This window comes from Crassostrea angulata, chromosome 4 (genome assembly GCF_025612915.1).
Source record: "Crassostrea angulata isolate pt1a10 chromosome 4, ASM2561291v2, whole genome shotgun sequence".
NCBI classification, from domain to species: domain Eukaryota; kingdom Metazoa; phylum Mollusca; class Bivalvia; order Ostreida; family Ostreidae; genus Magallana; species Magallana angulata.
This window is the reverse complement of record NC_069114.1, coordinates 30199782-30260729: the sequence shown is the minus strand read 5'-3', so window position 1 is coordinate 30260729 and position 60948 is coordinate 30199782. Positions and strand designations below refer to the sequence as shown.

Genomic DNA, 60948 nt, shown 5'->3' with positions numbered 1-60948 from the left:
ATTGTAAAATCCAAAAAATCTAGGTGATTTCCGGGATTTTTAGAGGAATTATAGTTGATTATTAATTAGCGAAGCTTAACTGAGGAAAAATAAAAACAAATTGGTAATCTTCAAGTACCAATGATGTTTAATATATATAAAACAAAAGACAATATTCTTCCGATTTCTCGGTAGTAAAGACCAAAAATTCGAGTCTATTATTTTAATATAGTAGTATAGATATTAGTATCTTTCTACAAATGAATATTTAAAAATAAAATTTGGTGTTATGACATCAAATTTTATTTTTAAATACACAGTTATGGAAAAACATTAAGTATGATCGACGTATATATTCTGCTTGAGAATTCGGATAATTTATTTAGAGTTAATTAAAAGCTTGTTTATGTTAAAAAAAGATAACACTTAAATTAATCATAACCCGCATGATAGAAGCTAGAATTTATGAGAGAGAGAGAGAGAGAGAGAGAGAGAGAGAGAGATTTGAAGGGGGTTATATTGTTATTCTATGCAATCGATTGAAAATACATGCACTACTTGTGATAAAATAGCTTCATTGCATTTTCATGTGAGAGATTTTTCTTTATATAGCTAAGCTGTGTGAATATTCATCTCTTAAATTATTTTATTTTATTAGCAAGTAACTTTTTAGATAATTCATATAGTTATTCCTTTTTTATCTAAAGTAACCAAATATTTATGTCAAATGCATCAAAATTAACACATGTATTTCGAATTTTAAAGATGAATAGGAAAAGGCTTGCTCAAAAATATCAATGAACGTTACATAAGATTAAAAATGACACAGTACGTGTATGTATAAATTCTAAACACACATTTTCAAGCCTTGACTAAGTGAGAAAAACTTGAACCATCGATAAAACCCCACAAAAAGGGTTACAGCAACTTTAGTACACACTTTCCTTGAACATGTTGTTTCGGTTTAACGTGGTCCTCATATTGGAAATTTCAAAAATATTTCAGTTAGTAAATTTTCTCACACTCTCGTGTACATTCCCAAAAGAATTGAAATGAGAAACTTTACATGTGTCCTTGGCTTTTGGCATATGTTCATTCATGCAATTCCAACCCCCACCCCCACCCCACCCCTTCAAGATATTAGATGTTTTTTTTTTCTCACCAGAATTTTAAAAGGCAAATATAGTATGTTGCAATAAAATTGGAATACCCATATAATTTCCTTAGTGCATACTATATGAGTGAGAAAATAAACGGATCTTCTCAGTATTTTTGTGATTTTCCCAAGTATATGTTTCTATTTTTGAATTAAACTCTTTCCTGTTTTTCCAAATACAGGTACTGCTCACTAAATATCTTAAGAGATACATGTATCAACTTGGGGGCAGTGACTTTCCAGTTTTGTATTGGCGTCGTTTCTGACCTTATCCTGACATGTAAAATATCAAAATCGTTAAAAAGCCAGGAAAAGTTCAGATATCTATACTACTATATTAAAATAATAGACTCACATTTTTGGTCTTTAATACCGATAAATCGGAAGAATACTGTCTTTTGTTTTATATATTCGTAACGTCATTGGTACTTGTAGATTACCAATTTGTTTTTATTTTTTCTCAGTAAAGCTTCGCTAATTAATAATTAACGAAAATTCCTAAAAAAAATAACGGAAATCATCTTGATTTTTTGGATTTTACAATCTTGCGCTTGCGCAATACATTCACGCTAATGGGATCGTTAGTGTATGTTTCCACAATATCATATTTGCATTAACAAACTCAGAAAAGATAATACAAATACGGGTAAATTTTCATTGGAATTTTGCTTTATATTCTGTTCATGCATTAATGATTTCTTATGAGAGAAAGTATAAAATAACAAATATACATTTCAACTAAGTACATGTACATACCTTTGTCTTCGTGATGACAAAAAATATTTGATTACATGCAAAAAAAAATTCACATTATATTTCTCAGGAGAGTGAAGATAGAATATGTTTTATCGTTAAAATGAATTAAACCGCGGAACATTAACTGGCAAGATTGAAAATATACAGCTACCGTCAATTTCACCTGTTACAGTCAAAACATTTGAAATGGGCGGGAACAAATTAGTGCGGACGTCTGAAAAAACATTGGATTGAAACTGTATATAGGATGTGTATTTTCAATCCACCTCAGCATTTCTAAAACAATTTAAAAAATAATATTTGGTATCAACAAAGCGATTGATAAACATTTCATTTAATCAATTAATATTTAATTAATAGCAAATATGGAAAGATCCCAATTTAAGAGCGATTATATTTAATAAAGGAAAGCATTGTCCGATGACTTCAGAGAATCAGTCGTACATGTACATTGTAACAAGTCTGAAATCAAGTGGGACCATTGTTGAATCGGGTTTAATCCCCCAGGAGAATTATTCAAATTCGGGTGAATAATTTCAAATTTTATCCAGATAAAAACTATTTTTTGCTAAGTTAATGTATTCGAATTGATATGATATGCGCGTTCATTGTTTAACTAGCTAAACACTAACTTGTGACGACTGATTTTCTAAAGTCACCGGGCAAAGCTTTGCCTTGCGTATGATATCTCCCAAGTTAAGATCTTCTCATATTTCCTTATTATTTACTTACATGTATTGAAGACATAGAATCTTTATCAATCACCTTGCTGAAACTATTTTTTTTTTATCGCTTTAAGTCGTATACTTTAACAAGATAGAAACGCTGAGGTGGATTGAAAAACACATTCTATCACTACAGTTTCAATCCAATGTTTTCTCAGACGTCCGCTTCAATTTGTCCCCGCCAATTTCAAATGTAACGGGTGAAATTGACATTAGCTGTATATTTCCAATCTTGTCAGTTAATGTTCCGCGGTCTTAATGTTTTACGATAGAAAAAATGTTTTGAATTATTCCATTATATTGATTAAATTTTTAAATAAAAGATATTTACAGTCTCAAAAAGGTTTCTTATGATGAATTTGACTGTTATTTCAAGGCAACTTCATTAATTTTCTCCAAAATCGTTCCGGGGCGATTCTGCAATTTTCTGCTACATTACGGGTATATGGAGGCATTCTAACTGTGTTGAGGGCCTTTCCCGAGACACGGTTAGATTATTCAAACTAAGAAAAGTGTAATGAAATTAATAGCATTATTGTAGGCTTATAGCTTTGTTATGTTCATGTAAATGTCAATAATACGGTGTGTCGATGTATCTATTTCGTTAATTATGTCCGATAGGAATGTCAACCCGGGTCAAAGTCTAGTATCGAACTAAATTCTATGTTGAAATACTCTTTTCATATCCGTGTAAATTCTTACTTCATTCTATTACATTCATATTGTTCCTTACAATATAATTATACTTAATCATCACATGCATGAATCACTATCTGAGTCCCATGAGAGAGAGAGAGAGAGAGAGAGAGAGAGAGAGAGAGAGAGATTTGACATAAACACAATTTGTTGATAATTTTACCAATTACACTGGATTTATCGTCTTTGTTGCTCAAAAATTCATAAGTTATAGATACAGACACATCTCCATGCTTGCAGATGAAGAAGGTAATATGTACATGTAAAGAAAGTGTTACATTTTGTTGATAAATAATTAATCTGAATACATGTACAGTTTGCCTACATGCCAGGACTATTTACATGTACATGAATTACCGTTCTCTGTCTTTCTCCAGAGACGTAAAATACATCGATCGGCTTTTGGAGCTTACTCCAAATAGTACTCAACGGAGAACGTACTCCAAAACTTTTATAACCTCGGTTTTTAGAGTCGTACTCAGTGGAGCACATACTCGGAGTACGAAGTACGAGATGGAGTACGAGTATGGAAAAAGTTTTATAACCTCGAGGCCTGGTGTCTCATGTGTTGATTATCTAGCCATCTAGATTTTAACAAACTCATGCCATATATAGATTCATATTTTTTTTCAAACATTATAGAAAAGTAGACATGATGTAAATATTAGGTCGATAATACTCGACTGAAATGAAAGACCGGACAATACTTGGACAGCACACACTTGATGAATTGAATTATAGTTATCACTATATATATTTTAACGTTAATCGTTCTGCTTCACTATCATAAAACATTGATTCAATGTTATTACGATTTTCTAAAAGAAATCTACTTTTTTAAAAGATTCAAATGCAGACAAATCTAATTTACTGTTTACATGTACCTAGCATGTTAAATTTGACGAGCTTTGTCATTAGCTTGACAATTTCATGAATTAAATATTAACAGTTGTCTGTCCTCCAGGGAATAATCTTTAGTCATAGAATCGTTTAACTGAAGGTTGGAGGCCGATAAACCCCTCACGTTTAAGCGAGTTAATGACATGAAAAATTTACTTTAATTGTCGTTGTATGCTTCGACTTAATCAATAATCATTATTAATTAATACTAGTGTGATTGTTATGTCTAGTACATTGTCTTTACATGATTTTACTTTCTGATTTCATGATGATACTTTCACAAACTTATTTTAATTTATAACATGATCATAATCAACCTTTATATGCTGTAACTTGATAATTTGATGATACTCCGAACATTTCACGATGACATTTTGTTTTTGAATGATTATCATTCATTAAATTAGGATATTGATACTTTGTTAAATCATACTTTGTCATACCTAGAAAAAATGAAGCCTTAAGCTTTCTTGTTGTTACATCTACTAAAGCCCGGGCCCCCTTTCACAATTGGCGCACGAGCAGTAGCGACTGAATATTCGTGCGACCGATAAAATTTCGGCCGAAATAATCGCATTTGAAAAAAAGTATTCGTACGAAATTTGCACGATCTAAGCGAGCGTTGTGCGATGTTAACGCATTAAATCTTGCGATATATCTTGCGTCTTTATGCGACTGTTGTACAATGAAAGCGACTGTTGAATGATAATGCGATAGGATCGCACGAGAGACCAGGTGATCGGACGATTGAACGTGCGCCAATGCGATTGGGCGTGCAATCAAGCGTTCCATGATACGAATGCTCGTGCGAGTCAGAGGGGGTATATATACCGCCCATTTCCGACGCTCTTAAGTAGACATAGTTGAAAGCGAAAGAACATGCCGGCCAGTAAGAAACAGAGATGCAGCAGCATTTATTATTATACCTCAATATGATTGTTCTATTATATTTGATTGGTCTAGAAAGTCACATGACAGGGCGATTTCATAGGAATGAAAAAGCTGATATGAGCATATGATTAAATCAAAAATATTTGATCATTATGATTCTCTATATATCACAAAACCAACTAAACTATCTATGATTCAAAATTATGAAAGAAAAACGAGAGTAACAGAGAACATCAAACAATCAAACAATTTTTTAAAAATCAACTTATTTTGTATAATCATATGTTGTTCGTTTATTGTATAAATGTTCAGGGAATATGAAGATTTATTCCCCCAGAAAAACAAATTTTCCGCGGGCGATGCCCTGGGGAAACATGATTTTTCTTGGAGAAATAAATTTTATATTTCCCTCACCATCATGCAATAAATGTATTTTGTTGAATTGTGGTCTCAAACAGAGATGATTATACAGGGTATATATACTAGTGGCAAATAAAGCATGGCATATTACTGATAAGTCGTGCAATGATAGTAAAACGTTGCAAGATAACATGAGACATGTTGAGCAACAGACTCATGGTCGCACAATACGCGCATTAACAACTGCGATTCATCTTACGACCTTTAATCAAAGTACTGAAGTACTGAAAGCCGGGCTCTTTTGGTGTGTCTTTATGCATATTGTGTAGTAAAGACTGAAAATCTCTCTCTCTCTCTCTCTCTCTCTCTCTCTCTCTCTCTCTCTCTCTCTCTCTCTCTCTCTCTCTCTCTCTCTCTCTCTCTCTCTCTAATGCTTTTAATGTCGGCAAAGCATCAGAGAGCGACCAAATTTTGTAAGCGGCTATAAACAAAAAGTATGCCTGTCTAGTAGAAGTTAAAAAGTTCAAGAGTTGCTGCCTTGAATTTTGCAACAAGCATTATATATTTAATCCCCGTTTCTTTATCGCGCAGCAAAGTAGTTCATGGAAATTCATGCGCATTGTATGTGTCCAAAATGCATAGTAATGTTTTAAAAACACGTTATTAATAAGAAAACTAAAAAAGATAGACAATTTATTCGAAATTAAAAAAAAAAGAAACAAAATGCCAACACTTTTGACAAAACGTGGCTCTTCGTGTAACTATTTGGTATAGCGGAAGCTTTACCTTGACGCTGTTTGGTTTTTTGTTTATTTGTGCTATTTATAGTAACATTGCTGATTTGCCTGCCTATAGCCAGGACTCTGCTTTCAGCAGATCCCGGCTAAAAATAATGCATCACTCTTGTGAGTACACAAAACGTTATAAAACGTTCGTAGTAATGTTCGTACGTTGTACTGCGATGTTTTGGATCGCATTCGGTCGCGTCTGAATTGTGTGCATGTCTACTATTTTGAGAAGACTTGATGCGACCAGTAAAACGTATGCAACGAATGCGAGAGCTCGTGCAACGTATGCGAGAGCTCGTGCAATTTATGAGAGAGCTCGTGCGAATCTAAAAAATTCTGGTCGCAGTGTTGTAAAGTGCTCGTGCGCCAATTGTGAAAAGGGCTTAAGACGTCACAGAAAATACATCTCAGTACTCAACAGTCACAGTGCTTTGAACATATTTCGTTGTATAAACATATACAAATGGTTCAAACACACAAGTTCTTACAACTTACTAGTACCAGGTTCTTACCGTATGCATGTATACTGATAATTTACAACCGCCTTCGTAATTATTATAACTTGGAGTTGAAAGTACATAAGAATGTATATTATTGAAATAGTCAAATTATTGAGCGAGCGTAAATGTAAAAGTTCTATTTGAATTTAGTTCTAGGTAGCAACAGATTGTAATAAAGAAAATCTATCACAGACTCTGATAAACTGATGTACAGCTAAAGAAAATACGTTAGTTTAATTTTTAACTGTGAACATTTTCTCCTTCTAACTTAACTTTTTATTGTCCGCCTGCTAATTAGAAATGTCGAAGTAATCAAAATAGTGGGGTAGACATTTAAAAAAATAGTAAATAAAAGAAAATTAAATTTTAATTTTTATGCAACATAAATATGAGCATCTAAACTTATTAGACGGAATTAGGTGACTCGTCTTTAAAACAATTCGCCCCAACTACAACCGAAGACAACTCGCACCCAATTCTAAAATACCCTACAGTTATCATGTCAAAGGTAATTATGGAATCAACGATCAAATGATTACGTTTTGATATTCATGAGATATATAATGATAATTACTGATTGATGATGTTATGATTAAAGTGATATGTTCAACGATAATTTTGGGTTTTTTTTAAATGAATGTTAAACTTATCCACCATTGCACGCACACAAACACGTCATGGAACAATTTCAATGCTTGAAAGATACGTAGAAAAATTGATCACTAATTTGTATTGACAAAAAAGTATTTCCATTTGTGTTTGAGGCATAAATTGTTCCATTTGAGATGAAGTTCTTAACAACAATTTCTCCGATCAGTTCTCCTTATTATCAATAATAGCGATGAAAAGATATAAAGTTATAGAAATATTGATGACGAATATCGTACAAAAGCTTAGGAAGTCAATAGCGGATGTGACGTCACTCCACTCGATTCTCGTCTCAGTATCATGATCAGCGTCTGGTACTTCTGACACTTCGATCTTTTTTATTTCATTATTTGCTGATACCCGTACTTTTTTCGAGCAACTCCCCCATGATTTGCAACGCAGGCCTTTTTCCAACTTTACAATCTTTATGTAGATTTGTGACATATCTGCGGTCTTTTTTCTATGATGCAGACGTAGTTGTATGGCTGAGATGACCAGTTCTAAGGTGCCAATAACCATTTGGAGAACAAGATAGAAGCTTAATATAGAGGTACTTTCGGAGTTTACCGGTAATTCTGAGCTAATAATTGACAGGAATACCGCAAACGATAGAAATACGGTAATGGAGTATCCCATCTTCTCCCCACCATCAACGGGAATCAGGAAAACCAACAAGCTGAGCAGGCCAAGGCAAAGGACAGGAAGAATTATATTCATAAGGTAATACTTTGGCTTCCGTTGTAGGTAAATGGTAAAGATAATTTCTGATTCATATTTATCTTTGTTGATAGTTGATTCGGTGTACAAAACTGTCCAAACACTGTTCTCTTCATATTCGTAAAAGTCTATCCCATTGGATGACTTATGAATCGCAACCTCATCTACTGAGTAGCTCCACACAATGAAAATGATTTCGCATGTTTGTTTATCATATGGAAAGTAAGTGATGTCTATTGCACATCTTGTTTCAAACACCTCGTAGGGCTTCCACGTCACATCACCGGAGTTATAAACGTAAACGTAATAGAAGCTTCCACCCATCTCTTTAAACTTCGTGAAACCATTAATATGTTTTACGGTGCGACCGTTGGGGCGAGCACAGCATGTGATCAAACAATGAATTATGATAAATCAATAAAAATAAAATTAACAACGTAAATGAATTTGATTGCAAAATAAAAAAAAAACAAAACATACCTATTTTTCAGTAAATTTTCATTATTCATTGTTTATAAGATTTGTTATAATTTTATTTAATTATAAGTAGTACAATAGTTTAATCTCAGACACTATGTTGTTGAATAATAAAGATTTTAATATAAATGTTATATATATAAATGTTCATTGCACTGTATCTCCTCTTTTAAAGTGATTGTAACGTCAGTTCATCCCTTTTTTTGCAGTAGACATTTTTTCTTAAACTTACTTATAAAAATGCCTCATCATAGAGCCCCCCCCCCCCCCCATGTTAAAAAAAATAAATTTAATTTTTTTTTTCAATTTACACATAGAAAATCGACTTATCATGGATTTGCCCCCTTCACTTTTTTAGTAAAATTAATTTTAACTTTTTTTAAATTTACGCTTAAATTTATAATTTATTATATATATATATATATATATATATATATATATATATATATATATATATATATATATATATTTATATATTATATATTATATATATATTATATATATTATTTATCTATATAAATTATTTAAATATTTACTTATCATATTAAAAGAACATGGACACCCCCCCCCCCCCCCCCCCCCCGCATGTAATAAATGGAAGTGAAAATAACAAACCATTGAACTGTAAAAAGAGCTGAAGAATTATAATTTCATGATTTTTTTCTTTTGGTTTGTAAAGATGTTTTTGATGAGGCTGCCATCCACCCATCCCTTTAAAAAAAGGGCGATGCTCCGTGTACGTTCCAGGAAATTACCGTAATTATAGTGAATAAAATAAATGTGAGCATTCATCCAAATGAGTGCAAATTACAACTATTTCCTGCATCTATAGAAATGACCTCATTCTTTAGCCTTGCAAGATTTTGAGTTGATTTTGGTAATTTCAGGAGATTTACAATATCTTCAGTTAGAGTAATTTCCCCTTATTGTGACGTCAACGTTCACGTTGGTTAAGTGTCGTCTGACTCTTTAAAACTCTCCTGAGAAATAAAAGTACGCGAAGTTTATTGTGTTATTTACTTAAAAAGCATGATCGATGTTCTTAAAATTACACATCTTATATGCTTCTCAAAAGTTTCACTTTGATTCTCGCGAGAACGTGAGGTTGGAAACCATTGGTACTATGAATTGTGGGTCAAAATTTACTGACGTCGAAAAAATCTATCGGATCAATGTGTAAACCTTTGTAACATCACTCGATTATTTTTGATTGAGAGTGTACTGAGGTGAACTTAAGAGATAACATTGACTGTATGTCGTATACATCGTTATTGTTTTTATATTGTCTTGCTGATTCTCGTGAGAGTGTAAAGTGATAAAAATTGCCATAATTACAGGGAACTACTGGGACGATTAAAACAATGCATAACTGGTCCGATTTACTGACGCCAAACTATTCCGTTGAATGAATGTGCAACTATTCCGAATTTTCTATTCACACACGCCTTGCCGGTAGAGCTCACTTCGCACCGGCGCTGCGCGCCGGCGAGCTGCGCTTGCTATAAAACAAGTTAAGTCATTTCAGCGATCTTTACAAATATTGATTATGAGTGAATGTTTATTTTAAAACACATCACACATCATGATGTCTCCTCGCAGATTTTGAATTATATCTGGATTGTTATAGATACCAAATTCAATATAGATACATCGATCACCCCAATGGCGTAATTTAACTTGTTTTATATATACAAGGGTGTTGATTATTTGATATGTTTATTAGAAAACATTTCATATGTCAAAATATGTATGCCTAAATTTTTGAGCACACACTAATCTAGTGTTTTGGTTCTTTACTTTTCTATACTTTTATGTTAATACATTTCTTAATCCAGGTCATTTTAAAAGGCAAAAGAAAAAATTACTAGTGTAATTAACGGAGTTTCAAACGAATTAAAATTGATTTTTTGTCCAGGATACAACAATTCTGTCTTGTGGATTCTAATTTTCACATGGTGCATTTGATAATTCAATGCATTTGATAATGTATTTTCAATACAAGTGTACTTATATAGTACATTTTTTTTGTAGAATTACATGTAATATCTTCCTGTATGTATTTAAGGGGCATGGTCACAATTTTAGTCAAAGTTTCTTTTTTCTATTTTTTATTGTTTACAATGCAACACTTGTGCATTTCTTATGATCAACTAAACTTTGAGTGTCACTAGTTACACGAGTTATAAGCAAGATACAGAGCTCACAATTTTTAGGTTGTATAAACAAGCTCGTGCCATATTTATTTTTACATTGATTTAATGTATCGGTAAAAATTCTTCTTCAAGCTGATTCATTTTTTAATATCTGCTTATTTGTTTGTTCATCAATTAACAGTTTCTAGCATTGATTATAATTTGTCACATTCATTTTAAACCTGGATTTTCTTTCCAACATTTTAAGGGACATGGTCACGATTTTGGTCAAAAATTATTTTTTCGATTTTAATGTTTATAATGCTTCAGTAGGACATTTTTAATAGGCAACCAAAATTTGAGTGTCATTTGTTGAGTTGTAAGCGAGTTACAGAGCTTACAATTCCTCGCTATGTAAACAAAGTTTTTGTTTATATTTTGAATGTTGAAGTGAAAATTCCAGTTTTAGACCTAAAATGAATGTGTTAATCGTTAGAAACTGTTTATTCATGCTTAAAAAAAATAAGAATATAGACAAATCATATTGAAAAAGATTTTTTACTGGTTTATTGAACCTATATAAACAAAAACAAGGCACGAGCCTTGTTTACATGACGAAGAATTGTGAGCTCTGTATCTTGCTTAAAACTCATCGACGGGCACCCAAATTTCGTTTGATCATTTGAAGTGCATTCATAAAGTATTGTAAATAATAAAAACAGAAAAATAAAATTTGACCAAAATCGTGACCATGCCCCTTTAAAATGTAAACAAGAACATTACACGAGCTTTGTTTACATACCACAGAATTGTGAGCTCTGTATCTCGCTTATTATTTGACGAATAACACTCTAAGTTTGGTTGACTAGTACTGAAGCATTGTAAATATTAAAAATTTTTAGTTGACTTGTACTGAGGCAGTCAGAAACAGAAGAATAAATTTTGACCACAACTGTGATCATGCCCCTTCAAAGTTAAATTCGGTTTGATTGATAAGAAAAATCCTATAGCAAAAGCAAAATTCGTTATAGTTAACATTGAGAAAGAGTAAGGAGGTTTTAACTGAAAAATAGTGGAATTATTAGTTTTAATGATGATAAAATTTATCAAATAACTTTAAGTCTATGATGCAAAATCTAGCAATAATTTCGAACATTAATATATTTCACATTTTGTGATGAACTAAAAACAAAAATCTTCTCCTCTACTTACCTGATTCAAATAAATCCAATTTATATCGTTGGTTGCACTATCCCATGCTAAATTTTGGTCCGTCCATGTTAAATACAGGTAGCCAGTTGTGACGAGTTTCTCTGCCACTTCATCCACGTCGTTGACAATGGAAAGATAAAAACTGACGTCGATGGACAGAGTAGATTGTTGATCCTTTACTGGCCTGGTTCTCTTGTCATAATCATTAAGCAGTGTCGAGATCAAATTATTGACTTTAGTGGAAGTATTACCCTCGACATAGGAAAGAAAACATTTTGAGAATAGAAACAGGTGAAGCAAAGTCAAGTTCATCGTGGATAAAACACACGATAAATGATTTATCCAATGTGCAATATTTCTTTAAGTCACTGTGTATGAAGGTCCGTTCAGCTATAAGATGAACTGGGATAATTACATTAATTATTAATACTTTTATGTCTACTGGATGTTAACAGATTCATTAAACGATCGAGTTAGTAATTACTGTAAGAATGAGGAGGTTTTATGGGGGTTTTATGCCATTGTATGCCACTGGTGCTCATCTTATTATTGTATGAATGTTTCGAATTTAGGTATCATTTTTCGATGCAATAGTACACTGGTTTTCTGACTTATCCATTCGAAATAAAATAAACTGAATGACTTTTATGGATGTTTCTTTTCTTCTCTATTTTAGTTTTGAACAACATATTCAGAAATCTTTTAATTAGGCTTTGGCAATATGCTATACAGCGCATCTTCTCATCTGTCACCAAATTTCTGTTTGTACAGTTTAATCGGCAGACACCTAAAATTCTTTTTTTTAAATCTAAAATAATTTCCATTCGTTTTTAAAACAACAATAGAAAATATTTGTAAAAGCATGTACAAAGATCTGTATTTAATCATAACATATGTTAGCTGCAGATCTGTACCTCTACGGGATTATTTAAACTGTCAAATAAACGGACGTTAAACTGAAATGAGAGATCAATCGCAACTTCTGGGCTCTGTCCGGCAAAGCTCGGAAAAATCCTTGAATGTATTAAAGGAAGTGAACATGAAAAAATTATCAAGGGCTCAAATTTGTCTGTTTGATGTGTATAATGATATCTGAAAACCGTTTAGACAGAGCTTTCCTCAGTAAGAAGATATACCACTTAGAATAACTAATTCTTGCAATCCATGAGCGCTGCCATATTGTTAAGATCATTACCTCCCTGCTGGATTATCTCTAAGCATCTAAGAGAGGGCAGCACTGATGCTGACGTCAGTGAGACACATTGCATTTTTACACACGTTTAGTAACAGAGATAAAATGCCATCATCAAAATGTTAATTGAAACTTGCAATGGATATAAAGAGTTGTCATTTTTAAACAGTGTTTATGGAGGAAGATTTTGGATCTCAGAATGATATATTCCCACCAGCAGTTAATGTGACATGTAACTAGAATGGAATGTCCGTGGATCAGTGTTATTGTGACCTATTTTTTCTTGCACTCGGGAATTTCTTGTTTATGAGTTTGATAATACATAAATGAGCACACAATGTGCATTGCTCAGCATCCCGACTTTTAAAAAGTGTCGCAGTCCTGTTATTCTTCTGACAGCATAAACAGAACCGGCGTACATATCATCAAGATCTTATCTATCAAAAAAGATAAACAAATCAGAAAAATTTCCAGGGCATTTTAATAAAAAGTAACGGTAAGAAACCCCATAGAGAAAATGAAATTACATTTTTATATATTAATTTAAATTGAAATCCACAAACAGCATTTTATTTATGTAAACACTGACTGCCACATCTCCGTACAAATATCTTGAATGCGATGGTCTCATATTTCACAAATTAATTTATCTATTCGTTTTTTGCACAAATCATATATAGTTGTTTACATCAATATCTATACTTACCTGCATCAACTTTTTGCATTTTCCCCGAGCTGCCTACGATCATGCCTGAACTTTAGAGACCATCCCTGTGGTATCATCTAGTGTTACCCATAATGCACAAGCATACTTCCGTTTCAGTTTTGTTCGGGCTTTCGAGAAGAAAAGCCGCGTGCTTTTCTTTGATTAAAATTTCTTAAGCCCGCGGTCTTAAAATGTCTGATTCTTTAAAATTTGCGTAAAATGTAATAGGGAAATGACCGTTTTGGATGACCACTCAGAGTGCTATAGACACAGAGTTTGCAACGAAACGTTTCCATGCGAAGTTTGCAGTAAGTGGTCAGAGGAAAAACGGACGTTAATCAGAAAGATGATCGAGCGAAAGAATACTGAAGTGGGGAGAAAGTCAGCTACATTGCCAAATCCAGAAGTTCCCTCTGTGGGGAATAATGGCAATTGTTCTGATAGTCAAGTTTCCTCTGCGGGAAACGTAGCTGCATCAGAAAATCTTTCTCCGACAGAAACGAGTCAAAATGGCGGCGACTTGACGCAAGGTTCAGTCCCACCTCAAGTAGGTAATTTTCCGCCTTTCATGTTGGGAAATTTCGAAGCCCAATGGCAGCAATATCAAGAGAATTGCAAGAAAAGGTTGATTGACGCTAGAATTAAAGAGTTGGTCCAGGATTCGAATAAACAACCGACTGGTGCTATTACGTCTGACGTTCGTTCAGACATTGCGTGTAACAGGTTCGATAGATTTCGACCGTCAGATGATCAACGCTCCAGAGAATCGGATGACGATGATCTGGTAAGCCACAGAGGTGAAACTGATCAAGTCTTAAGCAATTCACTTGATGATGTTATTGATGTTCACGAGGACAATCGTTCAGAGTTTGATAACTCTGTCTTGGGTTCAGTACATACGCATGACACAGATTCTAATAGTTCATGCATGGTAGACTGGAAAAATTTTGTTAAAAAAGTGTCTACAGAACTCAGTTGATGCCTCTGAAAATCAGAGCCGAGACTTCAAATCATACATGTCAAATCGTTTGATTGGGACAAAATCATCTACCCCACAACAGTGTTTGTCTATGGATGGGTACATTTTGAACATATTAACAGATGTTGATGAAGAATTCCAGCGAAAAGGTGCAATTTGGACTTATAAAGCATCAGATGATGAAAAATACAGAGTCACTTCCTCCGACTTTGACAAGTATTGCACAACGCCACGCCTTGATGACAACATTGAGGACAGCAGTTCTACAACAGGGAGAAAAGGAAACAAAAATTCTTACCGGTTCTGCAACCCTATGTTGCATTCACGCAACAATGAGTTATGGAAGATAGATCAAGGATCTCGACTTCTTCTTAGAGAGTTGACATATGCCTCTCTAATTATGTCCTACGTTAATAACGTTGTATCTGATGAGGACAAAACAGAGGCCCTACAAGCACTCATGCAGGTGTTCAAGTCAATGGCTGATGTTACTTCCCGCATATTAGTGGGTGCAGTTGCAGCCCGCAGAGCCATTCACATTGAGGATTTTGCTTTTAAAAACAAAGCAACTGAAAACAAACTACTTGTACAGACAACTCTGAATCCTAAGTTCTTTTGTGGGAAGTATTTTGATATTCTTCACGCAAGTGCATAAAGTATGCGCGATGCTAAAGAAACACAGCACCTGAGGGGTTCAAAGCAGAGAGATGGTTCAGCCCTCAGTTCTGCAAGGAAAAGAAAGAGAGATGATTCAGTGGGCACCTCGGAACCGAAAGAACAGCAGTCATCCTTTGCAAAGAAGGGAAAGTTTGCTGCAGAAAAGAATCAAAAGACTACTAAAGGAAGAGGACGAAATTTCAATTCGAAAGGTTCCTTCAGAGGTCAAACTCGTGGCTCTGCACAAGATCGTTTGGGGTTTCGCCCCCTAAAGTAATTTTGACGGATTAATTAGAGACTCGACTCGAGTTGCAGAAATCAGCCAAAGTAGGCTATCAGATCATTTCGTACCACAGGGAGTGGATGAAAATTACATCCGACGATTGGATTTTAAAAATAGTCCAGGAAGGACTCAAACTTGTGTTCATAAAACATCCTCCAAATACAGGAGTAAGAATAACAAATGTACAAGATGTCGTCCAAAGACGATGTATTTTAGAAGAAATAGAAAGTTTATTAGAAAAGCATGCCATAGAGATTGTTCCCAAGACCCAGGAAGGTCAGGGGTTTTACAGCACCCTTTTTGTTGTTCCAAAACGAGACGGAGGATACCGTCCGGTTCTCAATTTGAAACCGTTAAATATATTTCTTCAAAATCAACATTTCAAGATGGAATCTCTAAGGTCAATAATACAGGCTCTGAATGTAGGAGACTGGGTGGCATCAATAGATCTAAAGGATGCATATCTACATGTTCCAATTTATCCAGAAGACAGGAAATACCTCAGGTTTTGCATAGACAATATCCATTATCAATTCCGGTCAATGCCCTTCGGTCTAGCAACAGCCCCAAGAGTGTTTACGAAATTAATGGGGGCTATAGGTGCACATCTAAGAAGTCAACAGATTTCCATTTATATGTACCTGGACGATTGGCTTCTCAAAAATGCAGATCGAACATTAGTTCATCAACTGAGGAGAACTTTGTTTCTGCAGATGGAATTGGGCCTGGTTATAAATCATTCCAAGTCAATTCTGCAACCAACGCAACGGATAACTTATCTTGGAGCACTATTCAACCTCCAACAGGGTATGGTCTATCCCAGTTTGGACCGTTTTCTCAGTCTGCGTGGGGCAATTTCTACCATGGTTATGGAATCTTTTATCCCAGCACGTACATTCCTCAGAGTCCTTGGTTTAATGGCAGCCTGTATAGATTTGGTACCTCTTGCCAGACTCAAGATGCGTCCCATTCAGTTCTGCCTTCTTTCCCAGTGGCGTCCACATGTGGACGAACTGGATCATATGATTCAAATCGACAGTTTCCTCATCCCACATCTTCTCTGCTGGATAGAGAGAGGGAACGTTCTGGCAGGGACGTTTATTCTGAGCTTCAGAGCAGACCTAACCTTGTGGACTGATGCATCAACTTACGGGTGGGGAGCCCACCTAGAGGATCGCAATGTATCGGGGAAATGGACGGTGATAGAACAGTCATCACATATAAATCTGTTGGAATTCAGTGCAGTGGAGAATGCACTTCATCACTTCAGGGACAATGTCAAACACAGGCAAGTCTTGCTGAGGACAGACAATTCAACTGTAGTATCTTACATCAATCGCCAAGGGGGACAAAGTCTGCAGCCCTATGCGTGATGACATGGAGGATTCTGCATTGGTGTCACCTTCTCGGGATACAGCTCAAAGCAGCTCACATTCCAGGGAAAAGAAATGTAATAGCGGATCAGTTGTCCAGAGGGCGACAAATTCCCAAGATGACAGAATGGAGTCTCAACCAAGAAATAGTTCAGCAGATTTTTCGAATTTTCCCCACTCCAAACATAGATTTATTCGCAACAAGGGAAAACCGGAAACTAACAGTGTTTTGTTCTCCGTTTCCAGACCCCTTGGCATTGGAATGCGATGTGCTAGCTGTAGATTGGACAGGAATGTTTGCATATGCATTTCCTTCTCCCATATTAATTCCGAAAGTACTCAGGAAAGTGAAACAGGAGTCGTGTGTTCTTCTCCTCATCGCTCCGTTTTCACCAAGACAGTCATGGTTTCCAGACCTACTACATCTATTGGTCGACATTCCAAGGGAACTTCCAATAATAAGAGACATGTTGACTCAAAGAAGAGGGCAGTTCATTCATCCAAGTCCAGAAAGTCTGCATCTGGCGGTTTGGAAAATTTCAAACAACAAAGAACAGAGAATAGATTTTCTGAGAAAGCTAAGTCAATTATCTTCAACTCCCGAAGACAGTCAACAAGAAAAATAGAATACGAATCCACAAGGAATGGTGTGCCAAGAACCAAAAGGATTCAGTTGAGGCCACTGTACCTGATTTAGCAGACTTCTTCATCTATTTGCATGAGGAACGTAATTGTCAGCCAAATACGTTAATGGGTTATGGGTCAGCGATAGCATCTATATATAAGAGTTGGAGCAATAGATCTGTAAGTAACAACACTGATCTGCCAAAGTTAATAAAAGGAATATACAATTCTGAACCTAATGTACGACTCCCAAATTAGGATTTGCCGACTGTCCTTTGGAAGTTGTGTGATTCCCCATTTGAACCGATCAATTCATGCGATATGAAGTACCTTACATGGAAGACGGTGTTCCTTGTAGCTCTGGCAACAGCATCAAGAGTAAGCGAAATTCAATCTCTTTCAATTGGAGAGTCACATTTACGTCTTAAGCAGAATGGAATACGTTTATTACCAAATATACAGTTTTTAGCCAAAACTCAGAGATTAGGAAAGCCATGGAAACCAAAATTCATACCAGAGTTTTATAGCTTTGCAACAGACAGTAGAGACTTGCTTTTGCGTCCTTGTAGAGAACTTAAAATGTACCTAAAAAGGACAGAGTCTTCTCGTGGTGATGAAAAGTGTTTATTCTTGACTTACAAATTGGACTCACAAAAACCGGCATCCAAGAATTCAATTTCAAGAAGGATTGTGTCACTTGTAAAGTTTGTGTATGAACATAACAGTGAGACTTTATCTCATGTGCGAGCACATGATACAAGACGATTGGCAACTTCATGGGCCCTTTTCAATGGTGCAACTCTAGAAGAAATTCTACAGACAGCTCATTGGGCAACAGAAAACACCTTTACTTCATTCTATAGGAGAGATGTTCTTCAAGGAGAAGCTCGGTTTGCCAAGTCATCAGTCCTTGATACATCGAGATGGGCAAAAGAAAAAGAACAAAAATAGAATATCTTTTTTGGTGAGTGTATTCTTTATTTTACTATTATATGATAGTGATTGTAATCTCCCGCCCAATATTTCTGCTACAAATTCTGAAAAAAATGATGCAGGTAAGTATAGATATTGATGTAAACTGGAGGTTTTTAAAGATAAAACCCCTGTTAAGAGATATATATACTTACCTGCATCACCCACCCCTGTTCATTGGGTCCTATTTGTGTAGGCCCTCACAGAACTGAAACGGAAGTATGCTTGTGCATTATGGGTAAACACCAGATGATACCACAGGGGTGGTCTCAAAAGTTCAGGCATGATCGTAGGCAGCTCGGGGAAAATGCAAAAAGTTGATGCAGGTAAGTATAGATATCTCGTAAACTTTAAAAACCTCCAATCTGAGGTTCATTTATAGAAATGTACTAAATCCTTCTCTTCTCATGACAGTACACACAATTTTTCTTCACATCAAGGCATATTTTTCTTTGTAACTTTAATCAACTCATACATAAACACTGGCCTAGTTCCAACATTGACCCAGTCACTAGCAGCAATGTGGCTTATCTACGTCAGAGAACAGATGCATGCTTGGGAATAATGGATTACCTCCATAAGTCTTTCACTGAGAGTGTTAAATTGATAAAATCTCTTAATAGAAATAAACAAAAAGGTAACAGACCTCATTTTTAAGTTTCAAAAGGCTTTTAAAATTTATTAAGCAACAATGAATTTTTTTATGTTCACTTCCTTTAACAAAAATGAATTATTAATATATCCAGTTTAATGCTTTCAACTCTTTTTTTTTGAAAGTCGGAAATTAATTTGTAGAAAAAGTATCATTATTCAATTTAGTAAGAGATCATAATGACAAAGAAGCATAGCAATATGTACAACGAAGCATCAGCGTTTAATGACAAATTATCATCGAAAATTACAAAATGAATCTACATTTAGTGAAATAACACTAATTGAAACTTAACTACTAGCAAAGAAAGTAAACCAATATCACCATTGTTCTGTTCAATTATCATCAAGATACCATTTGTATTTCTACTTAACATCGGAATGTTGTTAACTGCCTCCTTAATCCAACAGTTGCAGCGTTGGTTAAAAGGTTTTAAATTATTCAATTCGGTTAAATAATATAAAACTTTATTGTCAAACTTATTAACTATTTTCTTTTATGTAATACAAAAATAATTTGATTATTTTCTAGCGAAGACGAAAATCACAATGCTGACTGTGAAGTACTAATGAACGAGTGACCCAGTGTGTCAAGTTCATGTTGAGGCTACGATAAACCATAATCTTATTCTATAAACAGATTTTAAAAGTACATACAGTTTAAAAAAATTAATATCTTTTGTGGGGCATAGAATGGAGCGTTTTAAATATGCACTTTTTTCTTACCTTTAACGACTAGAAACATTTTAAAGGTTCATTCTAAGTGTTAGATATTGTTCTGGTTAGACATATATGTACTTAAATTACATGTACTTAAATTAGATACATTTCATAACTTCAACCATCACCTGCATATGAATTTCTTGTTTCTTAGTTAATTCGACAAGCAAGGGCAAGCTCTACGTATGAACGATGTCTAAGGCTAGGCAAGCTAACGAGAAAAAATTTGATAAAACAGGACTATCAACAGTCTCGATTACAGTAATCTTTTCGTAAATTCTATGGTCGATACAACGACCTTGACAGCAAAAACAATCTTCCACTAGGTCACATGCTGACTGACGTTTTTCATACTTATTGTTAGACCATAATTAGTCTCCCAATTGTTTTCGGATTGTTCTGTTTTCCTATAACGACAAAGAGCACAAGACGGGTGTCACCAGTCAGCAGAGGATGCCCACTCCTCCATGGCTTACGACCCTACCTTTAATTTTTGTAGAGACCCGTGTTTGCTCTGCTCCTTTTGTATTTCTCCTTTGGACTTTTGATTTTGAACACTGTTCGTTATCACCCCATGCCATTCCTATTCTTATTTTTAAAGTTAAAAATTAATTTATACAGAGTGTCGTCATGTATTACAAAATTACAAAAACAAAGAATCATCATTTATAATAAAGTATAAGCATAGAATGAAAAATCATCATAGAACAATACAAAAAAGATCAAAAACCACTAGTATAATCATTAGAATTGAAAGAAAAAAAGTATCGACCAAACATAAATAAATAGTGTGAGGAAGTATCAGCAAACAATGTTTAAAGCAATATGAGCTGTATTTTTTTTTAATTCTTCAAGTACCGGCTAGTATGCAAAGTCTGCATGTAACTTAAACTTTTATCAGAAATAAGATTTTTGAAAATCATTTATTTTTGTAAGAAGACAGATTTCCCTTCAAAGGAATATATAGAAGTTAAATTTTTGTACAGGACGACAGTAATTCAATTTTGCTTCTATTTGGGCTCATATCCGCTTTTCCCACAAAAATAAGGCTAAAGGAAATTTTTAAAAACCATGATATTTTTGACATTTTAGTAGAAAATAACATTTTCGTAAAAAAAAAATTTCAGCATAAAATCTTCAGCTTATATTGCTTTTAGCATCATCGTATACATGTAATGTTTAACTATAATCTTGAATGTACAAATATCATTACGCACAATTAAAACTGCAAAACTATCAGCATCACATAAAGTTTTCATAGTTTTATTTTTGTAAATGGATTTAGTCTTCACACTAGAGATTTTCTGTTTTAATTCATTGTTGTCATTCAAATATTTTTATAAAATGCAGTAGACAAAACTCAATTAAGTTTTCTCGTATTGGGGATTAATAGTTCTTAACAAGTTGATTTTAGAGAATAAATGAATAAATAAGATATAATTCATCGTCTATCTATTTTACATCGGAGTACTGTTAACTGCCTCCTTAAATCAACAGTTGACAAAACATGTGCAGCGGTGGTTTAAATTTTCAATTATTGGTTAAATGTTTTATAACTTAATAATATAAACTGTTATTTATATTGCTTTGTGTATGAAATACAAATAAAAATTTGATTACTTTCCAAGACGAATATCATAATGTTTCAGATAAAATCCTTCTGATCCAGTAGGTCTAGTTCATGTTAAGGGCACGATAAATGATTGAATATTTTTAAAAGGGGATACTATGAAACGCTTGAAATGTGTAGTTTTAACTTCTATTGATTAGGAACATTCTAACGGCTCATATTTTAACGATTTTACTTTTGCTGTTTACAAAACAATGATACATGTATTCCATAATAACTTCTTCTTCTCTCAAGATATACCAGTGATTCCAGTCTTTGCAGTATGATATTGCAGGTTAAGTAAAATTATCATAATGACACTTATGTGGGCTAGCACACCGAGTGTAAATTTGAATATAACATAAAATGACATAACCTTACATGTCTAAATAAACACAACATTTTTTGAATTACTTGAAAATGTACTTGTTTCCAAAAAAATCTTTATTGTTGATTTATCTCTCTCTTTTTTTTTTTTTTTTAATTTTTTAAGTTTCATTCTTGATTTCAATCTGATCTACACGTCTTAAATGTAAAAGAATAATATCTTCAACTTTTTCCACTATTTCAAACCCACATCTCTCCCAAAATTGTAACATTCGTGTATAAATTTTTACTTTTGCTGTTCTCTGTATTTTTCCATTAGAAACTTTTTAAAAGATGCATATTTTTGTCTGATTGAATTGAAAGAAAACACAATTTGAGGCAAATAAGTCCTTAAACTAATTGAATAAATGGATGGAAATATTTATTTCAACTTTTCTACATAATAACAAAACGATAAAAGTTTTAACGCATCGAAACACTTTTAAAAAGTGTTAATTTATGAGGACCAAATTGACAATTTACATAACTTTGACCTATTTCTACGATGATATAATTGAAATGAAGAGATATGAGGTTACAACAATGTTGAAAATAAAAAACAACCAGAAACCAAAAAAGTCAATAGCGGATGTGACATCAGTCCACTCAATGTCGTCATCCGTATGAATTTCCTGTTCTTCGATCTCATTTTTTTCAATCGCACGTACTTGTACTTTCTTTGAAAGACAACAGCCTGATTTACAGCGCAGACATCTTTCAAGCTTCACCATTTTTCTGAAGATTTGAGACATATCAGCGGTAGTTTTTCTGTGATGCAGACGAAGTTGTATGGCTGAGATGACCAGTACTAGAGTACCTACACCCATTTGAAGAACAAGATAGAAGCTTAATGTGGAGGTACTCTCTGAGTTTACCGGTAATTCGGCGCTGATTATGGACAGGAAAACCGCAAACGATAGAAATACGGTAATGGAGTATCCCATCTTCTCTCCAGCATCCACAGGTATCAGGAAAACTAACAAGCTGAGCAGACTAAGGCAAAGGACAGGAAGAATTATATTCATGACAAAATATTTCGGCTTTCTTTGCAGTTCAATTTTGAAGATAATTTCTGATTCATATTTATCTTTGTTAACATATGAATCAGTGTCCAGAATTGTCCAAACACTGTTCTCTTCATACTCATAAAAATCGACACCAGAAAGAGTGTTCACAATTTCGACTTGACTGACTGAGTAACTCCACACGACGAAAACGATTTGGCACGTTTGTTTATCGTATGGAAAGTGAGTGATATCAATAGAACATCTGGTTTCAAACACCTCGTAAGGAAACCACGACACAAAACCAGAAGGATCGATAGGAATGTAGTAGAAACTTCCGCCCATCTCTTTAAATTTAGTGAAACCATTTTTTAAAACTACATCCGGTTTCCATATATCATTCTACAATGAAACATCATACTCTTTAGAGGGAAATCAGGAAAAAAATAAACAGTAAAATCTATTCTTATAAATGACGATATTTTGCCAATATATGATGAAATACCTGCACTAGAATAACAGCTAACACCTTTGGTAATTCAGCAGGTGTTAGCTGCATCTTTTGTGAAATGGGGACGATGCTTCAGATGAAAGGGATAATCCCTTTCCCTAAGATTTTTGTTCAAATCAGGCTTATTTTGGACAAGGTTAAGAATCCACATGAAATCTGACCTTAAGAAAGAGATCTCCCTCCCACTACATTTCCCTCCCCGATTTGAAATAAAAATCCTTGGGTATGTGTTTGCCATTGAGGTCTGACATTTAATAAAAAAGTACTACACATATGGAATAAACAATCAAAGGACAAAAAAAGTTTGTAATTTTTTTCAGTCAGCTGCAATGAAAATAAATTACGCCAAAATAATCAATAATATTTTAGATTTCTATTCCTGTCCACTCCTCTAAACATCCACACTTTATGATTTTAATTCGGAAAAAAAAATTCAAACAGAAACAATTACTAGTAAGCAAAAATTCGGACACATTATATACAAATGAATTTATTATGCCTCAATATGATTATTCTGTATAATGCGACATCTGATTGGTTCTAGACAATAAAACTTCATATTTCCCTGTCATCGTCGTATTTTTCATCATATCCCACTCCCTTGAATTTTCATTCTAAGATGAAGAAAAATCCCGAGAAAAATACGATTATATCAAATGATTAATTCTTTTACAAAATCGTTTTAAATCCTTTATATACTGTAAAACAATTTTTATTCGCAGCGACTTTATTTCGCGACCAAGACTTATTCAGACCTGTATTGTTATAAAACTATAGACAAAGGATTGGTACGCGGCGAGAAATATTCGCGACGACAATTCTCTCGCTAACCTCCCGAAAATTTCTAGCTCGCGAATAAAAGTTGGTTTATGGTATAAGAAAATATATATGTATATTGTACAAAAAATGAAATTCCTATAGTTTAATGTCTAAAGTGTTATTTCCCGGGTTTCTGCAAGATATCGTCTAGATATAAGATTGAGTAAAAGTAACGTTTGAAAATGTGGTTGCTTTGGTGATTAGTAAGAGGTAGGGAAAATAGCTGCTACTTGCTTGTTATAGAGAAAAAGAAAGATTCTCTACTAGACATTGCTCTGTTGATTTTTAAATAATTGTAACACCAAGCTATCACATTTTCAATTTTTGGTATGTTCAGTGTTAAATAATGATAACATTGTTAAACAAATTTTTATTTTGTTCTATAGGGAGTTTCTATATGGCTATGTGACGTGATAAAATTAAAATCCAGAGCTATATATACTATTTACATTTTTGTAGGGATGTCAACGAATGTTCGAGTACTCGACAATCGCTCGGTCTTAACGATATCAACTAGTTGCAAGGCCTCCGTAATCTCAAGTTGTCGTTTCCTACCTGGTTCAGGTGAATTGAGTATATGTTATTCGTCGTTGAATCCCACACTAAGTTCTGGTCTGTCCAAGATAGATGAAGCCATCCGGTGGTGACGAATTTCTCTGCTACCTCATCGATGTCGTTGACAATGGAAAGATAAAAACTGATGTCCACTTTGACGGCTTTGTCCTGATCAGTGATAGGTCTGGTCCTCTTGTCATAGCCTTGGAGTAGTGTCGAGATCAAATTGTTCACCTGTGCGGGAGTACTGCCGTCGACTCCAGAGAGAAGAAATGCGAATGAAAAGTACAACAGAAGCGAAAACCTGTTCATCTTCGTTTTAGTTCTTTCAATGATATGTAGTTGATCAGAGTGTTTGTGGAACAATCAAAGTAACATCTCAATCAAATCGATGGAAATGCATACTGAGGGAAAGTGTAACTACTAATCGGTATTTTAATTATAATTAATCCATAACACTGCAGAGGTTAAAAGGATTAACCTGCCGATTTTAAATCTTTTGAGAAAGTTAAGATTTAAGCGGATTTGCATTTATTAAAATAATAAGTGCTCTAATAGTTGGCCTCTACTTATAAAGGCGACTAAATTTGTTATAAAAAATCAGTCTGAAATGTTAAAGTTGAATTAAAGGCTATGAAATCATGCGTTCTAAAAAGAGGGTATGAAGTAAATAATTTCTCCTTTCGTGATAAGCAAAGCTAACTTTTCCCTATAATAACAATAACAGCAATAACAGTGTTGTAAATCGTATGTTAGCATACTTCTTCCCCGTGTGTGCAAGTAATTTTTCAATCAAATATGTCGACATGCTAGATAAATATGTGACATGCAAGAAAATAACTTTAACGTGTAACATACTGTAATTCTAGTAGGCACCTTCGATAGCCAAGTGTCCGATTCGTTTTTCGTTAGCCAAGGGGAGATGAGAAAAACGAACCAGACACTTGGCTAGCGAATATGATTGCATTGTGACATAAATAGGTTGCAAGTGAACACATTCAACTTAACTTTTAACTTTATAAAGTTCATGTCAACATAGGTAAGTTGCATGCCAACATCAATAAATTGTATGTTTAGCATATTTTTCTCGCTTATTAACATAACGATTTTGCATGTAAACATAAATAATTCGTATGTCGACATAAATAAGACACATTTAGCATTTTGGAATTAAGATTTCGGCGATATTTACTTTATGTTACATATCTAATTGCAAGGTTTTTTTTAACCTGTAAGCGTATATATGTTGCATGTTGACATGGTAAGAACAAGGGTAGGAATATGCCCAAATAGAACAGTATCAAAACCATGATATCGATATCTACATTGATATTCGATCAAAATAGGATCTCTCATGATTTGCGATGGTTTATGATTTTTATCCAACGATCGCAAGTTTTTCTTGTTTTCTTTCCCCGAGCCTTTTATACGATATAAAAATAATTAATGGTTTTGGAAAATTAGTAAGCTTTTTTGATAAATTTAACCTCTTCGTGGTTTATAAAGCGTTAACTCCCCTCTGAAATGAGATACTCTCATCATGTCTATAAAAAAGGATGTCAACGAGTACTCGAGTACTCGACTATTGCTCGGTCTCGCCTTTCATCGTCTAAAATTTTCTTAGTCGATTACTCGTTATAAAGTGAAAAAAATTCATTTTTTTTTCTTAACGCAGCAGTTTTCGGGCTTCGAAGAAAAAAATGTTTTTTTAGGCCTTTTTGATCATGTTACATTGTACACCCTGTTCCATCGAAAGATGGTCCCTGGTATATTTTAAGCGGCTTAAAATTGATTTCTTTTGAATTTGTAGATCAAATCATTGTTTTGATAGAAGTACATGTACATGTGTACTTTTGCAAACATGTACTTGAATAGACCAATTTGTGGTTCTTCTAATCAGTTATATTTGTGGGATTACAATACGATGTTTATATTAATAAAAAAATTAATCGAAATCCTCTCAAGGCGTTTGTTTTTATAATCATTAATTTGAATTGTTGATTTGGCGCGGCACGGGACAATGGCTTAATATGAAACAGGTCACATATGATATAGAGCTCAATTATGTGTAAGAGTTGCACGAAAAAGGAAATGCTAAGATATCAGCTAATGGATATTTAGGTAAAATACCAGTCCTCATAATTTATTTGAAATCAAATACATCTAGTGCGTATTTCATAAGTTTTTAAATGTTTATGGTTTAGGATACGGTGTATGTGAAAGTAGAATTAATTGATTTGAAAAGGACACACAGTTTCAAATTTGAAATACATCATCGAATACTCGACTATCGCTCTACTTAAGGCTCCGATTAATCCACTAAGCCAATCGAGTAAAATTGACATCCCTACCTGAGTATAAAACCATGTATTGACCTCATCAAAAGGCTATTATTGTATAATATTCAATTGCAGGTGACCTAAGAGTCAATATAACATTTGATTTTCTCTACATTGGACAAAAAATGATAATTATTACTGAATTTTTCCCCTATCAATACGATATTCAACCCGCCTCATATCGGTGAATACATGTAGTTAAATCATCGTATTGACCTAACCTAAAAACAGCAATAATTGAATATTATTACACCTATTCTTGGTTCTAGACAACACGTGTCATGGCAATACATATCCCACTCCCTCGATTTTTCATTCCATGCTTATGCAAAATCCTGTGGATGAACATACGATGTAATTTAATGATTACTCTATTAAAAATGTTTTAAATCCTTTTTATATCCGAAAACTTTCGTAGAAAGAAACTTGTAAACATTTACTACACTATAATTGCTTTACTAGACTTCAAAAACGATAAGAAACCGATTTATTCTATACAATAACCACCTGTCGTTCGGTAATTGTCATGAACGTTCGGGAAATATACAGATTGATTCCCTTTATGAAGACGTTTTAAAAATACACTTGTTAATGAAATAAATACGTTTGTAAGCGCTTTGATTTGTTTAAAAATGTTATATTAATAACATAAATTGGAATGTTTTTCTCGGACAACAATACCTGAATATTTGCCCTGAGGTGACTAGAAAGCCCTGAAGTGCTATGTCGCCCTCTGTCTTCTGTATCGGGCGACATAACTTTTCATGCTTTTCCTGTCACCTCAGGGTATATATTCAGGTATGTCGACCTCGAAACCATGTACATTATGTATAATAATGAACAAGTATCAGCATATAATGAAAAAGTATCAGCATATAATGAAAAAGTGTCAGTATGTAATGAAAAAGTGTCAGCATATAATGAAAAAGTATCAGCATATAATGAAAAAGTGTCAGTATGTAATGAAAAAGTATCAGCATATATTGAGCAAGTACGTTTATCAGCATGCATGAACAAGTATCGACATGTGAAATGAAATGTTCATCAGAAAAATACAGAAGTATCAGTGAAATATGACCTTTCATAGTTTTACATGATATCGAATCTTCACCTCACAGGGTTTTCTAACAGAAATCGGGCTATGGCCTGTCCTGTGATATTTTTGCGGCACATTTCAAGATTTTTAATAAAAATATACATACCTATTTCAAACCCACATCTCTCCCAAAATTGTAACATTCGTTTACTTTTGCTGTTCTCTGTATTTTTCCATTAGAAACTTTTTAAAAGATGCATATTTTTGTCTGATTGAATTGAGAGAAAACACAATTCGAGGCAAATAAGTCTTTAAACTAATTAAATAAATAGATGGAAATATTTATTTCAACTTTTCTACATAATAACAAAACTATTAAAGTTTTAACGCATCGAAACACTTTTAAAAAGTGTTACTTTATGAGGACCAAATTGACAATTTACACAACTTTGACCTATTTCTACGATGATATAATTGAAATGAAGAGATATGAGGTTACAACAATGTTGAAAATAAAAAAACAACCAGAAACATAAAAAGTCAATAGCGGATGTGACATCAGTCCACTCAATGTCGTCATCCGTATGAATTTCCTGTTCTTCGATCTCATTTTTTTCAATCGCACGTACTTGTACTTTCTTTGAAAGACAACAGCCTGATTTACAGCGCAGACATCTATCAAGCTTCACCATTTTTCTGAAGATTTGAGACATATCAGCGGTAGTTTTTCTGTGATGCAGACGAAGTTGTATGGCTGAGATGACCAGTACTAGTGTACCTACACCCATCTGAAGAACAAGACAGAAGCTTAATGTGGAGGTACTCTCTGAGTTTACCGGTAATTCGGCGCTGATTATGGACAGGAAAACCGCAAACGATAGAAATACGGTAATGGAGTATCCCATCTTCTCTCCAGCATCCACAGGTATCAGGAAAACTAACAAGCTGAGCAGACTAAGGCAAAGGACAGGCAGAATTATATTCATGACAAAATACTTTGGCTTTCTTTGCAGTTCAATTTTGAAGATGATTTCTGATTCATGTTTATCTTTGTTAACAATTGATTCAGGACATCAATTATAAAAGATAAAAAGATAAAAACTGATGTGTATTTTGACGGCTTTGTCCTGATCAGTGACAGGTCTGGTCCTCTTGTCATAGCCTTGGAGTAGTGTCGAGATCAAATTGTTCACCTGTGCGGGAGTACTGCCATCGACTCCAGAGAGAAGAAATGCGAATGAAAAGTACAACAGAAGCAAAAACCTGTTCATCTTCGTTTTAGTTCTTTCAATGAAATGTAGTTGATCATAGTCTTTGTAGAACAATCAACGTAATCGATGGAAATGCATACTGAAGGAAAGTGTAATTACTAATCAGTATTTTAATTATAATTAATCCATAACTCATTAGAGGTTAAAAGGATTAACCATCAATTGAGAAAGTAAAGATCTAAGCGGATTTGCATTTATTAAAATAATAAATGCTCTAATATTTGGCCTCTACTTATTAAGGCGACTATATTTAGAAGAAGAAAAAAATATCTGTCTGAAATGTTAAAGTTGAATTGAAGGTTATAAAATCACGCTTTCTAAAAAGATGGATATGAAGTAAATAATTTCTCCTTTCGTTATAAGCAATGCTAACTTTTCCCTACAAACAATAACAGCGTTGTAAATCGTATGTTGTCATCCTTCTTCCCCGTGTGTGCAAGTAATTTTTCAATCAAATATGTCGACATGCTAGATCAATATGTGACATGCAAGATAATAACTTTAACGTATAACATACTGTAATACTAGTAGGCATCTTCGATAGCCAAGTGTCCGATTCGTTTTTCGTTAGCCAAGGGGAGATGAGAAAAACGAACCAGACACTTGGCTAGCGAATATGATTGCATTGTGACATAAATAGGTTGCAAGTGAACACATTCATCTTAACTTTTAACTTTATAAAGTTCATGTCAACATAGGTAAGTTGCATGCCAACATCAATAAATTGTATGTTTGGCATATCTTTCTCGCATATTAGCATAACGGTTTTGCATGTAAACATAAATAATTCGTATGTCGACATAAATAAGTCACATTTAGCATTTTGGAATTAAGATTTCGGCGATATTTACTTTATTTTACAAATCTGATGGCAAGTTTTTTTTTACCTGTAAGCGTAGGTACATGTATGTTGCATGTTGACATGGTAAGTCGTGTCAACACATTCATCTTTCATGCCACCATATTCAATAGAAAAAAAACCAGAGACCTCGAACAAGGGTAAGAATATGCCCAAATAGAACAGTATCAAAACCATGATATCGATATCTACATTGATATTCGATCAAAATAGGATCTCTCATGATTTGCGATGGTTTATGGTTTTTATCCAACGATTGCGAGTTCCGTTTTCTATCCCCGAGCCTTTTATACGATATAAAAATAATTAATGGTTTTGGACGGTTTAATAGGCGTTTTTGATAAATTTAACCTCTTCGTGGTTTATAAAGCGTTAACTCCCCTCTGAAATGAGATGCTCTCATCATGTCTTTAAAAAAGGGATGTCAACGAGTACTCGACTATCGCTCGGTCACGCCGATCATCGACTTAAATTTTCTTAGTCGATTACTCGTTGTAAAGTGAAAAAAAACAATTTTTTTCTTAACGCAGCAGTTTTGGGGATTCGAAGAAAAAATTGGTTTTTTTAGGCCGTTTTGATCATGTTACATTGTACACCGTGTTCCATCGAAAGGGTGTCCCTGGTATATTTTAAGTGGCTTAAAATTGATTCCTTTTGAATTTGTAGATTAAATCATTGTTTTGAATAGAAATACATGTACATGTGTACTTTTGCAAACATGTACTTGAATAGACCAATTTGTGGTTCTTCTAATCAGTTATATTTGTGGGATTACAATAAGATGTTTATATTAATAAAAAAAATTAATCGTAATCCTCTCAAGGCGTTTGTTTTTATAATCATTAATTTAAATTGTTGATTTGGCGCGACACGGGACAATGACTTAATATGAAACAGGTCACATATGATATAGAGCTCAATTATGTGTAAGAGTCGCACGAAAAAGGAAATGCTAAGATATCAGCTAATGAATATTTAGATAAAATACCAGTACTCATAATTTATTTGAAACCAAATACATCTAGTGCGTATTTCATAAGTTTTTAAATGTTTATGGATTAGGATACGGTGTACTGGCACTGTACCAGTTATCGGCTAAAATTTAGCGTTTCCTTATTTCTTGATATTTTTGGATAAAACTTGACATACATTAAACGGTGAACTCCTTATTTATCAATCTGTTGGATTATATCATTATTTATAACCCAAAACATCTTGTTTTGTGCTTTTTAGAACGCCCCGAATTTGCCGAGTTGTTACAATTTACTGTACCAGTTATCGGCTTCTTTGATAATAACAAAGCAGAATCCCTGCACATGTTGATTTTATTCTCTACTAAATGTAATATGATTTATCTCCCTTGTGGGGTCAGACTAAAGTCGCCGGGGCAATGATAGATTGTAAACAAAACTCATAAAATTATTCATTTATTATCATTCCGCAACACACAAAATCGTACACTATTCAATACATAATTGTGCAATCAAGCATTAAACTGCGCTATGAATAACTCGGAAATTAGTGAATTCCTTTTGTTTATATATGTTATATGTATTGATATTATATGTTTAATTAAAGAAGGGATATAATAACGTATCACAATGAGGTAGTGTTCTATTTTTAACTTATTACGTCACTTCCCCTACTGATGAAAGTGCAAAAGATGTAAATCAGCGGTAAACAATGATCGTTTCTCATATATAGACCATATTCAAGAAAGTTTTCAAGCAAACTTACTTTTCTTTATTTCGAAACAGACGACTGAATTAAAAAATCTTTGGTTGTCGCGTGCTATAAACCCGAACTCTCAGTTTAGCCGATAACTGGTACAGTACCAGTATGTGAAAGTAGAATTAATTGATTTGAAAAGGACACACAGTTTCAAATTTGAAATACAGCATCGAGTACTCGACTATCGCTCGACTTAAGGCTCCGATTAATCGACTAAGCCAATCGAGTAAAATTGACATCCCTACTTGGGTATAAAACCATGTATTGGCCTCATCAAAAGGCTATAATTGTATAATATTCACTTGCAGGTGACCTAAGAGTCAATATAACATTTGATTTTCTCTACATTGGACAAAAAATGATAATTATTATTACTGAATATTTTCCCCTATCAATACGATATTCAAGCCGCCTCCGAATCGGTGAATGCATGTAGCTAAATCATCGTATTGACCTAACCTAAAAACAGCAATAATTGAATATTATTACACCTATTCTCTATAACGCAACATCTGATTGGTTCAAGAAAACACGTGTCATGGCAATACATATCCCACTCCCTCGAATTTTCATTCCATGCTTATGCAAAATCCTGTGGATGAACATACGATGTAATTTTATGATTAACTCTATTAAAAATATTTTAAATCCTTTTTATATCAGAAAACTGTCGTAGAAAGAAACTGGTAAACATTAACTACACTATTGCTTTACTAGACTTCAAAAACGATAAGAAACCGATGTATTCTATACAACTATCACCTGTCGTTCGGTAATTATCATGAACGTTCGGGAAATATAAAAATTGATTCCCCCAGAAAAATCAAATTTATGAAGAAATTTTAGAAATACATTTGTTAATGAAATAAATACGTTCGTAAGCGCTATGATTTGTTTAAAAATGTTATATTAATAACATACGAGTAAAGTAAAGTATCAGCATATATTGAGCAAGTACGTTTATTAGCATGCATGAACAAGTATCGACATGTGAAATGAAATGTTCATCAGAAAAATACAGGTGTATCAGTGAAATATGACCTTTCATAGATTTACATGATATCGAATCTTCACCTCACAGGGTTTTCTAACAGAAATCGGGCTATGGCCTGTCCTGTGATATTTTTGCGGCACATTTCAATATTTTTAATAAAAATATACATACCTGTGAAAACAGTGCAATATGAATTGATGAAAAGGAAAATATCCAAGATAATTTCATTCACACATTATCATTTTTCAGTCGAAAATTATCATTTTTCACTCGAAAAATTCACAGGAACAAAAACAGATTTCTTATGGAGATTTATAATGGAAAATGTTGACATCTTTTCTCCATTCGGAAATCACTCGGAATACCTCGCCAAATCTGTCAATGTTATCATCCGGGTCTGTTGCAATACAAAATTCCTGTAGACATCACATTTTTAGACGTGTAAACTAGAGATGGCGTTTCAAAGGAGAACTCTTAGAAATTTTTAATACTTTTTATTTAATATAAGTATTTAAGGAAAATATGAATCGATGATATCTTGGGACATAGTATATAATAGCGTGAGGTGCAGGAAAAATGGTTACATAGAGTGGTTTGATTGAGTTGACTTCGTTGCATGTCATTTCTCCAAGGTGGTATGGGACATATGTCAATATTGATGGGGAATAAAGTACATTATAATTAAAATACTTTTACAGGTTTAGAATTTTTTAATTTTACAATATTAAGCCAAAAAAATGTTTCCAAAAATGTTGGAAACTTAGGGTATAAATTTTTAAAACACAAGCGGAATTCGAACTCATGACTAACAGATTAGAAGCGAACCATCTAACCCTTGCGCTACTCTGTTGGTGTTCTATTTCAGGAGAGAAACTGTTTATAAAATTACACTTGGTTTTATTGTTATTTCGATAAACAGTACGTCACAGTATGGAAGTGTCCCATACGACCTTAATCACCAAACACATGGAATTATTACATTTTCCAAAGTTCTTGTAGCTGGGTTGTCAAATAGTTCCTGAAATATACAGAAACAAAAATAATGTTACACTAACATTTAGCATCAAAAATACCCAGAAACAAAAAAAGTCAATCGATGACGTGACGTCGCTCCACTCGATATCAGAGTTAGATCCCTTCGAATTCTTTTCTGCTTGTAAGTCCAACTCCTCTACCAAAGTGCTAGCAACCTTTTCAGAGGATCGACAGGATGTGACACATCTCAATCGTCGATCCGCTTTGACAATACCCACAAAAATGAGTGACATCTGATTGGTGGTTTTCCTGTGATGTAATCGAAGCTCCATGGCGGAGATCACGAGAACCAGCGCCCCTGACATCATCTGTACAACAAGGTACACACTGAGTACGGACGTGCTCTCTGAGTTCTTTGGTAGATCAGCGCTGATCATCGTCAGGAACACTGCAAAGGACAGAAACACTGTGACGGCGTACGACATCTTCTCTCCTGCCTCCGTGGGAACTACGAAGACCAGCTGACTCAAGAATCCCAAGCAGACGATAGGAACGATTATATTGATGACGTAATATCGAGGCTTCCGTTGCAAAGTGATGCTGAAGGTTATTTGGGATTCAAACGATTCCGTCTTAACTTCGGAATCTGTGTCGACTATTGTCCAAATGGCGTTCTCCTCGTACTCATATTCGTTGACTCCGTTGCTAGACTTCGTAATGACGACTTCAGAGGCCGTGTAACACCAAACGATAAAGGATATATCACATGTCTGCTCGTCGAACGGAAAGTAGGTGATGTCAATCGCGCATCGTGTTTGAAATACTTCATACGGGTACCAAAACACGTCACCAGTATAGTTTATAGTTAGGTAATAATGGTCGCCTCCTAACTCTTTGAACTTGGTGAAACCATTCTTTAGAACCAAGTCTGGTCTCCAAATGTCTTTCTGTGAAGATATTGATAAAATGTAAGTGTATTAACAGTTCGAATTGTAATGTTTCGCATCATTCAGGAAATCCTGAAGTAGTTTTATATTTCTGACAATGTTATAATCGAGAATATAAAAAAAATTACGATACACAAAATTGTCAAAGAGTTCTTTATTGATGTGCAAAAGTATTTTGTTTATTCATTAGACGATAAGTACATATATACACATGTATGCAGCACAATCGGTAACTTAAAAATGACTAGTGTACATACCTGTGGGAGATTCAGTAGATCTATACCGCTGTGACTGTTGGGGTCCCACTGCAGGAGAGCGTCGTTCCACTTCAAGTCCAGGAACCCCGTGGTCACCAGTTTCTCGTTGACTTCGTCCACCTCGTTAACGCTGAACAGATACAGGCTGACGTCCATAACCACTGGGTCCATCTGGTTCTGCACGGGGCGGACTCTGGGGTTGTAGTTAGTGAACAGGTCGCTCAGTAACATGTTCACGTCGTCCGGGGTCTGGCTGTCCACCAATACCCCAGGGCCTCCACAAAACGCGAGGATCAGCCACAAGTATCCTAGATATAGCTGGCTCCCTCTCGACATTTTGGCTTGGTATCGTTTATAAAAAATATTTGCGTCGGTAGAAATGATTAAAGTTATGCGTTTGGTCCCGGTGATACTATAGTCAACCTTTCAACATCCCTTTCCGTATGTCGTCCATTATTGGTAAATTTGTATCATGTTATTGAAGAGCTGTGATGACTTACTGAAGAAGCATTCTATCCATGGGTATTTTTCATTTTCTACTTAAAAACTTAGTTGGATTACCAGGCAATACAGCCGAACTGAAGTACGGAATTAGATATAGAATAAAGAATGTTTTCATTCCTCTTTCTTTAAATCTGTAATCTTTGTGTACTGTTAGCAGTAGGATCCATTAAATTTAGTGTATTAAATGACAATTCTTTTGAATTGCCTGTCATTAGACACTGGATGATATAAGCCGATCAAGTTGATATTAAAAAGCGATTGGCCGTTAAATGTCCAGAATAGACAATTCAGATTCATCTTGTAAAAGGAAGTCACTCTTTTTCTAATATATGCATTGATATATCAATTCTGCTGGCGAAATTATTAAATAGATATTAAAACATCGTAATAATCGTGTCCAATGACTGTAAAATTTCTATCTTGGTCTAATGTTCTTGATGTCTTCCCTTAAACTCTAAAATTACCTACTGGTTTATATATATATATGCATTCCACTGGTCCAATTTGTTACCTCTGATACTATAGAGACGTATGTGGCAACGCACTTTGAAAAAATTACGCACTTTGAAAAAAAGTTTCAAAGTGCGTTAAATTTTGGAAAAAAATTAACGCACTTTGAAAAAAAGTTTCAAAGTGCGTTATATTATGGTCTAAACCAACGCACTTTGAAATATTTTTTCAAAGCGCGTTATGAGTGTAGACCAATATTTTTATTTACATCATGACACTTGACGCACTTTTGAAAACAAATTCTTAATTTTTATAAACATTTAGAAGTTAATTTTATTTATATATGAAATATAAAATGATATTTCATTTTTGATGAAGCGACACGGCGATCCATTCTTTCAGCAAGAGAGATAATAGCGTCAGATGGTACTTACGAGGACGTTTCTCATGCGCTGATCCATACTGGATGAGCTTCCTACATAGAACATTAATCCTACCACTGGATTCAGTTCCTCCCAGTGGCCTGATGAATCGTGTTTGCCAATTTATTAGAGATCAGATACAAATGTATGGATTTATGGAACAATTCTTTAAAGGGGATAGTTGCACCTGCATCGGCCATTGAAAAGAAAAACAAAAAGATTCAATAGGGCACATATATATTTCATATTTCTTCCCCTTACCAACTTCGCAGGTTACAAAGCGATTTTTTTCTTAAACAAACTAAGAATGTCTTAATACACGTTAAAACGTTGTTCAAACCCAGTTTATTATGTATATGGTCGCTAGCTTTTGAATTTAATTCAGTTGTTATTTAAATTTCAGTTCTTATGTGAAGTTTAATCATCAAATTATGAAAACAAAATTATAAAATGGATCATTAAAAGAATTTATTCATTTTTTGAGATCTTATTTTAACATTCTTTATACTGAATGTTCCTTTCAGCCAAATGCGTTTTTAAACATATCAAATATTTAACACTCATTTGTTTGACGGATACTTCTGTTGAAATAGCCCTTCAATTTAAAAAGAAAAATATGAACTCGTCCTAAGAATCGCATAGAAAGGGATTTTGAAATATGGATCTATAAAATGTTAATGAGCAGAGCTATTTGTTTCTTTAAAAAAATGTATTCTTTATACACAAATGTCTTATTGACATTTATGTCTTTGTTGAAATCTAAAGTAATTAATTTGATTTGGAATTACTGCATTAAAAAAATCACATTATATTCACAGTAGGTAAATGGCAAACATCCATTCCTTTAGCCAGAAAGTATTAACTCATAAATGAAAAAATAAACTCTCGTCAGTACTTTCAGTACTTTGATTTTAAAATGATTATGTAGTTCCATTACTATTTACGCGAGACAATTAATTATTTGCATACAGTTTAAGTAATAATACAACATTTTTCAAATTATATAGACAAATATCAATATATGGATGTATTTATGTATGACTTTGACGTTATAATGGAATTAATTTTTCAACCAATTTTATCCGAAAATTCAAGAAATCGACATTTTTTTCCAAAGTGCATTGATATTGTCGATATTTACGCACTTTGAAAAAATATTATTTTTTCAAATTTAACGCACTTTGAAAAAAATATTCAAAAGGCGTAATTTTTCAAAGTGCGTTGTAACAGACCTAGTATAGTGGCACTTGGCGATTCGTGTTAGTCCTTGCATGGCAGGGTCTGAACCCTTTCACTACCAAATTTTGAATATTCAAAATTATTAACTAATTTAAATGTACATTTAATACATATATAGTAAACATACCGAACTTATATATAGGCCTTGAACTTCCCTTTTCCTCCCGAAAAACAAATTATCCCTCGGGCACCCCCCCCCCCCATGTTTTTTTCTGGCTCCACACATGGACACGTTGACGACATACAGCTTCTGAAAAGTCGAGCAAGATCCAGTAGTTAATTGAATGCATAACAGCTAGGTCTCCATTGTTAATAATAGTTCACTGTCTAGCTAGAAAGCTTTTTTTAACGTTAGGGCAAGTTGGAATTCACGTGATTTTTGTTTGCAACATGATATTTAGACAACTGTGCAATTAGTAGATTGAATGGTAGATGCATGAAATGTGTTGAGCAAATAACACAGAAAATTGTAGAAAATGGTAAACTGAAAATCTTGGGAAGTAGATTAAAAAATATATATATATGTGTAATAATCCAGAAAGTTTTATAATACACTCACATAAAGCAATTCATTATTATAATCTTAAATCTGAAAATATGAAAGACTCTAGAAAAATTAATATCAATCAACACTGAGTTGAACTTAAAATTAACGAAGAAAGATATCGATAATTCAAAATCAAGCGGTCTGAATTGCATGCAATTTTGAGATGTTGACACAAACTCAAATTGTAAATGTAAGCCGAAAACGGTATCGTTCTGTATGAAAATATATCAGAGAGTTTCGAGGCTCGTTAGGTCAGAGAAGTGTTTGAGGCATATATCGTAATTAAAACACTGCCATTAAATTTCATTGTTGATTTACCTGAGACTATCAGATTTTGAAGGATATCTGATGACGGTCTGATATTAACTGATTTTAAAAGAAGTCCACTAATATTGGACTGTCACAAGTAAAATTTTAGACCGTTGGAACAAAGGAATGAGAAAGTTCGGAAATAGTTGGTTTGTTTGTTTGGTTTTTTTTTAGTATGCCTGTCTCAAATCCTACATGATTTTTATTGCAAACACCATTTTAGCATGGCAAAAGACGGGAGTTGTCTGTTTCGCATAGGGTATTCTTCTCTTTGAAAAATATTATTATTACATTGCTCATAGTATTTCGTATTCGTTTTTTTTAATTTAGATTTTTATGCACGAATCTTATCGGTTGACATAGAGAAAATCAAAGTCTCGGCTTTCATCAGTTCGTAGTTTTGTTACATGTAACGTTAATCATTTTTTAAAAATTGTAGGTACTACTTCTACTCGAGAACCCGGATAGGACAGATTTATCACCGAAGGGATATAGCAAAGGCACGTGAGAAGTATCCGGATGGGCAAACACATTCAGTCATTCAGCCATTAAAATATGGAGGTCAGTTTTCATAAGTGAGAAAACGGTACATAGAATTACCGAAATGCCCGTGATTTACCGAAATGCCCGTCGAAAATACTGAAACGCTCTTCGAAAATACCGAAATACTCATTATAACATCATGAAATGAGGTTTATATGATGCCTTATATCTACATTGTACATGTGTATCAATATCAAATAATAATCGAATTTTATCTGACTATAACCGTGGTTGTTTTTTTCTCCATCAATTGTTTTTGCACTTCAAATTTTATAATATCCCATTTATTGGAAATTATATCTCAAACGGGCTATTTTATCCCATTTGGACGATTGGCCCAACCTGATTAACACAGTTGCCATATCATCTTTCTTCTGTTTTACTTGCTGTGTCAAACTCAGCTCATTCCAGTTCATCTCCCTCAAAAGATGTGAAATTGCTGTACATTTTCTATGTGTGAAAATTTTAGATAATTATTTTTGATGTGAATCATGATGGCAGTCATTGTATCTTGGTTTCTTAGATTTGACTCTTACACCTTTTCCCATGCTACTGGACAATTATGCTTACATTCTGAAAGATTCTAAGTCTGCAGTTGTGGTTGACCCAGGTGATCCTGAACCAGTGATTGTAAGTTTCTTACCAATGTCAAATACCATTATTTCATGGATTTAGATGAAGATCATTACATCTTAGACTTTTATCGTAGAACAAAAAATAAATGATCTGTATCTTTTTTTATAGAATAATGTAATAAAATGAAAAATGTATAAATTTTCAATCTTAGAACTAAATATGCTTATATTTTGTTTCAAACTTAGAAATACCTACGAGACAATGGAATATCCCCAGAGGCTGTCCTTGTCACACACAAACACTGGTGAGTTTGGAATTGTTAAAATGAAGATTAATGTGAAATGGACCATGCATGTCACATAATTAGGGTCTTCCGTTTTCAACGGAAGACCCTCTTGTTATTCTTCGGTTTCTTTTTAGGGTCTTCCGTTTCCAACGGAAGACCCTCTTGTTATTCTATTGTTTCTTTCTATTATTAAGGTCTTCCGTTTTCCAACGGAAGACCTTATTGTTTTCGTTCGGTTTCTTTTTCCCTATTATTAGGGTCTTCCGTTTCCAACGGAAGACCCTTTTGTTATTCTACGGTTTCTTTTTCTTTATTATTCTTTTTTTTCTTTTTCTGACTTTTTTGGAGCGCTATTTCTCAAAAACTGTCCAACCGATTCGCACAAAATTTTCAGGACGGATAAAGCATGATCAGCGCTACATATTATAAAATTTTTAAATGATGACGTCACTTCCGGTTTCAGATATTGACGATTTTGTAAATTTTTAAGGGTCATTTTGTCCACGCATCTCCTCCGAAACTAATCAAGATAGAAGATTGAAATTTTCAGGGATTGTAGATGAATGTATGTAGATGTACCCCCATGCTTCCAATGATGAAAATTGCTCAAGGCCTCAAAGCTCGCCTGAACCTGAAAATTAGCACCAAATTTTTTCACGAAATTTTTGCACATTTTCTGTGATATCTTTTGATGTAAAAATATTTTGTTAAAACATATAATGCAAAAGTTGTTTCAAATTAGACGGGCTTTCGTTTAATATCAAGAAAAAGGGGCTGGCCCCTTAAATTAGGGGCCAAGAGGGCTGTAAAGTCTTCTTACAATAACTCTTTACTGAATAATAATTTGTTATTAATTATAGAAGCAAAAATGTTCATTGTTGGGCTGTTTATCTATACAACACCATACTTAAGTCATATGTTACGTAATTAGGGGTTTCAAGGGGCCAGAAATTCAAAAATTTGATCATTAATATCTGAAAAAGGAGAAATATTTTTAAAAGCAATGTAGAACAAAAGTTGCTCTAAATAATGTTTTGTACAGTATGCTACCTTAAATGTTTTTGTTTATGACCCCATTTAGGAGTTAAAGGGTCGGCCCCTAAAACAAATTTGTACATATATCTCAAGAACGGTTAACATTTCTTGAACACTTGTAGAACAAAATATGTTTGTATTTGCAAGACCTTTCATTTGATATCAAGAAAAAGGGGCTGGCCCCTCAAATTAGGGGCCAAGAGGGCTCTAATGTCTTCTTACAATAACTCTTTACTGAACAATAATTTGTTATTAAATATAGAAGCAAAAATGTTGTTTGTACATCTGTTCATCTATACAGTACCATACCTAAGTCATAAATTATGTAATTAGGGGTTTCAAGGGGCCATAATTCAATATGTTGATCATTAATATCTGAAAAAGGAAAAATATTTTGAAAAGCAATGTAGTACAAAAGAAATAATGTTTTTTACAATATGATACCAAATATTTTGTTGTTAGTGGCCCCGGTAAGGGGTTAAAGGGTCGGCCCCTAAAATACAGTTGTTTAGATATCTCGAGAACGGTTGACAATTCATGAACACTTCTAGAACAAAATATGTTAATATTGGCAAGACCTTTTTTTTGATATCAAGAAAAAGGGCTGACCCTTCAAATTAAGGGCCTGAAGGGCTACTAAGTCTTTTTATAATAACTCTTTTCTGATCAATAATTTGATATAAATCATAAAGCAACAAAGGGGCTTTTATAAAGCTTAATTTAAACTAATATCCGTTTTAAAATCGGACGATGCATTACAGAGATATTGGGATTTAAAAATTGAGTTTTCCGGAAATTTTGATTCCACGTTCTTGGTTAAGGAAATAGTGTTGTGTTCAAAGATAAATTAACTCGTACCTAAAATAATTCGGAAATTGTTAATTCGTACTAAAACACAATCGGATTTTTTTTGTAAAGTCGTTCTTGAAATCAGAAAGGTTTTTGTAAAGTCGTACTTAAAATAATTCGTATTTTGTTAAGTCGTACCAGGACTAATTCGATTTTTATTTTAGTTTTTCTTACTATTGGTATAAGAGCTCTGCTTCTTACAGAAACTTACAGCTTTACTTCCAACATTAACGGAAGACCCACTCGTTGCTTTGCAACGAGCTTTGCTCTAGTTATTATTTTTTTTCTTACAAAATTTGTGCAGGCGATTTCTCGAAAATGGCTGAACCGATTTTCGTGAAACTTTTAGATCTAAAAGATATTAATCCGAACTTAATATACATTTTTTTATTTTGATGACGTCATTTCCGTTCTTGAGAAAATGACGTTTTAACGATTTTCAGAGGGTCGGCTTGTCCAGGGATCTCCTCCTAAACGGTAAAAGATATTGAGTTCAAACTTTCAGGGATTGTAGACAAGAGATTGTAGATGTGCTATTTGGCGTTCATATTTTTCATGCTCAAAAGGCGTTTAAGCTCGCCCGGTCCCGAAAATTGAGACTAAAAAAACGTCGTAATTTTTAATTGTTTTCTTAGTTTGTCTCTTTTCTGAAAAATATTTTGTTAACACTTGTAATGCAAAAAAGATTTATATTTACAAGACCTTTCATTTGATATCAAGAAAAAGGGGCTGGCCCCTCAAATTAAGGGACCAAAGGGCTCTAAAGTCTTTCATCTGTAGCCCTTTACTGAGTGATATTTTGTGAACAGTTATAGAAGCAAATATGTTTATCTTACAGTTATGTATCCAATCAATGCATGTGTTACGTAATTAGGTGTTTTTAAGGGCCAAAAATTCAGAATTTTGATCACATATATCTCAGGAAGGAAAAATATTTTGAAATAAAGTATAGAAGTAAAGATAGTCAAAACGATGTACTAAATAATATGCAATTTTCAAAATTTCGTTAAATGGCCCCTATAAGGAGTTATTGGATCGGCCCCTAAAACGTTCTTTCCTATATATCTCAAGAACGGTAACAAATTTCTAAACACTTGTTGAACAAAATGTGTTGAGATTTAAATGAACTTTTATCTGATATCAAGAAAAAGGGGCTGGCCCCTCAAATTAGGGGACCAAAGGGCTCTAAAGTCTTTTATCTGTAGCCCTTTACTGAGGGATATTTTGTGAACGGTTATAGAAGCAAATATGTTTATCTTACAGTTATTTATCCAAGCAATGTAATGATTTTATCGTGTGTTATGTAATGAGGGTTTTTTAGGGGTCAAGAGTCCAAAACTATGACCACCTATATCTCAAAAAGAAAAAATATTTTGAAATGCAGTATAGAAGAAAAGATGCTAAAAATGATGTACTTAACAACATGCAATCTGCAAAATTTGGTTCAATGGCTCCAATAAGGAGATAAGGGACCGGTGTTATATAGTGCCTTTTCCCCCTAGCCATCTTTCCCCCCGGAAAAATGGCTATATAGCAGTTCTTCCCCCCGGAAAAATGGCTATATAGCAGTTCTTCCCCCACGGAAAGCTGACTATATAGTGGGCTTTCCCCGTTTTTAGAGCCAGGTTACCCTCGCGGAAAACCTACTATATAGTGGATTTTCCCCCATTTTTACTTTCCGGCCATGTTTATTGCGGACCATTCGTGACAATAATTTGCAATAACTGATATGATATTAATTTCTCACCAAAAAGGATAATTATGGCATTTATTAATACAAAGAATTAAATACATGGTTTTTCAACCCCAAATATGAACTAAGGAATGCGCCTTCATTACATGCATGTGTCATCATCGTTTATTTCACCTGTTGTCACCCCTTGTTGAAACACCTTCTACACGGATTTTGGAATACCTTAAATCTTTTTCATCTAATCGATGCTTATCTACAGTTTTGACTTCGTCGTTATGAACACGTGAGAACACATTTGAGTGAAAATACGCCTGTTTGGAAATTTAATTTTCCAATGTATTACCATCAATGTATAAGCTTCTCCCTGGGAACTAACTGACCAATCTTGACTTAATTTTGTAGAGGAAGGGAATAAAAAGTGGAAATGTATTACTCCCTTCGTACAAAAGGCTATCAATTTTAAATTAATACCGTTAGACTTGACGATCTTAAAAACAATTATATATTGCTTCTTCTAAATATCAAACGGGAGACAAGATGCAATAATATGATGAGAAACTGAAATGTTTTAGTTTTACGTTGATTGATGGGGTTCTAAATCATGGTTAAGGGGTTTTTAATTATGTATTAAAAGCATGTGTAAAGTTAGTGTTTACCATTTTGTTTTAAAGTTACGCATATTCATATTTTAAGCACATTTCTACGAAACACGAGATATTATGATGTAAACATTTTAAAAAAACAATTAAATGTCTTCACAACCAGAACAATGTCGGTATCTTTGCTGGTTACTTTGGAAAATGTGAAATGGAGCCTGAACTAACTTTATGTTTACATTGTCACTCACTATTTGCTATTTTTCCACTTTTAAGTTTGCAACGTGATTTATAAATATACAATTTTGAAAACGATGCTATATAAATCAAGATATACGATTCAATTATCTAAAAAAATTATACTATTTGTTTCATATGCTTGCAATAAAGATTTACTTGTGTACCATATTATTTCTTCGAACAATTAAACAAGTCTTCACTTACAGTGACTAAAATCTCGCGGGTATCAAAATTTTAAAAAGGATAGGTACATAAGATATTTGATATAACTCACCGGAAGTAGAATATGTTTGCTTATTTAACATATATAAGATCGTGTAATGATATACCGGTATTCATTCCATGTAAAAAAAAAATTATAAGGAAAACATATTTTAAGTGCTTCCGGTGATGACCGGAAGTGACGACGATTCAAGCAATATATGTTTGTAGAAAGAGAAATGTAAAGAAAAAAAATGTAAATTTTCAAAGAAAAAATAATAAAGAAATTCATTCTAAGCTACGATTGAAAAAATAATTTTAATTGTAGTTGTCCTTCAACAGTGTCTGTGAATTGATTTTCAAAATGGAATACATCCCAGAATACTATTTAAATATTTTATTTTAGTAGTGGTTGTATTTCAGTAGTGGTTGTAAAGTGATTCTTCAGATGAAATACATTCCCAACCAGTATTGAAATAATTTATTTCAATAGTGGGTTTTTTTTTCAATAGCGGTAGCAAAGTGATTTTTCTAATGAAATGCATTCCCAACCACTATTGGAATAATTTGTTTCAATAGTGGTTTTATTTCAATAGTGGTTGCAACATAGCACCACCTCTGGTGAGAAAATGGGATAGAACTTTCCAGAACGGGGTAACCAAGAACGCTTACTTACTAATCAACAAAAAGTGTAGGACGAGTTCATCATGCATCGTGGGTAGATACCTTGGGTTGGACTTCGATTAATACAGAAACTTAATAAATAAAATGGAACAATTATTGCGACTTTAGTATCAATGGAAAGAACTTTTTAGAGCGGGGTGCCAGAAATTGATTGACTAATTGACATCATAGCGGAAAGTGTAGGGGGAGTTAACCTTCTGACGGATACATTGAATCCGACCACTTTGGTTTAAAATAATTATATGCATGCAAATGGATAATAATGCATAGTGTGTTTAAGTTTCATTTTCATACCACGACGGATTGGTTGTAAACCTTTGACATTAATTTTTAAACATTAATGAACACATTATTGTATTCTACGTCTATATTGATAACTGATGTATGCCTAAAACGGGGAAATTTAATGGGGATGCCCCCTCCTCCTCTAGATTGTTTTTACCTGAAATTCTTATTTGGGACAGTCATAGAAATTAAATTGAAAATTGAACTAAAGAATTAAATTTAGAGAGAGATACTTTTAATACCCATCGACTGATTTTAAATAATTGCATTAAAGTTGCAATGTGTATTTTTTATTTAATTTTAAAAAAATAAGACTAGATCTCGTTACGAGTAACGAGTAGGTCTTCAGTCCGATTTTATTTTATTTGATACAATGAAACATCGATACTCTCTGCCAAATCTAAGATCCTGGTGAAACTAGGATTTTTGTCTCGAGACCGGAAACGGACGAACGGAAGCGATTAATGAAAATAAAAGCTAGATTTTTTTTATGCATTTGCCTAGTGTACATCACTATTATCCTAGATGAAACACCAAAGACAATCGGTTAAACTTGTTAAAAAGATGAATGGTATGAACTCTTCTCGTGAGTACCGGTGTTATATAGTGCCTTTTCCCCCTAGCCATCTTTCCCCCCGGAAAAATGGCTATATAGCAGTTCTTCCCCCACGGAAAGCTGACTATATAGTGGGCTTTCCCCGTTTTTAGAGCCAGGTTACCCTCGCGGAAAACCTACTATATAGTGGATTTTCCCCCATTTTTACTTTCCGGCCATGTTTATTGCGGACCATTCGTGACAATAATTTGCAATAACTGATATGATATTAATTTCTCACCAAAAAGGATAATTATGGCATTTATTAATACAAAGAATTAAATACATGGTTTTTCGACCCCAAATATGAACTAAGGAATGCGCCTTCATTACATGCATGTGTCATCATCGTTTATTTCACCTGTTGTCACCCCTTGTTGAAACACCTTCTACACGGATTTCGGAATACCTTAAATCTTTTTCATCTAATCGATGCTTATCTACAGTTTTGACTTCGTCGTTATGAACACGTGAGAACACATTTGAGTGAAAATACGCCTGTTTGGAAATTTAATTTTCCAATGTATTACCATCAATGTATAAGCTTCTCCCTGGGAACTAACTGACCAATCTTGACTTAATTTTGTAGAGGAAGGGAATAAAAAGTGGAAATGTATTACTCCCTTCGTACAAAAGGCTATCAATTTTAAATTAATACCGTTAGACTTGACGATCTTAAAAACAATTATATATTGCTTCTTCTAAATATCAAACGGGAGACAAGATGCAATAATATGATGAGAAACTGAAATGTTTTAGTTTTACGTTGATTGATGGGGTTCTAAATCATGGTTAAGGGGTTTTTAATTATGTATTAAAAGCATGTGTAAAGTTAGTGTTTACCATTTTGTTTTAAAGTTACGCATATTCATATTTTAAGCACATTTCTACGAAACACGAGATATTATGATGTAAACATTTTAAAAAAACAATTAAATGTCTTCACAACCAGAACAATGTCGGTATCTTTGCTGGTTACTTTGGAAAATGTGAAATGGAGCCTGAACTAACTTTATGTTTACATTGTCACTCACTATTTGCTATTTTTCCACTTTTAAGTTTGCAACGTGATTTATAAATATACAATTTTGAAAACGATGCTATATAAATCAAGATATACGATTCAATTATCTAAAAAAATTATACTATTTGTTTCATATGCTTGCAATAAAGATTTACTTGTGTACCATATTATTTCTTCGAACAATTAAACAAGTCTTTAGGGTAATTAAAAAAACAAAACAAAAAACAACAAACACATGTACATATATTGTGATGAGCTGACTTTTTTTTAAAATATAAGCTTTTTCTTCTAATCAACTAACAAGTAAAAAAGTCGTATATGCGCTTGGTTATTTATTTTTGATTTTCGGTTTCTCCTTTTAAGTATAAAAGTTCATTGATTTATTTATCTAATTATTTATTATATCGTTAGTCATCTTATGAATTGATTAAGTGTTTTGAAGAATAATGAATTTTACCCGCGTACCTTTTTTTAAAAAAAATGTGTTCTTAAATTCAAAATAAAACGCAGCAAAATTAAACGTTTTGATAAAGAAATATATGAGTGATTGTGTATTTTTGAATGATGTTTTTACTTTTAAATGACCGTAAAAATATGTTCATGTGGTCATCATCTATAGTTTTTGAGATATGGGGCCCTAAAAAATACATATTCTTTATAATTGGATTTCAAACATCGGGCTCGAAAATAACAAAGGCTCCTACCCTGCATGGGGGCTTAACTTTTCGGTCTCATCTACTAGTGGTATACCACTATCACTGTGAAAATATGATTAATTGGTCATCTCTAGACTTTGAGTTCCCACTTATAGAACACTATTCAATCATTATAATGGGGTTTTAATCATCAGGCCCTGAAACATCAAGGGCCCCTACCCTGACGGCTGAAATTTTCAGAGTCATTTTCAAGTGGTAAACCACTGCCACTATAAAAAAGATGGTGATATGGTCATCTCTAGTTTATGGGACATTAGACCCTAAAGAACATGCACTACAATTATTATAATAGGATTTTAAAAATCGGGCTCTGAAACATCGGAAACCAAATTTCTCTTAAACAGAGGTTTAGCCTGAATGAAATTTTCACAAACAGACAAACAGTCTGATAAATTTATCAAGAAATTCTTAAAACATTCACGTTTAATACAATTTCAAAACACAGAATTATGCATATAAGTGTATAACTTGTAAAACTTTTTTCATTAAATTACCTAAATTAAGTTCTATGTGTAATTCCATTACACACATGTTCAACTTTCAGCATTGTCTATAAAAATAATAAATCGGCAAAACGAAACTTAACCTGTACAGATGAATGCAGATATAGATGTATGCAACCTGGGAGTGTAGAAACATTGATTTTAATCCTTACTGGATTTCCATAATTATTTTTTATAAAATCTGAACCAAAAACGTGAGGGAGAAACCCTACTATGGGGGAAACGCTACTATATAGTAGGTTTCCCCCCGGGGGGAAATGCAACTATATAGTAGGTTTTCCGGGAGGAAAACCTACTATGGGGGAAAAACTGCTATACAACACCGGCCCCTAAAACTTTTTCTTCTAAGATATCTCAAGAACAGTAACGAATTCTAAACACTTGTTGAACAAAGCACTTACACCTGTAACAAAATACCGGTAGTATCTGGCCCCCTAGAATGTAGACCCTGTTTTTTTTTTATTCTAAATCATGTTTAACTGTTAAATAGCAAAATCAAGATAGAACAAATTCTAAAATCAGACGGAAGACCTCTTCGTTGCTCGCAACGAGATCGTGTCTAGTTATTATTATTCTTTTTATTTTTTTTTCTGACTCCTTTTCGGTTTTATAACTCAAAAAGTTTACAACCGATTTTCATGAAATTTTCAGAGGTTGTGTGCAACTATAATACCTCAAAGTTTGTGAAGTTCCTTTGAAAACGTCAGTTCCGTTTTTACGTTACGTCATTTTTAAAATTTTCAAAAGGTCATTTTGTCCGCGGCGTTTCTCAAAAACGCTTTAAGATAGAGGCTTGAAATTTTCAATGGTTATGATTTAATCGATTTACCTCTGTAATAAGGCTGGAAATGAAAATCTGTCACTTCCGGTCGAAACCGGAAGGGAATCAAATTTTTCGAAAAAATGAATTTTCTGATCAATTCAAAAATGAATATGTGTTTTATAAAGCTTATTAAGCTGAATCTAACACTGAAAGCCGTTTTAAAATCGGACGATGCATTACAGAGATATACGAGTTCAAAAAACGATTTTTCCGGAAATTTTGATTCCGCGTCCTTGGTTTAAAAAATAGCGTAATGTTTAAAGTAAAATCAACTCGTACCAAAAATTATTGTTTAGTCGTACTTGAACACATTCGGATTTTTTTGTTAAGTCGTTCTTGAAATCGAAAAGGTTTTTGTTAAGTCGTACTTAGAATCATTCGTATTTTGTTAAGTCGTACCAGGAATAATTCGATTTTTGTTCATCTTTTTATTTAAGTTACTCTTGTCATTGGTTTAAGAGCTCTGCTTCTTACAGGAACTTCCAGCTTTACTTCTGACATTAAAGGAAGACCCACTCGTTGCTTTGCAACGAGCTTTGCTCTAGTTATTATTATACTTTTTCTTTTTTTTCTGACTCCTTCTCGGCTTTATAACTCCAAAAGTTTCCAACCGATTTTAGTGAAATTTTCAGAGATAATGTGAAACTATTATAGCTCAAAGATGTCAAAGTTTCCTTGACAACGTCACTTCCGTTTTGATGTAATGTCATTTTTAAAATTTTCAAAAAGTCATTTTGTCCGCAGCGTTTCTCAAAAACGTTTTAAGATAGAGGCCTGAAATTTTCAATGGTTATGATTTGGTCGATTTACCTCTGTAATAAGGCTGGAAATGAAAATCTGTTACTTCCGGTCGAAACCGGAAGTGAAACAAATTTTTCGAAAAAATGAATTTTCTGATCAAATCAAAAATGAATATGTGTTTTGTAGAGCTTATTAAACTGAATCTAACACTGAAAGCCTTTTAAAAATCGGACGATGCATTACAGAGATATTGGGGTTTAAAAATTGATTTTTCCGGAAATTTTGATTCCGCGTCCTTGGTTTAAAAAATAGCGTAATGTTCAAAGTAAAATTAACTCGTACCAAAAATAATTGTTAAGTCGTACTTGAACACATTCGGATTTTTTTTTGTTAAGTCGTTCTTGAGATCGGAAAAGTTTTTGTTAAGTCGTACTTAATATCATTCGTATTTTGTTAAGTCGTACCAGGAATAATTCGATTTTTAGCTCACCGAGACGAAGTCAAGGAGAGCTTATGCTATACCCTCGGCGTCGGCGGTGGCGTCGGCGTCGGCGTCCGGACCTGGTTAAAGTTTTTGTTGCAGGTCCTGTATCTAAGCTATTACTTGTCCTATCTTCACCAAACTTGCATGGATGATGCATCTGGACCTACTTATGGACTTGAAAGTCTTGGATGCTGAATCTGGGTCCTAAATTTCAGATGCTGGAGGAGGTTAAGGTTGTTGGACCAGGTTAAAGTTTTTGTTGCAGGTGCCCTTTGATAGCAGTATCTTAGTTACTGCTGGTCTGTACTTCACCAAACTTGCATGGATGGTGTGCCTTATGATACTGATGCACCAGACAGGCTTGAGTGCTGAATCTGAGCTATAGGTTTCGGATGCTGGAGGAGGTTAAGGTTTTTGGAGCAGGTTAAAGTTTTTGTTGCGGGTGCCCATTGATAGCAATATCTAAGTTACTACTGGTCCTAACTTCACCAAACTTGTATGGATGATGCGTCTTATGATACTGATGCACCTGACAAGCTTGAATGCTGAATCTGAGCAATAGGTTTCGGATGCTGGAAGAGGTTAAGGTTTTTAGAGCTGGTTAAAGTTTTTGTTGCAGGTGCCCTCTAATGATTATATCTTAGTTACTACTGGTCCTAACTTCACCAAACTTGTATGGATGGTGCGTCTTATGATACTGATGCACCTGACAAGCTTGAATGCTGAATCTGAGCAATAGGTTTCGGATGCTGGAGGAGGTTAAGGTTTTAAGAGCTGGTTAGATAAAGTTTTTGAAACAGGTGCCCTCTGATGATGATATCTTAGTTATTACTTGTCCTTACTTCACCAGACTTCCATGGATGGTGTGTCTTATGATACTGATGCACCTGACAGGCTTGAATGCATAGTCTGGTTTCGGATGCTGGATAAAGTTAAGTTTTTAGGAACAGGTCACATGTTTAATAGATGATAGTACTATTTCAAACTTGCATAGTTGATTTAACTGTAATATGAATGAATCGCAGAGGTAGCTTCAGATGCAGAGCTTGTTCTCCATTATCAAGGATGCTAAAAAATAAATCTTAGTTATTACTGGTCCTAACTTCACCAAACTTGAATGGATGGTGTGTCTTATGATACAGATGCACCTGACAGGCATGGATGCTGAATCTGAGCCATAGGTTGCCGATGCTGGAGGAAGTTAAGGTTTTAATTGCTAGTGCCCTCTGATGATGATATCTTAGTTATTACTGGTCCAAACTTCACCAAAATTGCATGGATGATGTGTCTTATGATACAAATGCACCTGATGGGCTTGAATGCTGAATCTGAGCCATAGGTTTCGGATGCTGGATGAGGTTTACTTTTAAGGAACAGGTCACATGTTTTATAGATGATAGCTTGCATAGTTGATTTAACTTTATTATAAATTAAATGCAGAGGTTGCTTCAGAAGCAGAGCCTGATCTCCATTATCAAGGATGCTAAAGAAATCTCCTACCTCACTCAAACCAGCTCGATAGATAGATGTGTTTGTTGATAAATGATATAACATGATTCCTATGATAAAGTATTGTATGATATGAAACAATATTGTTTGATATGATACAATATGATATCATATGTTATATTATAAAAAGTTATACGATACGATATGATATTGTATCAATTTTTTTGATATTTTATGATATGATTATGTATCATGATATTGTTATGTATAGTATTGTATATTATGATACAATATTGTATAATATTATATTGTATTTTTAATTTATTATTTTATCACATGATACAATTACATAAGATATTGCAAAATATTATATTGTATCCTATGATACAATATTGTATATTCTATAATATTGTATCATACAATATTGTATAATATGATATTGGTTTCAGTAATATAGAATTATATCACATGAAATTGTATTATATGATATTGTAATATTATATAATATTGTATCATACGATATTGTATGATATGATATTGGTTTTTATGATATATTATCATATCACATGAAATTGTATTATATGATATTGTAATATATTTTATTGTGTCATATGATGCAATATGTATAATATAATAATGTATTTTATAATATTTTACCATATCACATAATGTTGTATCATTTGATAAGATACAATGTTGGAATCAAATTATATTGTATTTTATGATATAATATCATATAATGTATCAAATATGTTTCAGTGTCATTCAATACAATATCATTCTATATTATACAATATAATATCATGTTTCAGTGTTATGATGTATTATGTAATATGATATTGTAATATGATACTATATTGTATTATATTTTATGATATTGTATTATGTGATCAAATACAATATGGTATAACACAATACAATGTCATATCATACGTTACAATATCAAATCTCATTATTGTTTATTACGGTATTTTATTTATTATATGATATATATTATATTAGAAATATGACATGATGCAATATTTAATTTTATATCATTGTATTGATTAACATATGAACATATGATTATCATAAAAAAAATTATCAGATGATATACGATATTTTGTCAAAACAGAATCCATGAATATCCAAGATCATAAAGTATGATTTTCATATAAAATGATAAAGGTGGACTTATGAAGGTGATGTCTCATAAGGGTGATGCTCCGTCTCGGTGAGCTTAGTAATCTATGATTACCTATGTTTTTTTCATCTTTTTATTTTAGTTATTATTGTTGTTGGTTTAAGAGCTCTGCTTCTTACAGGAACTTCCAGCTTTACTTCCGACATTAACGGAAGACCCACTCGTTGCTTTGCAACGAGCTTTGCTCTAGTTTTGTCTATGATTAAGAAAAGCATGTAGGAAAGGTTACTGATTCAAATAAAACTTAATTGTTTCAGTGATAAGAGTCTTTTATCTATTGGATTTTGATACAGTATATGTATCTATTCTTTACCATGATTGCAGTTTGTATATATTTGGAACCATTTCAAAAGTTCAATTACTGGTATAACTATTTTGAAAACAGAATGCATTTATCATTATAGGGATCACAGTGGTGGAAACCAAGAAATGAAGCGCCAGTACCCTAACATCAGAATTTACGGTGGAATTCATGACAATGTAAACAATGTTACAGAGTAAGTAATTTTTTGTTGAGTTACCTTAAAGTATGTTTATTTTTTTTTTTCCAGAAAATTTCTTTTGTCACTTTCTTGCTTTTTATTTTATCAAAAGTATACATAGCTTAGTATGAACATGCATATTTTTAAGTTAAATTTTGTTACTTTCATTAAAAAAAAATTAAAAGAGCAATCACAAGGGTGGATTTTAATTTTTTTTTGGGGGGGGGGGGGGGGTCAAAGAAGGAATAAAGAAATAATGATATCTATTGCAATGATAAGTATTCTAGATACTTCTTTTTCAAACTGTTTGTTTTGTGATAAATTATGCATAACTAAGATCATAATAAAATTTGCAGGTAACGATTTGTGTATTGAGCATTGAAATTTTTTTTTTCAAAAAGAAAAAAATATCATAATTTTGTATCATATAATTTAATGTTTGAAGCAATGTCAATGACCAGGATACTTTGTCGTTCGGTGACATGCGTTTCACGGTTCACTTCACCCCTGGCCACACAGAGGGGCATGTCGTGTACCTGTTGGACGGGGCTCCCTATGGGATGTCTGACTCTTTGTTCTCTGGGGACCATCTCTTTCTTGGAGGTTGTGGTAAGAACGAATAATAAGTTGAATTCTAGCAAATGCAGAGTGAAGGAGGTTAAAGAAAAAAAACCAAACTTAGGAAGACGGCTAGAGAGTACATTGTGCAATGTAGCTATTCTAGACATGTACATATAATTGCCATTAAATGGTTTAATGAAAATATTTTGAAAAGTCAGCTGAATTACATTGTGCCAGTAAAAGTTTAATCTAAATAGTTTTGTATAACCTAGACATGTGTATAATTATACATGTGCATGTTAAATGTAGATGTATTTATTGCTGCTAATGCAGATGTACATGTATTTACTGCTGCTGTAGCAGTGATACATGTAGATACACAGATACAAATAATTCAGACAACAACTGTATACCAATCTATACTTAGTTTAATATTCACATTTCATAATTAATTGCTCTCCATTGCTTTGTTCAGGGAGGATGTTTGAGGCGGCTCCCTCTGTCATGCTTGGCTCTCTTGACAAAGTGTCCAACTTCAGGGGAGACGTACTGATGTGGCCAGGTAAATGTGCTTGATGTACATGTATGTATGTTTAAGGAATTTCATAAAATGAAAAATACAAAACACTGGGAATTATTCCTACAAATATAACCATGAGTATGGTTGGAATGGAAAGGTGTTTTTTAAAAGGTTTTTTTTTTATTGTCTGTTATTTTTTATAGGCCACGAGTATGCGAAAGATAATTTGGATTTTGCTTGCCACTTAGAAAACTCCAATGAAGAGTCAAAGGTAATAATGTGTTAGTGTTAAATTTAATAGTAAACACAAATTCAAACTGTGTGCAAGTGTTTCTAGAGGTGTCCAATACCCAGTGAAATCATGCAAGACTGCATTGACTGAATTGAAATCATGTACTGTATACAGGGTTATTTTCACCCTATGTAATTTTCGCACTTTTACACTTGCAAGTGATTTCGCCCGTCTTGAATTTGCCCAGATGCAGTTGTGTTAACAGGGATATTATTTACAACATAGAATTTGCACAGTCTTAAATTTGCCCTCTGACAACGAGGGCGAACGTTGTGAAAATAAAACGGGGGCAAATATTTCCCTGTCAAGATACATGATATCTAGACAATATCTTATAATAATGTGTGACTGAGCTTTTGATTTAGATGCCCCTGTATCTGATTTGATACTCTGTGTGAGTTGATGAGTAGGTACCCACCATTCTTTATAAAACATGTATTAAAACTTGAACATCTTTGTATTTGTTTTTTAAAGAAAAAGTATGAATGGATTATGAGTCAGCGAGAAAAAAATCTATGCACAGTAAGTATAGCAACAAGTTGTTGTTTTTTTATATTGCCTTTTCTTGAATCAAGGTACTTTACTTCACCGAGACTTATACTTTTTAAGACACTATGTTACAAGATGGCGATATAAATGTTTTAACTTTAGTTAAAATGTTTGTATTGATCGATTTAGATGTATATCACCATAGATCAGTGGTTAAAGTATCAGGCTTGTGAACCGCAGATCATGAGTTCGAATCCTCCTGCATGCAAGGGCTTTTGTTTATATTAACTAAATGAAATTTTTGAAAATATCATTTTTTATCCAAAATTTTTTCGCCTATTTGACATATATCTTTCTTATCCATCATGCTTTCTATCAAAATCAAGTACTGATAATTTTCTGCGGATTTGAGAAAATATTTCAAGGTGTAGTGAGGCACGTTAAGAATTAGAATTGAACAATATGTACATGTAAGAGCATTCATTGAGCTCATTGCAATTGTATAAAAGAAGATTTTTAAGAGTTACTTCCCTTCATGAGAATTATACAACACAGTAATACTTAGACATGCAATCATTTTGACCTTTGGTCAGTGCCCATCATCTTATCATTGTTACATTTGCTTAGTGTCCATCTACCATTGAAGAGGAGAGGTCTTATAATCCATTTTTGAGGACGTCGGAGCGCAGTGTGATAGAAGCCGTGAGCGTCGGCAGTGAAATAGAAGATGGGGTTTCAGACGAGACCAGGGCCAAAATTTTGAAGGAGATTAGAACCATGAAAGACAACTACAAGTACAAACTATAGGCAGGTTATCTTACACACCCAGTACTTATAAGTGTACCACTTATACATGTACCACACTCAGTTAGGGAGTACGAGAATATGATTTCTTCATGCTCATACATAATATCTTTACATTTTATATGATATATTGTTTGTCAGTACACTGTATCTCCGAATGGGCATTGAATTCTACTTATGTTCATATATAAGGTTTGATATATTGAATATTTTTCCTTACACCATATATTCAACATGTTATATGCAAGACAAATAAGAGACGAATAGGCTGAACATAGATTTGGAAACATTACTGGTTCATTAAATGTACATTTTATTATATGTTCAACATATTGTTTAGATTAACTTATTTTAAGATTTAAATATAGTTTAACATATTTTGAGTTCTAACATTTCTAAAACCAAAATTACAATTTTTTATTTGAATGCCTTAGTACATGTACCATGTACATCCATACCGGTATATATCATATAAATGTGTGTGGGTTTTCCTTGTTTAAATGAAAGTTACATTCAAAATCTAACCGTAATTTACATTAAATTTGTAGCAGGAATATTTTAAAACTGTATTCTAACTTTGAAATCTAAATGAGTAAAGATCGAATTTACCATCTGCCATTTTTAATACCATCTGACAGGTGTCTACTTTGATATTACCCACAGAACAAAAGCTTATTCCTTACAAAACACATTTTAAACTATTTATTTATACTTATATAATTTGTTGATATTATATGTACAGTGTATATTAGTTTTAGTCTGTGATGTAACATAAGTACTGTAGATTTTGTGATATACAATACATGATTGTGTGTGATATTTAAATGCCAGTTTCACGTGATCAGCAGTGACTTGAATCTCTTTTTTGTCCACTTGCTGTATCAACCAAATACATGTACTAACCAACATGGTTGTCAGAATTTTTACACAGTTTGTCATGGAGAAACTGTAATTTTTAGCATTTATACCAAAAAAAGCCAAAAAATCAGTTCAATTATTTTTAGTCTGATTCAGTTTTTGCTGTGAATATCTCTTTAGGTTTAAGAATGAAGCTATAGTGTATGTTTCATAACTACATTGCAAATTGAATTTTATGCAAAAGATACAGTTTTATAAATAAATGTTTTACAGTTTACTGATTTTTAAGCAGTTTTTAAATGACCGACACCCCAAGCCATGCTTTTGAAATTTACATAGGAGTTGTGTGCCTTTGTACACATGTCATTTTATATTTGAAGCCATACCCTTCCACTTAATTTTGTTTTGTTCTGTACATATATTTATACCCAATATATATTGTACACATAACTGTGTTAATACAGGGTGAAACAAAAGTTATGTTGTGATATCATTGTTTTATACTTCCTTCATGATCACTTATTTTATTTATAATATAAGTATTCTCAGTGTTCATAAAATATGAAAGAAAATAAATTTCATTTTACAATTTAATGACAGACAGAGTGTTCTCTTTGTGAAAACTGTGTAAGGACTGTCTAAAAATAATCAGGCATATCAGGTATTTGGAAAGATGTTCAAAGTCAGCTCTGCATGTACAGAATACTTTGTGTATAGATGGTGTACAATGTGTTATAGTTGCTTGCTGTCAGCTAGACTTATATAAGAATACAATTTATTTGGATGTTTGCAGTCAGCTAGTATAAGAATATACATGTGATAGGTGTCAGCTGCACACTGACTGTCAGCTAGTAAAACAATATACATGTACATGTACATGTACAAAGACAATCAACTGTCACCTGATATACAGTATAAAAGGTGTGTCAGCTATTCATTGTCAGCTTGTTTACAAAAAACAAGGTACAAGTTACAACTGGTGTTACTGGCTTCAGTCTGATATATATTGTACAACAATATATAAGTTGTTTCAGTCAGTCTTATGCAATATACTGTACAAGGCTTACTACTTGTTTACTTACCATATCTGATATTCTATATATAAGGTGGATAACATTTACCTGACTGTCATCTGATATACAATTAATTAAATACAATTTGGATGACACTTTAACACTGACTCTAATTATGCCCCCCTTCGGAGAAGGGAGGGCATATTGCTTTGCTGCTGTCCGTCTCTCTGTCGGTATGTCGGTCCACCAGTTTCCGTTCATTTTCTTCACAGAGGATGAACATCTTGAAATGAAATTTGTTATACAGGTTTAGCAATTTTTGACAGAGTTATGCCCCTTGGACTTAGAAAAATACCACTTATCTGCAGTTTCCGCTCATTTTCTTCGCAGGGGACAGGCTTGGGGTAATGCTAAACATGATGGTAATGCACTGCAATACATTACATATTTTCAAAGTAATGCTAGTAATATGTAATGCCACAATTTTAGCATTACAAGTAATGGTAATGTAATGCATTGCTTCAAAAAATCTAGTGTAATGCTGGCATTACATGGCATTACTTTGCATTACTATGTTTTTCTACACATATTCATTTGTAAAATCGTGATGAATTGAATAACTGAAATTGTATTTGATAAAAAATTGTTTTAAAGAAGAAAAATAATTCTTGAGATAAAAATATTTTAGTTGTATGATTAAGCATGTTAAAGAAAATTTAAAAATCCATTCTTAAATTGTCAATATAATGTTATGAAATTGTGTTGATATCAACACAATTTCATAACATTTTAAAAGAGTGTTGTTATAAAGAATTTCAAATCATTGGAAAAAATGTACTCCTATTACATGTAGTTGTACATTCAATGAATTCTTTACTGTGAAGAATGTGTCAACAACACACAGTGCCCCCAGGATAATCTACGTATCAAAACAATCTATTGTTTTAAGAGGTGCTAAACACCCCAATCTCCACCCTTGCCCTTCTGTTGGCTGTGTTTCATTAGAATAGAGATCAAAAGCAAAAATGAATGCCCTAAAAAGAATGCACTGTCAAACCATGATCTTTTGAAGCTTAGAAATTACTTCCAGTAGTATAACCCATTTGAAAATAATTCTACACTCTCTCTCTCTCTCTCTCTCTCTCTCTCTCTCTCTCTCTCTGTTGTATACATGTATTAAGTACAATAATTTGAACTGATAGAAAATACAAGATTCATGTATTTTTTCTATTATTACCTGAACACTTATATATCCTAAATGTTCACACCCGAATGTGAATGAATAAGTCATTAAATTTGAACCTGATAGTGAACATGAACCTGTTAATATGTTTAAGCATGTTAAATTTATGAAACATAATATATTATATAAAAACTCTTTATTTCGCTTTTAAATTACTTTTTTTTTAAAACTTACTGACTTTTCACAAAGTAATTGTAATGGTAATGCATTACTTTACTCATGTAATGGTAATGTAATGCATTACTTTAAAAAAATTAAGTAATGGTAATGGTAATTTAATGCCCTAATTCATGTAGTAATGGTAATGTAATGCGTTACTTTACAATGTAATTCGCCCCAAGCCTGGCAGAGGGTGAACATATTGAAATAAAATTTTGACTGTCAACTGATAGACATTTTACTAGGTGAAACAAGTGTTACCACTTCCGGTCAGCTGGTCAGCCAATGTTCTGGGTGCGTCGTTTATGTTTACTAAATTTCAGATTTTTGTAAGGCGTAGATCCCGATTAGTTCTGCTTTCTGTGCCATTATCGGATCTGATTGCACGTTTCTACTGTAACAATTTAGCTTTCAAACAGTTGCGGATTATGTTCTTTTGGGGTATAACAAGTACACCGGATTAAAAATTGTAAATATAAACACCGTGTAATTAACTACCAATATATTTTTATTTTTCATTATTTGAAAACAATTTTGCATTTAGAAATATACATTTTCACAGAAAACTACGAAAGACGAACAGGGCCACTTAGAAAAATATTTTTATCTCGTAATTACGAGAAAAGATCTCGTTATTACGTGTAAATAATCTCGTTATTACGAGTTAATTATCTCGTTATTACGAGAAAAGATGTCGTAATTACGATAAAAGATCTCGTAATAACGAGAAAAGATCTCGTAATTCTTTTCAGAAACGCACCATTTTAATTAGATCTTGTCTAGTAATAACGAGAAAATTAACTCGTAATAACGAGATCTTGTCTCGTAATAACAAGAAAATTAAATTAACTCGTAATAACGAGATCTTTTCTCGTAATAACGAGAAAATTGTCTCGTAATAACGAGATTTTTTTTCGTAATTACGAGATAAAAATATTTTTTTATGTGGCCCTATTCGTCTTTCGTAGAAAACCAACTCCACAACCGAGATATTAACAAATGTTGGATTTTGGTTTTCTTTCGCCCGTACAGTCGTTAGAAATAAATTTCAACGTAATTATACCTGTATATTGCAGTACCCTATACGCATTCGTCACGCCAACCAGTCTTAAACATGTTGGAACCAATAGAAATGTCGTGAAGATTGTAATTCTTATAAGGGTATTAATTCAAATTTATGCTA

At 33.4% G+C, this 60948-nt stretch overlaps 4 protein-coding genes and 2 pseudogenes across 4 annotated transcripts; 2 read left to right on the top strand and 4 right to left on the bottom strand.

The window, feature by feature from the left end:
- Positions 1–5132: 5132 nt before the first annotated feature.
- Positions 5133–12519, bottom strand: LOC128182211 (acetylcholine receptor subunit beta-like). The gene is made up of 2 exons (XM_052850811.1): positions 11938–12519; positions 5133–8464 (listed from the first exon to the last, which is right to left on the bottom strand). Exons 1-2 carry the CDS (start codon positions 12247–12249, stop codon positions 7565–7567), a joined length of 1212 nt encoding a protein of 403 aa, XP_052706771.1. The 5' UTR covers positions 12250–12519; the 3' UTR covers positions 5133–7564.
- Positions 12520–14067: 1548 nt separating this feature from the next.
- LOC128182210 (uncharacterized) lies at positions 14068–15748 on the top strand (annotated as a pseudogene).
- A 6686-nt stretch (positions 15749–22434) lies between these two features.
- Positions 22435–25371, bottom strand: LOC128179265 (neuronal acetylcholine receptor subunit alpha-6-like). Its single transcript, XM_052846646.1, has 2 exons — positions 24959–25371; positions 22435–23475 (listed from the first exon to the last, which is right to left on the bottom strand). The coding sequence occupies exons 1-2, from the start codon at positions 25268–25270 to the stop codon at positions 22570–22572; spliced, it is 1218 nt and encodes a 405-aa protein (XP_052702606.1). The 5' UTR covers positions 25271–25371; the 3' UTR covers positions 22435–22569.
- A 3175-nt stretch (positions 25372–28546) lies between these two features.
- Positions 28547–29616, bottom strand: LOC128182209 (acetylcholine receptor subunit alpha-1-B-like; annotated as a pseudogene).
- Positions 29617–33139: 3523 nt separating this feature from the next.
- Positions 33140–35937, bottom strand: LOC128181152 (neuronal acetylcholine receptor subunit alpha-3-like). The gene is made up of 2 exons (XM_052849444.1): positions 35368–35937; positions 33140–35110 (listed from the first exon to the last, which is right to left on the bottom strand). The coding sequence occupies exons 1-2, from the start codon at positions 35701–35703 to the stop codon at positions 34196–34198; spliced, it is 1251 nt and encodes a 416-aa protein (XP_052705404.1). The 5' UTR covers positions 35704–35937; the 3' UTR covers positions 33140–34195.
- Positions 35938–39027: 3090 nt separating this feature from the next.
- On the top strand, positions 39028–57949 carry LOC128181587 (probable hydrolase PNKD). Its single transcript, XM_052850044.1, has 10 exons — positions 39028–39097; positions 39278–39399; positions 39905–40011; positions 40203–40261; positions 53749–53841; positions 54272–54435; positions 54863–54949; positions 55111–55178; positions 55674–55721; positions 56316–57949. The coding sequence occupies exons 1-10, from the start codon at positions 39063–39065 to the stop codon at positions 56493–56495; spliced, it is 963 nt and encodes a 320-aa protein (XP_052706004.1). The 5' UTR covers positions 39028–39062; the 3' UTR covers positions 56496–57949.
- The last annotated feature ends 2999 nt before the right edge of the window (positions 57950–60948 follow it).

What these genes read in the sequence shown, in the direction of transcription:
- LOC128182211 (XM_052850811.1), bottom strand. Translation starts at nt 12,249, where the DNA reads ATGAACTTGACTTTGCTTCACCTGTTTCTATTCTCAAAATGTTTTCTT. An exon ending in ATTGGATTTATTTGAATCAG is followed by an intron (nt 8,465 to 11,937) that starts GTAAGTAGAGGA and finishes GTAAAACATATT; the next exon opens with AATGGTTTCACGAAGTTTAA.
- LOC128179265 (XM_052846646.1), bottom strand. Translation starts at nt 25,270, where the DNA reads ATGAACAGGTTTTCGCTTCTGTTGTACTTTTCATTCGCATTTCTTCTC. An exon ending in ACTCAATTCACCTGAACCAG is followed by an intron (nt 23,476 to 24,958) that starts GTAGGAAACGAC and finishes GTTTCATTGTAG; the next exon opens with AATGATATATGGAAACCGGA.
- LOC128181152 (XM_052849444.1), bottom strand. Translation starts at nt 35,703, where the DNA reads ATGTCGAGAGGGAGCCAGCTATATCTAGGATACTTGTGGCTGATCCTC. An exon ending in ATCTACTGAATCTCCCACAG is followed by an intron (nt 35,111 to 35,367) that starts GTATGTACACTA and finishes ATATCTTCACAG; the next exon opens with AAAGACATTTGGAGACCAGA.
- LOC128181587 (XM_052850044.1), top strand. Translation starts at nt 39,063, where the DNA reads ATGGCAAAAGACGGGAGTTGTCTGTTTCGCATAGG. An exon ending in AGTTGTCTGTTTCGCATAGG is followed by an intron (nt 39,098 to 39,277) that starts GTATTCTTCTCT and finishes TAAAAATTGTAG; the next exon opens with GTACTACTTCTACTCGAGAA. An exon ending in GAGAAAAAAATCTATGCACA is followed by an intron (nt 55,722 to 56,315) that starts GTAAGTATAGCA and finishes ACATTTGCTTAG; the next exon opens with TGTCCATCTACCATTGAAGA.